This window comes from Lynx rufus, unplaced genomic scaffold, assembly GCF_022079265.1.
Source record: "Lynx rufus isolate CCGP_SWC_20201006 ecotype Redwood Valley unplaced genomic scaffold, mLynRuf1.p SCAF_8, whole genome shotgun sequence".
Taxonomy (NCBI): Eukaryota; Metazoa; Chordata; class Mammalia; order Carnivora; family Felidae; genus Lynx; species Lynx rufus.
This window is the reverse complement of record NW_025814896.1, coordinates 27,250,070-27,321,573: the sequence shown is the minus strand read 5'-3', so window position 1 is coordinate 27,321,573 and position 71,504 is coordinate 27,250,070. Positions and strand designations below refer to the sequence as shown.

At 45.3% G+C, this 71,504-nt stretch overlaps 3 protein-coding genes across 3 annotated transcripts in view; 1 reads left to right on the top strand and 2 right to left on the bottom strand.

The window, feature by feature from the left end:
• Nucleotides 1-22,388: 22,388 nt before the first annotated feature.
• On the bottom strand, nucleotides 22,389-32,178 carry LOC124503030 (beta-defensin 119). Its single transcript, XM_047067751.1, has 2 exons — nucleotides 32,124-32,178; nucleotides 22,389-22,582 (listed from the first exon to the last, which is right to left on the bottom strand). The coding sequence occupies exons 1-2, from the start codon at nucleotides 32,176-32,178 to the stop codon at nucleotides 22,389-22,391; spliced, it is 249 nt and encodes an 82-aa protein (XP_046923707.1).
• A 9,379-nt stretch (nucleotides 32,179-41,557) lies between these two features.
• Nucleotides 41,558-42,668, bottom strand: DEFB121 (defensin beta 121). Its single transcript, XM_047069155.1, has 2 exons — nucleotides 42,611-42,668; nucleotides 41,558-41,715 (listed from the first exon to the last, which is right to left on the bottom strand). The coding sequence occupies exons 1-2, from the start codon at nucleotides 42,666-42,668 to the stop codon at nucleotides 41,558-41,560; spliced, it is 216 nt and encodes a 71-aa protein (XP_046925111.1).
• A 23,861-nt stretch (nucleotides 42,669-66,529) lies between these two features.
• Nucleotides 66,530-71,504, top strand: part of DEFB123 (defensin beta 123) — an 8,712-nt gene continuing 3,737 nt past the window's right edge. Inside the window, exon 1 of the mRNA XM_047069153.1 lies at nucleotides 66,530-66,587. Coding sequence (XP_046925109.1) covers nucleotides 66,530-66,587 — 58 coding nt within the window. The remainder of the gene's footprint in view (nucleotides 66,588-71,504) is intronic.

The following is a 71,504-nucleotide window of genomic DNA, read 5'->3' as shown; positions in this document are numbered from 1 at the left end:
AAACTTTAAAAAAATAATAAGAAAAACATTTTTCCATTTGTTTTGCACCTGCTCTGCTAGTGTCCCATGTCAAAGGTACTATTCTCTTCACCTAGCCAAAGAGTTTGAGAAGTGTCTGTGGAATTCCTTGTTTTATACTAGCCTTTTGGTTCAAAATAAGTAACTCCATAATTTTTTGACTAATAGCTACCAGAACACTAAGAATTTCTTTATAAAATAGAAGCTATTTCATGGGGTGCCTGGGTGGCTCAGTTGGTTAAGCGTCCGACTTCAGCTCAGGTCATGATCTCACGGTCTGTGAGTTCGAGCCCCACGTCAGGATCTGTGCTGACAGCTCGGAGCCTGGAGCCTGCTTTGGATTCTGTGTCTCCCTCTCTCTCTGCCCCTCCCCTGCTCATGCTCTGTCTCTCTCTGTCTCAAAAATAAATAAAAACATTAAAAAAAATAAAAATAGAAGCTATCTCAGGTAAATGCATCCCATTTATTACTAACTCACCTTTAGTTGTAAATGTCTGTCAGACATAGACCAACGGAATAGAATTGAGAGCCCAGGATTAAACCCCTACATATATGACCAACTGATATTCAACAAGAGAACCTCAGTGGAGAATATCCAATGGAGAAAGGAAAGTGTCTTCATTAAATGGCGCTGGGGAAACTGGATAACTATATGCAGAAAAAAATGAAACTGGACCCCGAATTTACACCACTCACAAAAGTGAGCTCAAAATGGATTACAGACTGAAATCAAAGGCGTGAAACTATACAACTCCTAGAAGGAAACTAAAGGGAAACCCTCTTCACAGTGATCTTGGCAATGGTTTTTTGGATGTGATGCCAAAGTCCAAGCAACAAAAGCATAAATCAACAAACAGGACTACAGCAAACTAAAAATCTTCTGTACAGCAAAGTAAAAAGGACACCTATGGAATAGGAGAGAATATTTGCAAATCATTTATCTGTCAAGGGGTTAACATCCAAAATATATAAGGAATGTACACAATTCTGTAGCAAAAACAAACAATCAGATTAAAAATGGGCAAAGGACCTGAATAAAAACATTTCTCCAAAGAAGATATACGAATGGCCACCATGTACATGAAAAGGTGCTCAACATCACCAATTATCAGGGAAATTCAGTTCAAAATCACAATATGATATCACCTCACACTAAAATGGCTATCACCAAGAAGATTAAGAGTTAACAAGAGTTGGCGAGGATGTGAAGAAAAGGGAACCCTCGTGCAGTTAGTAGGAATGTAAATGGGTGAAGCCACTATGGAAAACAATATTGGGTTCCTCGAAAAATCTGAAATAGAACCACCATATGATCCAGCAATTCCAATTCTGGGTATATATTGAAAGGAAATGAAAACAGGATGTCAAAGAGATGCATGCATTTCCATGTTTATGGCAGCATTTTGGACAATAGGCAGCATATGGAAACAATCTAAGTACCCATCAATGGACAAATGGATAAAGAAGAGGTGAAATATATAGATATAGATATAGGTGATATAGATATAATGGAATATTATTCAGCCATGAGAAAGAAGGAAATCCTACCTTTTACAAAACATGGATGGACCTTGAGGACATTATGCTAAGTGAGATAAGTCAGATAAAAAAAGACAAATATTGTTATGATACCTCCTACATGTGGAATCTAACGAAAAACCAAACTCATAAACACAGAAAGTAAAGTAGTGGTTTTCCAGGGCTGGGGGTTGGAGGTTTAGGAGAGATGTTGTTTAAGGGCATAAATTTACAACAAGTAGATAAATATTAAGTCCTGGAGATTTAATGCATAGTACAGTGAATATAAACAATATTGTATTATAGCCATCAAACTTGATAAGAGACCAGCTCATAGCTATTCCCACACACACACACACACACACACACACACACACACACACACAAGGTAATTATGTGACATGATAGAGGCACTATCACTAAAATGACAATCATTTTACATTATATAAATGTATCAAATCAACATGTTGTACACATTAAATGTATACAATTTATACGTCAAGTTGCTCAATTAAAAATAAAATAAACTCTAAATAAACAAACAAACAAACAAAAAAACCTTCTGTCTGATCTTCTGCTTTAAAAACCTTTTAAAAACCTTTAAGGGGCGCCTGGGTGGCTCAGTCGGTTGAGCGTCCGACTTCGGCTCGGGTCATGATCTCACGGTCCGTGAGTTCGAGCCCCGCATCGGGCTCTGTGCTGACAGCTCAGAGCCTGGAGCCTGTTTCAGATTCTGTGTCTCCCTCTCTCTCTGACCCTCCCCCATTCATGCTCTGTCTCTCTCTGTCTCAAAAATAAATAAACGTTAAAAAAAAATTAAAAAAAAATAAAGTAAAAAACCTTTAAAAAACCTTCTGCTTTAGAATGGGGCTGGGCCAGAGGAATGCCCTGAGGAATCTCCTGTCTGCTTTGCTTAAGGACTAGACAACAAAGACAACACTGTTGATTTGCAGGCTCCATGGGCTTATTTTCTTGACCCAAGCTCTGATCATATTTGGCAATCCAAAGGCCTATACAGGAGGTAGCTGAACCCTACATGATAATACTTGCTTTTCTGAGGATGTGTGTGTGAGGAGAGGAGTACCCAGAAAAGAACAAGAAAAAAAAAAAAAAAAAGCTCAAATAGATGCTTCAATGCTCCGGCATAAGCACCATGGAGAGGAGAGAGGTCAATATCAGTCCCATTTCATACCTTTTTGTTACCTCCATTAAAAGGTCCATTCCAAAGGACTAATTAGAAGTCCTTAAGGAGGGGTGTTTGGGTGGCTCAGTTGGTTAAGCATCCAACTTTGGTTCAGGTCATGATCTCACGGTTTGTGGGTTCGAGCCCCACATCAGGCTCTGTGCTGATAGCTCAGAGCCAGGACCCTGCTTCGGATTCTATGTCTCCTCTCTCTGCCCCACCCCTGCTCACGCTCTGTCTCTTTCTCTCTCTCTCTCTCTCAAAAATAAATAAGCACTAAAAATTTTTTTAAAAAATAGAAGTCCTCAAGGACTCCATATTGGTTTTGATCTTTGTACAACTCCATCTTCTTGGAGACTCAGCAGCGTGAGAAGCCTTGGGCCCCCCTTCATGGTTCAATTGTGTGATAACCTCACATTCTTATGGGAACTTGGAAGAAAATCTTCTCTTGAGTAGGAAGGGTTTATAACAGCAAGTACAGCTAAACCCAGACTATTGGCCACAGTCTTGCAGAAGGTTCCCATCCCAGTATCCGTTATCCAATCAATTTTTGTTACTAAATACTTATGGGCTCCCTGCTGATACCATTCTCTCTAAACTTCACATGTTACCATATCAGGAGCTCTATTTCCCTTCTTGGGAATTTAACAACTAAATTTGAATTCTAAGAATAAATCACTACTCAAACATAGCAGCACTAAAACAAAACAAAACAAAATAAAACAAAATCCCTGTGACATAGATACTAGTTCTGTCACATTTTGACAGATGAGAAAACTGAGGTCAAAAAGGGCCAATGTCACGAATTTATTCAACAAATATTTTCTAAACATCTATTTTATTGAAAGACCCATGGTTGACATTGAAGCTACAAACCTGAACATGACAGGCTTGATACCTGATCTGACGAAGCTTATGGTCTATCAAAGAAAGTAGAAAATAAACAAGTGGAAATATAAATAATTTGTGATTACTGGTACAAATGGAACAAGGAAGGTACTCTGACTGAATGACAACTTCAACAGAAGGACCTCTCCAATTCAATTCGGAGTAGTCAGAGAAATCCCTTCTGAGAATGTGACATTCAAGCTAAAGCCTGAAGCAAATAGCCATGAAAAAAAAAAAAGAAAAAGAAAAACCTCTACATGGTTAAAATGAACAAATCAGGAAACTATAGATGCTGGCAAGGATGTGGAGAAATGGGAACCCTCTTGCCCTGTCAGTGGGAATGCAAACTGGTGCAGCTGCTCTGGAAAACAGTGTGGAGGTTCCTCAAAAAATTAAAAATAGATCTACCCTATGACCCAGCAATAGTAATTCTGCTAGGAATTTACCCAAGGGATACAGGAGTGCTGATGCATAGGGGCACTTGTACCCCAATGTTTATAGCAGCGCTTTCAACAATAGCCAAATTATGGAAAGAGCCTAAATGTCCATCAACTGATGAATGGATAAAGATGTGGTTTATATATACAATGAAATACTACTTGGCAATGAGAAAGAATGAAATCCTGCCATTTGCAGCAACATGGATGCAACTAGAAGGTATTATGCTAAGTGAAGTCAGTCAGTCAGAGAAAGACAGATACCATATGGTTTCACTCACATGTGGATCCTGAGAAACTTAACAGAAGACCATGGGGGAAGGGAAGGGGGAATAAAAATAATTACAAACGGAGAGGGAGGAAGGCAAACCATAAGAGACTCTTAAATACAGAGAACAAACTGAGGGTTGATGGGGGGTGGGGGAGAGGGGAAAGTGGGTGAGGGGTATCGAGGAGGGCACCTGTTGGGATGAGCACTGGGTGTTGTATGGAAGCCAATTTGGCAATAAATTATGTTAAAAGATAAAAATATGAAAATATTTCTTCAAAACAAAAGACAAACGAACGAACAAAAACCTCTCGGAACAGCGTTCTAAGAAGAGGTAACAAAGAATATGCCACCATAGCAAATGAGCCCTAAAATCTCAGTGGCCTCACAGCAGTGGTTTATATTTGCTTATGAAAAGTCCTGGGATGGTCTCCTTCTCTGTCTTGTCATTTAGTTACAGCATCTGAAACATGCAGCATCTAAGATTATCACATTATGGGAAGAGATGGCTGGATAATGATGGGAAGTGTCCTGAAAAGCCAAGGCAGAAGACTCACATCATTTCTCCACTTATTCCCATTGGCCGGAGCCCAGTCACAGGACACCAACCCAGCTGAAGTGGTTATATCCTCTTAATCTCTTCTTCCTCAAATGTAACACACCTTCAATTCCTTCCCGAGACATACAATTCAAAATCCAACCCCACGCAAAGCCCGGAGTCCTGAGTGATGCATGGCCCTCACCTCTGGTCCAGATGGGGATCTCCTCAATCTGACAACCTATGAACTGAAAAGACGAGTTATCTGCTCATCCACGTCATAGAAAATGCTGGGCCAGGAGTAAAGTAACTACAATAAATACTCTCATTTAAAAGAGCCCAGCAGCCATTATTCCATAGCGGTGCTGAAATGCTATTAGGGCCAAATTATGAAGCTCTCACCCTGTGCCTCGGGGAGAGTCCTTGCTGAGGCCCTGATTCTGCTTTCTGAGATGAGCTCCCTTGCCCTTTATTCTCTGTGACCCCTAAATCCACCCCCCCCCTTGGAGCTTCCTCCTTATGCGTAATTCTTCTTGGCCATATCTGAATTGTGGGAATTTGCTTTTGAAGCCTGCCTCCCTTATGGAAGACTGGAGAACCAAAATTGCATTATCTCACAGAGACTGTTGGGCTAGGGTTCATGGTTTGTTTGGCAATGTGGTACTTTTGAAGACTTAATAGGCTCCTAATCTATTTGCTTCCAGTCGGTTCCATCTGCAACTCACAAACCCAATGTTCCTTCCTGCACTTCTCAAATTATTTTTATGCTTCTTTGTACTGTTCTCTCTCCCTCTTCCTCCCTCCCCCTTTCTCTCTCTCTCTCTCTCTCTCTCTCTTTCTCTACCCCTTTCTCTTTCTCATGAGTAGTAGCTACCTTGAGGCTCTCAGACTGAAATTGGAAGTCCACATCATTTTCTTAAAGTTTATTTCTTTATTTTGAGAGAGAGAGACAGAGAGCATGAATGGGGTGTGAGGCAGAGAGAGAGGGAGAGAGGATCCCAAGCAGGCTCCATACTGTCAGCTCAGAGACCAATGTGGGGCTTGAACTCACGAACTGGGAGATCATGACCCAAACCAAAATCCAGAGTCAGACACTTAACCCATGAGCCACCCAGATGCCCCTGAAGTCCACATCATTACTCTAATCTCTTCTCTCACTTCAGCACACCCAAAATATGTTGCTGGAATTTAGTGGCTCAATGCCTTTTAAAGCTCATCTCTTGTTATTTGAGACCTAGGATCAGTCTCGTTTTCTAACCCTGTAAGGCCATCAGTTTCTGGACTCTCTGTGTTCGTAGTATCTTTATTTGTGATAGCCAAAACTAGAAACAATCCCAATGTCTCAGTGGTTACATGGTGGTATTTTCGTGCTGTGGAATACTACTTAGCAATAAAAAGGCGTATGTTGTGGGGTGCCCTGGGTTGCTCAGTTGGTTAAGAAACCAAATCTTGATTTCAGTGCAGGTCATGATATCAATCAATCATGAGATTGAGCCCTACGTTGGGCTCTGTGCAGACAGAGCAGAGCCTACTGGGATTTCTCTCCCTCTCCACGCTTCCCCCCTTGCATGTGGACACACTCTCTCACTCTCTCTCTCAAAAAATTTTTTTCTTTTAAAAAGGAGTAAACTGTATAACCTTATGGAATCACTATATTGTATATCCAAAACTAATATAACATTGTGCGTCAACTAGACTCAAAAAAATGGATAAAAAGAACACACACACACACACACACACACACACACACACGAGTAAACTGTTGAAACATGCTGCAATAGAGATGAATCAAAATAATTACACTGAAGTATAGAAGCCAGACTTTTTTGAAGGAGTACATACTGTGCCGTTACATTTATAGAAAATTCTGGAACAAACTAAAGTATGATCACAAAAACCAGATCAGAGGCTGCCCGGGGATGGAGGAAGAGGGCAGGGAAAGGCAAGGAGGAGGGATTCCAAAGAGGCATGAAGAATCTTTGGGGAGTAGTAGATATGTTCCTTATCTTGATGGTGGTGAAGGTTTCATGAGTAAATATGTGTCAAAATTATCAAATTGTATGCTTTAACTATGTACAACCCATTGTTTGTTAATTATACCTCAAGTCCAATAGACAAGCAAACAATTACTAAATAATAGCCTCCAGGTATATTTATTGATGGATAAGATCTCAACTTATCCCCCCAAAAGAATGGCTGAATGTGGGCCCAGGACCCAGGACTATGATACCATGGGCTGCATCCATGCATCTTCTCCCCTGTAATAGACTCTTCCCTTTTTTAGGAATTACCCTTCTACACTGCCACCACTGTCACCTCAGACATTAGGGCAGACTATGACCTGGGGTGGGGTACATTCAGATGTTCCTTCTTTTCTGTAACATGACAAAAAATGGTTTTCTCAAAGCCTTCCATTTGGAAAGAGTTGGGACATGGAGACCCGCCATTCATAAAATTGAAAACAAGTTTTTCTGCTTGGATAGAATCAGAAAAACTATCCTTTTTAAAAAAATTTTTTTTCAGTTTATTCTGAGAGAGAATGAGAGAGCATGAGCAGGGGAGGGGCAGAGACAGAGAGAGAGAGAGAGAGAGAGAGAGAGAGAATCTGAAGCAGGCTCTGCGGTCTCAGCACAGAGCCCAGTGTGGGGCTCAAACCCACTAACCACGAGATCACGACCTGAACAGAAATCAAGAGTCGGACACTTAACCAACTGAGCCACCCACACGCTCCAGAAAAGCTATTCTTTATCCTATGTAGAAATTTCTCCTATTCTATCACTTAGCCTTGGCTTGACAAAGTCAGTTACAAAATACCCTCGACTTCTCTGAGCAGCCATTTCCTAGTAACGGTGTTCTTACTGTTAGAACATATTAAACGAAAGTTAATTTGGCAAGAGTCCATCACCATCCTGGGCACTCCACATGGGGTCATCCAAAAAGAGAAAAGTTTCTTCATCCACATGATAGCCCTGTAAATTTCTGCAGACTGTTCTCACAGGTATGGTCCACGATCCCAGAAGAATCGGTAACCTAAAGCTTCACAGGGACCTTTAGAGCCAAGTAAACAAGAGAAAGCAAGAGTTGATGGATGCAGTGTAAAAATGCGACCATAAGGAGGCAGGACGAAGCCGACTGCAGGGGTTACATCAGGGTTCTGCACCCCAAAGGCAGATATGAATGCCATGGCCTTCACAGATGACTCCCAGACCTCCAATGGCCTCCAGAGTGTCCTTGTCAAAAGTAACATCCCAACTTACTGTTGGAACTGCCTTGGGTAGGGAGGCTTTCTGATGACATTGGGTGACATCCTCCTTTGAGTCCTATTACAAATTGTCTCCCCTAAACTCTGCAGCAAGCCAGCTCTGTTTTCTTGGGCAAGTCGCTTCCCCTGGTGGGCACATATGTAAGTGAGAAATGTGGACTATAGATTGTGTTTGTTACCTCTTATTTCCACCCACCTTCCCGGAGAATATGCTTTGTGCCTTGGGAGGTTCAAAAATGAGAGACACAGTCCCTTATTCTCAGGAATCTCGCAGCCCGGCGCGGGAAGACATACAAGGAAACAGTTTGAATGCAGGCTTATGCCAGCGTGGGCAGGACTGTGAACAGAGAAGGCAGGACCCCGAGGAAAGGCCTAGGGAAGCCAGGGAAGTTGCCCTGGTGCGCAAGCCCTCTCCCTCCATATCCTCAGTCACTTCCCAAAAGCTTGTGACCTATAAGCCTCTCCACACTCTCCCAGTGCCTGTAACAGATGCCCTATCAGTGCACTAGTCAATAGACTGATGTTCCGTGTGGATTAGCTTTTACACATTTGTCCGTATCTGGCCAGTTCAGTGCCTCATCCCTCTGCCCCCATCCCACAGAGGTCAATAAAACTCTAGCTCAGATTTGAACTGCACCAAGTGGTCTGGACTCCTGAGTGCACTGCCTCCTAACTTCCCAAGGACCATGAGACCTGGCTTTTGGTCCTTGGACCAAGGAACTGGCTTTTGCTATCCTTGTGTTCCTACCACCAGTGATCCCAGGTAATCAGAACCCAAGGAAGTTGCAAAAATGGAGGTAGGATGGGCTCCAGCCCACAGAATGTCCAACGTGTTATAGTACCCCCCCCAACCTGGGCAGCTCCATGGCCCCCACATTGGGCCCATGTCCCTGGTAGGGTAGAACCTAAGGGTGGGACAAGATGTCCTCAACAGACAGGGGCAACCCAACATCCAGAATTGTCTTTGGTTCTGTATTCCATGTTGTCATCTAAGGACCAGATGAGAGCTTGATGGACATCAGTTCTCTTTTCAGTTGGTGCCAGCTTAAAAATGACTCCAGGGGCGCCTGGGTGGCGCAGTCGGTTAAGCGTCCGACTTCAGCCTGGTCACGATCTCGCGGTTCGTGAGTTCGAGCCCCGCGTCAGGCTCTGGGCTGATGGCTCAGAGCCTGGAGCCTGTTTCCGATTCTGTGTCTCCCTCTCTCTCTGCCCCTCCCCCGTTCATGCTCTGTCTCTCTCTGTCCCAAAAAAAAAAAAAAAAAAAAAAAAAAAAAGTTGAAAAAATAAATAAATAAAAATTAAAAAAAAAAAAAAATGACTCCAAAACCCTCTTTCCTGTGTTTTCTTAGCCCTAAAAGTCCAGGGATCATGTTGAATGTGGCCCCTTCTTTTTTCTCATATCCTGGAATTTGGCAAACAGGTCAGAAGATATCTGCAGAGCTGCTGTGTGAAAAATAGAATTGATTTTCCTTCTCCCTTCGGTAGTGAAACTTTAGGCTTTTAGTAATCGCTGCTTCTTAAAGTCCCCTGAAGTCATGACCAGAACTTTGCAATTGCTACTGGAGAGGACTTGAAGTTTCTTATTCAAAGCATCCCGCTTTCTCCTTTGTTATGTCTCTCTCAAGGTACATTTCAATGTATGAGCAGAGTCATATAAAAAGGAATCTAAATACTTCTGCTTTATGAGAAAAAAGTAAGCAGTGTGTGCAATGTAGTGATTCCACGATTCTATACATTTCTCAGTGTTCATCATGATCAGTAGACTCTGAATCCCTTTCATGTGTTTCATCCATCCCCCACCAACCTCCCCATTGGTGACCATCAGTTTGCACTCTGTAGTTAAGAGCCTGTTTTTTATTTGTCTCTTATTATCTTTGTTCATTTGTTTTGTCTCTTAAATTCCACATATAAATGAAAACATGTGGTATTTGTCTTTCTCTGACTGACTTATTATTAGCATTCTTATACTTGAATAAAAAAATTAATTAAAAAATGTTTTAAAAAAAGAAAAAAGTAAACATACTGTATACATGGGTATGCAGCAGCCTTTTGTTCACTTAGTAGTATTTTGGGATTACCTTTCTATATCACCACCGAAAGATCTACCTCATTCTTTGTAAAGTTGTGAAATCTCACTATAAGATAAGCTGTAATTTAGGTACAGCCATTTGGGAATGTCCCACTTTTCTAACAACTCATCAGTGATCATCCTTGTATAAGTATCTGTACATATTTAGACAAGGATTTATATAGGATAGATTCCTGGAAGTCAAATGGCCAGGTTAAAGGTCAGTGTAAAGTATTTTATTCCATGAATTCCTTCCTCATATGCCTCTTAGGACACGGCCTGTTAAAGTTTCTGGCGATCAGGGTTTGAGTAATTCTCCAGTTGGAGTTCCAGGCACAATTGGGACAATTCCATGTGGTCCACATGGAACCAACTGGGTCAGCTTTGAGTTCTGGTGGGAAGGGGGGGGGGTGAGACTAGGAAAGAGACAGATGTGAAAGACTGATAAAAGCAATGCATGAATCATGGGAACTCAGAGCATGAGGGGAGTGAAGGAAATATTGCATGTTCTGGAGTTTCAAGGCTGAGGGTTCAGGTAAGGAGGTACAAATTTGGAGCCAGCCCCTTACACGGAATAGTTGAGATGATGAAGGAAGCATAAAGTCTTTGTGTTTTATCTTGGCCAACCCTTATGTTTAAGGAACGAGAGTAAAACCCAGTGACATTTATAAGAACAAGGAGGGGTGCCTGGGTGGTTCAGTCAGTTAAGCGTCTGACTCTTGGTTTCAGCTCATGATCTCACGGTTTCATGAGTTCGAGCCCTGCATCAGGCTCTGTGCTGACAGGATAGAGCCTGCTTGAGATTCTCAGTCACCCTCTCTCTCTCTCTGCCCCTCCCCCACTCGAGCTGTCTCTCTTTCTCAACAATGAACTTAAGATATTTTATAAGAACAAGGAAATCTCCATACCTCCCAGCAGCAGCGCACCAGGGCCACCATATTACCGTCGTCCTGCCGACACCCAATACCATTTTTTACCAGTCTCACAGGTTAGTAATAGTGCACTGTTGTTTTAATTAGCATTTCTCTTATCCTATGATTAAAATACAAGAACGGCTTCCTTTCAATTAGCTGCAAGACCCTCGTGATCTCAATCTCCAATTATATTTCTCCAATTACTCTTCACCTAACTTATCCTGTAGACAGGGTCACCACCTTATGGTTTTTCCAAAACTTCAGGATAGATGCTGCCCCTGGGCCTTTGTACCTGCTGCTTCCTCTGCCTGGTATACTTTTCTCACAGTTAGTCTCAGAGCTCCCTCTTTCACGTTCTTCTCAGTGAGATCTTTTGCTATCTCTTCCAATCACACACTCCTTATCCACTCTTCCCTGCTTTCTTACTCTTCATAATGCTTATCATCTGTATTCAACTGTATCTAAAATAAAGAATATATCACATTCTTCTCTCATTCGCTGTCTTACTTACTGTCTCCTGAAAAACTGACATCTCCTTGAGAGCAGGACATTTAGTTTATTCTGTTAGTGGATGTATCCTGCTGTATCTTGAACAGTGCCTGTATGTAATCAACACTTAACAAACATTTGTTGACTAAATGAACAAGTGACTCTTTCCACGTCTGTTAATTGCCTGTTCATAGCATTTGCCCATTATTTCTTCTGGGCAGGTGATGCTTTCTTGTTGATGTGAAGTTCTTTGTCTTTGATATTAGTCACTGGCTTTAGTCAGTGGGTATATTATCCTCCAATCTATCGCATACCTATGTATGACCTTTGCCCATGATACGTCATTCATTGAACAAAAATACTTAATTCTGATCTAATCAAATCCAACCTGTTTGGGGTTTTTTTTGTGTGTGTTTTTGTGTTTTTTGTTGTTGTTTTTGTCTTATGGGCTCTGCTTGGTGATTTTGTTAAAAAATTTTTCCCTCTTAAAAGCAAAAATGAACTACTGGGACCTTATGAAGATAAAAAGCTTCTGCACAGCAAAGGAAACAGCCAACAAAACTAAAAGGCAACCAACGGAATGGGAAAAGATATTTGCAAATGACATATTGGACAAAGGGCTAGTATCCAAAATCTATAAAGAGCTCACCAAACTCCACAACCAAAAAACAAATAATCCAGTGAAGAAATGGGCAGAAAACATGAATAGACACTTCTCTAAAGAAGACATCCGGATGGCCAACAGGCACATGAAAAGATGCTCAACGTCGCTCCTTATCAGGGAAATACAAATCAAAACCACACTCAGATATTACCTCACGCCAGTCAGAGTGGCCAAAATGAACAAATCAGGAGACTATAGATGCTGGAGAGGATGTGGAGAAACGGGAACCCTCTTGCACTGTTGGTGGGAATGCAAATTGGTGCAGCCACTCTGGAAAACAGTGTGGATGTTCCTCAAAAAATTAAAAATAGACCTACCCTATGACCCAGCAATAGCACTGCTAGGAATTTACCCAAGGGATACAGGAGTACTGATGCATAGGGACACTTGTACCCCAATGTTTATAGCAGCACTCTCAACGATAGCCAAATTATGGAAAGAGCCTAAATGTCCATCAACTGATGAATGGATAAAGAAATTGTGGTTTATATACACAATGGAGTACTACGTGGCAATGAGAAAGAATGAAATCTGGCCCTTTGTAGCAACGTGGATGAAACTGGAGAGTGTGATGCTAAGTGAAATAAGCCATACAGAGAAAGACAGATACCATATGGTTTCACTCTTATGTGGATCCTGAGAAACTTAACAGAAACCCATGGGGGAGGGGAAGGAAAAAAAAAAAGAGAGGCTAGAGTGGAAGAGAGCCGAAGCATAAGAGACTCTTAAAAACTGAGAACAAACTGAGGGTTGATGGGGGGTGGGAGGGAGGGGCGGGTGGGTGATGGGTATTGAGGAGGGCACCTTTTGGGATGAGCACTGGGTGTTGTATGGAAACCAATTTGACAATAAACTTCATATATTGAAAAAAATAGAAAAGAATTAAAAAAATAAATAAAATAAAAAGTTTTCCCTCATTCTTCTGTCTCAAGGGAATCTTTGACATTATTTTCTAACAACTTTTTTACTATGCCTTTCACATTCACAAGATGAAATGTATAAATCCATTTTTATTTTTCTCATGGAATGAGCCAGTTTTCCCAGCACTGTATGCTGGGAAATGGAAAAATCAATTTCTCCATTGAGTCATAGTGTCATTGTTACTGCATATTAAGTTCCCCATTTAAGCATGGATCTATTTCAGCTGCCTATTCTGTTCTAGTGATGTATTTATTCTTGTGATAGTACTATATTTTTTATTTTTTTTTTTTTTTTTTTTTTTTAAATTTTTTTTTTTTAACATTTATTTATTTTTGAGACAGAGAGAGACACAGCATGAATGGGGGAGGGGCAGAGAGAGAGAGGGAGACACGGAATCGGAAGCAGGCTCCAGGCTCTGAGCCATCAGCCCAGAGCCCGACGCGGGGCTCGAACTCGCGGACCGCGAGATCGTGACCTGGCTGAAGTCGGACGCTTAACCGACTGAGCCACCCAGGCGCCCCAGTACTATATTTTTTATAATACCATAGCTTTATATTCTGTGAGTGTCTAGAAGGGCAAGCTTTTGTCTTGCTTTTTATTTTTTTTAAGAAATCTTACCTCTTGGTGGCCTTTATTCTTCACTATAAACTTTAAACTAGTATAATCAAGTCTTCCAAAAATACCACTGAGATTTTAATTAGAAGTGCATTAAATTTATGGATTAATTTAGAGGAAAGTGAATCTTCACAATAATTAAGTCATTCCATTTAAAATCACATCTGCTATTTGAGTTTTAAAATATATCCCATTGAGGTTTTGGATATTCTTCATTTAAAACAAGATACTTCAGGGGCACCTGGGTGGCACAGTTGGTTAAGTATCCAACTCTTGATCTCAGCTCAGGTCATGATCTCACAGTGTGAGTTCGAGCCCTGCATTGGGCTCTGTGCTGATAGCTCAGAGCCTGCTTGGGATTCTGTCTCTCCTTCTCTCTACCCCTCCCCTGCTTTTGCTCTCTCTCTCTCTCTCTCTCTCTCTCTCAAAATAAACAAATAAACTAAACAAACAAGAAAAAAAAACCCAAGATACTTCATAGCCATGCTGTATATTTTATTATACATTCTAGTTAGTTATTGTTAGTGTAGACAAGTACTATTGATTCTTGTAAATTGATATACCCATTAATTACAAAGTTTGTTGATTCTTTTTTTTTATGTGATAATCATGCCTGTTGGAATAAATGACAATTTTATCCCTTTCCTTCCAATACTTATGCTTTTGTTTTGATTTGGCTTTTGCTTGTTGCTATTGTTGTTGTTGTTTTTCCTTTAAGCCCTGACCACGTCTACCACTATGATTTTAAACAATAGCAATAAGGGGCGCCTGGGTGGCTCAGTCGGTTAAGCGTCCGACTTCGGCTCAGGTCATGATTTCACAGTCCGTGAGTTCGGGCCCCGCATCGGGCTCTGTGCTGACTGCTCAGAACCTGGAGCCTGTTTCGGATTCTGTGTCTCCCTCTCTCTCTGACCCTCCCCCGTTCATGCTCTGTCTCTGTCTCAAAAATAAATAAACGTTAAAAAAAAATTAAAAAAAAACCAATAGCAATAATAGTATGTCTGTTTTCCTGACCTCAACAAGAATGAATTTCTCCATTAGATAATGTTAGCTCTAGATTTTGATACATAACCTTCACCAAATCAAAGAAATCCTCTCTATTCCTGCTTTGCCGAGAGTTTTCATTATAAGTAAGCACTGAACTCTATCAAATCATTTTTCTGCATCAAATAAGAGTAATTCTATTACTTATCTATTTAATTCTATAAAGGTAGGAAGTTTCATTGATAGATTGATAGATTTTCTAGGTTGGATGATACTTTGCAGTTGGAATTAAACCCTACTTGGTTATGATGTATTTTAATAGACAATTGAATTCAGTTGGCTAATACTGTAATTAGGATATTTTTGAGTTTATATTTATAAACAACATCGACCTATAATTCTTTTTCCCTCCTATTTTCTGGAACATTAAAAAAAATTTTTTTAATGTTTATTTATTTTTGACAGAGCGAGAGAGAGACAGAGCACAAGTAGAGGAGGGGCAGAGAGAAAGGGAGACACAGAATCCGAAGCAGGCTCCAGGCTCTGAGCTGTCGGCACAGAGCCCGACGCGGGGCTCGAACTCACAGACTGCAAGATCATGACCCGAGCTGGAGTCAGATGCTCAACCGACTGAGCCACTCAGGTGCCCCTGGAACATTTTATATAAGATAATACTTCGATTGATCTTCCACGAAATTAGAAGAACTCACCTTTAAAATCAGGAGGGCTGTGTGATTCACAAGAGCCAAAAGGTGGAAGCAACTCAAATGTCCACTGACAGATGAATGGACAAACAAAATGTGGTGTGCACATGAAATGGAATATTACTGAGCCTTAAAAAAGAAGCAGAGGCACCCAGATGGCCCGGTCAGTTGAGGGTTCTGACTCCTGATTTTGGCTCAGGTCATGATCTCACAGTTTGTGAGATCAAGCCCTGCGTCAGGCTCCATGCTGACACCGTGGAGTGTGCTTGGGATTCTCTCTCCCTCCCTCTTTCCCTCTCTCTCTGCCTCTCCCTGTCTTGTGCTCTCTCTCTCTCTCCCAAAATATAGAAATAAACTTAAAAAAATAAAAAAGTGAAATTCTGACACATGCTACAATATGGGTGAACATTAAAGTCATAATGCTGAGCTGGCCAGCGACAAGGACAAATACTGTGAGTCCACTTGTATGAGGTTAACAGAGTAGTCAAATGGAGACAAAGAGACAGTAGCCTGGTGGCTGTGAGGGGGATGGGGAGGTCACTTTGAATGGGTACAGAGTTTCTTTTTTTTTTTTTTAACATTTATTTATTTTTGAGACAGAGACAGAGCATGAATGGGGGAGGGTCAGAGAGAGAGGGAGACACGGAATCCGAAACAGGCTCCAGGCTCTGAGCTGTCCACACAGAGCCCGACGCGGGGCTCGAACTCATGGACCTCAAGATCATGACCTGAGCCGAAGTCGGACCCTCAACCGACTGGGCCACCCAGGCGCCCCAAATGGGTACAGAGTTTCAGTGCTGCAGTGAAAAAGAGTTCTGGGATGGTGACCCAATGATATGAATGTGCCTAATGCCCCTATACACTTAACAAGGGTTAAGATGGCAAATTTTATGTGACACGTATTTTACCAAAATTTTAAAAACCATCCAGGGTTGAGGCTTTGGGGAAGAAGAGGGTTTTTTTCACCGCTATTTCAGTTTCTTAACATTCATTCATCTATTCAAGTTTATATTTCCTTCCTGGGCCATCCCTGGAATATCGTTAAGGCTTTACACATTTCCTATGGGTACTCAGTATTATTGGTGTGCAGTTGTTGAGAACAGAATTCTCTTCTGTTATTTTTAATATGGTGTTTTGATTCACCATTTCACTATAGCTATCATTTTTACTGTCTCCTTTTTTCCCCCTCATCAGTCTCTCTAGAAATTTCTCATTATTTCTGCCTTCATTATTTCTGACTTTAGTTTACGATTCTTCTAATCTAAATTTTATTTTTTACTATATTATTTAATTTCTGAATACATGAGATTTTCAACTCCAATATGACATTTGCTTGGAAAACACAGAATGTATGACATGAAGTGCATGGAACTCACTGAGGTTTTTCTATGGCCTGAAATCTTGCGACATAAAATGGACCAGTGCCAGCATCATCTAGAGGACTGTTAGAAAAGCAGAAATTCAGGGGCGCCTGGGTGGCTCAGTCGGTTAAGGGTCCGACTTCAGTTCGGGTCACGATCTCACGGTCCGTGAGTTCGAGCCCCGCGTCGGGCTCTGGGCTGATGGCTCAGAGCCTGGAGCCTGTTCAGATTCTGTGTCTCCCTCTCTTTCTGCCCCTCCCCTGTTCATGCTGTCTCTCTCTGTCTCAAAAATAAACGTTAAAAAAAAATAAAAAAAAATAAAAAAGAAAAGCAGAAATTCAGACCCTGCCCTACCAACTGAATCAGAATCTACATTTTTTTTTTAATTTATGTTTATTTTTGAGAGAGAGACAGAGTACGAGCAGGGGAGGAGCAGAAAGAGAGGGAGCCACAGAATCCGAAGCAGGCTGCAGGCTCTGAGCTGTCAGTACAGAGCCCGATGCAGGGCTTGAACCCATGAACCGTGAGATCATGACCTGAGCTGAAGTTGGATGCTTAACCGACTGAGCCACCCAGGCGCCCCCAGAATCTACATTTTAACAAGATCTCTACATAATTTCTATGCACATTACAAAGTCAAAGAAGCACTTCCCTAATACCTGAGCGAACAAAGCATCTAACATAGGAATACCTACACTATTCTAAGTATGCGGTAACCTTCTGTTCCTTAATGAGAATACGGGCACGTGAGTATTCACTGTATTGTTACCAGTATATTTTATATACTCATTTGAATATATATTTAAAGTAATTAACCACATGGGCCACAACCAATGCAAGAAACTCAATCAACAGTGATAACCAGACGAACTTTCTTTACGTGGATAGCGTCAAACAGGCCCACGGATATATAATATATAGTTCCTTGTGACTAGCAAGTTTCTGTTCGCTTATGGCAAGGTATTCACCTCACTTTCAGAAAAGTTAAAAAATGGCAGGAAAGAGGTTGGGAAAAGAGACTTTTAGAAACATGGTATTTACCAGGCCTGAGCTGGAAGTCTTAAAGCCAGAATCTAATTATGACCCATGATGTTGTTATGGGATTGCCAATATACAGTCATGTTTGTAAAACTGAGCATATCAGTAAGCTGAAATCAATAGTCTCTCCTTTCATTATTTAGCCTATAGTGGTGGGGAAAAATGCTGGCACAAATGGGACACTGCGGGAAACCTGCAAAGTTGACAAAGTGATAAAAACAGTCTGCTACGTTCCAGGCCAGAAAGTCCCTATCACTTCTACCGCAACCATATAGAATTTTCAATCAGATATTACTGATATAATTGTAGCAGGTTCCACTACACCCTGCTTTGAAAGAAGCACCAAGAATAAAGAAGGTGAAAAGTCTGACTTGGAACTGAAAATTCAGATCTTTTTCTGAGAGGTTCATCAAAGCTCATGACTTCCTCTTGGCTGTCACTCACCCTGTCCTCAGGGGAATGGACTAAGTCATATGGATAAAGCACTGAAAATACCACAGTGATCACCCCACCTCCGCCCTCCATCAATGTGTAATTCTAGATAAAAACAGTTGTGTAAAGAAGTCTGAAATTTTTCAGTACTTCCAATAATAAAGTCCTCAGTGCTTTTCTCAAAATTTCAAATTCTTAGGTTTTAACCCGTTTCTAGTGACCCTTATTTGCTGGCGACCTATGCACAGCTTTAACCGCTTAGTTAAGTATTCCCAAGCTCATCTTTCCACTGTCCTGTCCTCTCAACAAGTGATTTGGTATACCAGAGGCAGCCCTTGTGTTCATCCTGTCTCTTGGTGGCAGCAAAAATTGTCACAATCAAGATTCCAAATCCTTGGATTTATAAGAGTAGCTCCTAAGATACTAAAGCCTTGCTTTACAATGGCGGACGTCTCAGGTGAAAGCATCCATTTTACCACTCACTAACTTTGACCCTAAAGCCCTGTATCATCACTCACTGGAGGAAATTGGCTGGCCCACGTATAAACTATAAGGACTCTCTTTTGCCCCAATTGCTTCAAGGTTGGAATAGGAGCTGTTGAAAGGCTGGCTTCATAAACCCGTTTCCTCGACCAAGCCTCGATCACACATGGACATCCAAGGGTAGGGATGGCCTCCTAATTGTGGGTAAAAAGATGGGTCATTTTGTCCACTTGGTTACTGAGAGCTTTATTTATCTCCCTCTGATGGCATAAAAATAACCATGCACCCCATCTCATTTCAGAGAGACCAACCCACACAGCCACCTCCCACCTCATTTTCCCCCAGACTTCTAATCTTGCTCTTTCTAAGACCCTGACCAGCCCACCAGTCAACCCGTTACCACTGGCCATGAATTACTTTAGATCCGTACCTTAGACCATCCCTCCTTCTACAGGAAGGATTTCTCTTGCTCACTGTGGAATTTCGGGCACTTCTAAATCGGGCTATTTTGCAGCACTTCTGGCTGGTGATAGCACATCATGTAAGCCACTCACACACTTGGCTTACCTTTTTCCTCCTTGTTAGCTAAACATAGGAATTCTCTGTGGCACCGGTAGTGTGCGATGTAGGAGAAGCAGTAAAATACAGCCATCCGAGCCACCTGCTCCTACAGTTTATTTATGCCTTCCAGATCTACTGAGTCTCCACTTAGAATATTCCGTTTCCACCCAGCGTTAAAATGCCCCTCCACAGGGTCAGGTAATACCCCCATGACGATGGAAAATTCAAATGGCACGAATTTATTTTTTTTCAAATTATCCTTAAAATTATTATTACTAGTAATTCTGATATTTGGAGTCCGTGAAGTCCTGAATCTCTGGTCTGTGGTTTCTCCTGGCCTTAATTCATGGTGCCTTATTTCCTTGTGCTTTTGTGATTTAGGGCTCTGATTTATGCATTTTCCTTGGCGCTTAATCTGAGTAAATTCGTTGAGTCATGACTTAAAGGTCTACTCCTTCATTTGTTTCTGTCACACATCTTTGTCACTACTACTTTGGGGCAACTTTAACTGAATCATCAGCTTGATTTTTTTTTTCAGACCATCCATATGCCATGAATTCTGGCTAAGAAACTATGTGATATGTGAGAGCCAGCTTGAGGTTGTAAATTCCCAGTAGAGATTTTTTTTTTTTCTGTGTACTGAGTATCAAGGTTTAAGACCAGACAATTTTCCTCAAAAAAGGCTTGCTAAAGGAGAAGGAAAGTTGTATCTTTTTGTTTTGGGATTTTTCTGTTTTTTGTTGTTTAAAAGAACGGCTATTCTTTTTTGTTTTGTCTATTTATTTTTGAGAGAGCACGAGTGGGGGTGGGCACAGAGAGAGAAAGGGACAGAGGATCCAAAGTGGGCTCCAAGCTGAGAGCAGCAAGCTCGATGTACAGCTCGAACATGAAATGTGAGATCATGACCTGAGCCAAAGTCGGATGCTCAACCAACTGAGCCACCCAGGCACCCAGTGGTATCTGTTTTATCCTTACACAGCATGTGTAACACTTTCAGGACCGAGACTTATGTAGGAGTCTTCTCCTGGACTCCCATTTTTTCAGACCCTAGGCGCTGTCTCCTCTCCCCTGCCTACGCCTGACCCTGGCCAAAACCATGGAAATCAAGTTCAAGTTCACCCGATTCAGCAAATGCTTTCAAGACAGAAGCCAGTTTCAGTTACTGCCTTCAGAGAAGCACCAGGTTTCAGTCAGCCTTAATATTCTTTACGCTTTTGTGGCAAGGTCAAGGATGCGTAAGAAGTTCTTTTGTATACTTTAAATAAAGTATTTTAGATATTCTCAATGGGAGGGCTCGTCCGGGTTCTTAGACCATTACTCTGACAGAAACAGAGGTCCAGAACCACCAATTTTGTCCAGATCATAAGGTTTGTTGTTATGAGAGGCTGGGCAGAAACACAGAAGGAAGAAGAGAAGAGAATTGTCAAAAGAGGAGATTAACACTCAGTGTCTGAAGCCAAAATGCTGAAATGATTGTTTTCTTAAATAAAAGAGAGCCGTGCTGGTCATGCATGGCTCTCTTAAGCAGAACAAAGTGCTGAACTTCTATAGCATTTGCGGGGAGCGTCCTGGGGGAGTCGTGTTGGTTACAGACGTGGAGATGGGTTGATGACCACCTAGAAGTGTAGACCCTGAAGCGAACCCAGCGCTGACTGTCTGACTTTCAAAGCATAACGCTGCCACTGATGATTTGGCTTTCCAAGGTGTCTTCACGGATGCAAGTTGTCCCTGATAGACGAGAAAGGTTAAAAACCTTTCAAGGTATTTACTTGTTAACACGGCTGGAGAACTGTCAGCCTTCTCCTAGGAATGTGGACAGTATTGATTCTCACAAAAGGAGAGAGAACCAGAGGGATGCAAGGTGACAAATGCCAGCGGAGGAACCCCGAGAGGCAATGGGGGAGGAGCAGCCCAGAGGTTAGGAGGGAAACAAAGAAAGAGTGAAGTCACAGCAGCCAACCCAGTTTCCAGGGAGAGGATGAATTGTGGTTGGAAGCGCTACCGCTACCGAGAGGCAGAGTGAGATACAAGTTGAGCAACATCCAGGGGCCTTTCAGAAAGGAAGTGCGCCAGTGAACTTGGCCCGAGCCAGTTCAATGGTACCATAAGCCCAAAAGCAAACTGTAACAACTTGAGACAGAGACTAGAGAAAGATCCCTGGTAAATGTAGCTACTCTCCTTTTGACAACATTTGGAAGTAAAGGTGGAGAAAGAAAGGAGATATGAGTGGAGGTAAGACAGAAAAAGTAAAATTAGAATTTTCCCTCAAAAAGCTCTTGTTGGTTGTCATTGGGGGCACACGCCTCCTAGACTTTCGGGGATTAAAAGTGCTTAACTGGGGCGCCTGGGTGGCTCAGCCGGTTGAGTGTCTGACTCTTAATTTTGGCTCAGGTCATGATCTCACGGTTCGGGGGATTGAGCCCCGTGGTGGCGTTGGCGGCCTCTTTGCTGCGTGTGGAGCCTGCTTAAGATTCTCTCTCTGCCTCTCTGCCCCTCCCCCACTTGCTCGCGCTCTCTAAAAAAATAAAAAGTCCCTGACAATCATCAAAAAGAACAACAGCATGTGATAGTCAAATTCCTTCCTCAATAATCACCAAACAGACCTCCAGCCTCACGACTTGAAGCCTTGGCAGAAACAACTTATTCACACTACAGCAGCTGGTTAGGAAATTCTTCCATAAACGAAGGCATGCTTGTCTACAAGACGCCCACCCACTGCCCTGTGCATCCATCCCACTAACTCTGATCCCCCTCTGAGCCCTCCATGGCACAGTTGAAGTCCTGGCTCTGCCCAAACGCTTCAACTCTCCCTCAGTGGTCTCAGGACCTTCTCTCCCCATCGTCCGTGGTTTTTCTAGATTCTTCTTGTCACTCCAGTTTTCTCTCCCACAGAGCTGGATCCAGAATGGGACAGATACCTCATCATGCAAAACCCAATCTCTCGCCGTGATTTCCAATGGACAGAAGACAGACAAGGGTGGCAGGTGCATGAATTTTAATAAGGGGTCTTGATAGCAGCCTGAAGATGTTGATCACCAGCACTCAAGGTATTTTTGGCCAGCGATTCTGTTGGCTCCAGTCATTTTTCGTCTCTCTGCCAGAAATGCTTATCCTCATGTAGGACTGGAGGCAGCATGACTGATAATTTAAGCAGTAGAGGTAGGGTTGTTCAGACTTTCTGCAAGAGGGTCTACAGATTCCCATGTTTCCCATGCATCGAAGAGTGTGATGTCTGCCTGGCCAAAAAAAAAAAAAAAAAAAAAAAAATATATATATATATATATATATACATACACACAGATAGTTAATTTCCATTTAATAGTGGCAATACTAACATAGATCTGAGGAGTCAAGGAGCACAGTCAAAACCTAAAGGGCTGAAATAATTATGTGCAGGGTGCCTGGGTGGCTCAGTCGGTTGAGTGTCCAACTTCGGCTCAGGTCAAGATCTCACCGTTTGTGGGTTCGAGCCCCTCGTGGGGCTCTGTGCTAACGGCTCGGAGACCAAAGCCTGCTTCGGATTCTGTGTCTCATTCTCTCTCTGCTCCTCCCCCACCTGTGCTCTGTCTCTCTCTGTCTCTCAGAAATAAATAAATGTAAAAAAAAATTTTTTTTGAAATACTTATGTGCCACCACTGCCCACCTATTAGAATGACCAAAATCTGGAACACTGACACCAAATGCTGGGAAGAATGTAGAGCAACAGAAACTCTCCTATGCTGCTGATGGGAATGCGAAACGATACGGCCACTTTGGAAGACAGTTTGTCAGTTTCTTATGAAACGAAACATACACTTACCACACAATCCAGCGGTTGTGCTTCTTAGTATTTACCAGAACTTGAAAACTTATGTCTACACAGAAATCTGCACATGAACTGCTTCACACAGGCAGTTTGAAAATCAAGCCCAGAGAAACAAAAGCTTCAGGAGGATAATGGAATTCCAGTGCATCTATAGGGTAGCGGAGCTGATGTTTTCCTGCAGAGAGAGAGAGCTGATATCTTCCTGTAGAGAGAGAGCTGATGTCTCCCTGTATAGATAGCTGATGTCTTCCTGTAGAGAGAGAGCTGATGTCTCCCTGTTGAGAAAGAGCTGATGTCTTCCGGTAGAGAGAGAGCTGATATCTTCCCGTATAGAGCCACTGTGATGCTTACAGTTGGTGGAACAGCCTATGCTATATATCAGCTAGCTGTGGCTCCATTTCCCAAGAAGCAGCCTTGACTTCCATGTATCATCTCAGCAGGCAGCTGGTTCAATTTCATTCGGATCTCTATGGACCAGTAATCAATAAATAACTAGGTTCTTCTTTGAGGATCAATATTTATTGACTTATACTAACTACCACCAATAAACCAGTCTTCATGAAAAAAAAATCTGCACATGATGTTTGTAGTTTTATTTATAACTACCCCAAATTAGAAACAACCAAGATTCCCTTCAGTAGGTGAATGGACAAATAAACTGTGGTCCGTCCAGACAAGAGATTATTATTCAGTGATAAAAAGAAATGAGCTATTAAGTCACGAACAGACACGGAGGACTCTTAAATGCACATCAGTGAGTGAAAGAAGCCAATCTGAGAAGGCTCCATAGTGTATGATTTTCAACTGTATGACATTTCGGAAAAGGCAAAATAACGGGGGTAATAAAAAGATCAGTGGTTACCAGAGGTTGGGGTAGGAGACAGATGAAGAGGCAAAGCACAGAGGATTTGGAGGATTTACAGTGAAGTTACTCCATATGATCCTGGAATGGTCTATTCATGTCATTATACATTTGTCCAAACCCACAGTACAGTACCAAGGGTGAACCCTAAGGTAAAATATGGCCTTTGGGTGGGGCGCCTGGTGGCTCAGTCAGTTGAGCGTCTGACTTCGGCTCAGGTCATGATCTCCAAGTTCATGGGTTTGAGCCCCATGTCAGGCTCTGTGCTGACAGCTCACAGCCTGGAGCCTGCTTCGGATTTGCGTCTCCCTCTCTCTCTGCCCCTCCCCTGCTCATGCTCTGTCTCTCTCTGTCTCAAAAATAAATGACCATTAAAAAAAATTTTTTTTTTAAATATGGATTTTGGGTGATGATGATGTGTCAATAGAGTTTATCAGTTGTAACAAATGTACCACTCTGTGAGGGACGTTGATAATAGGGAAGGCTGTGCATGAGTGAGGGTAGAGGATATGTGGGAAATCTCTGTACCTTCTCAAATATCCTATGAACCTAAAACCGGTCTAAAAGCATAAAGTCTTTTTTTTTTTTTTTTTAAAGAATCCCTTAAGGGGCGCCTGGGTAGCTCAGTCTGTTAAGCATCCGACTTCAGCTCAGGTCATGATCTCATGGCTCGTGAGCTCAAGCCCCGCTTCGGGCTCTGTGTTAACAGCTCACAGCCTGGAGCCCGCTTCGGATTCTGTGTCTTCCTCTCTCTCTGCCCCTCCCCTGCTTGCACTCTGTCTCTTTCTCTCTCAAAAATAAATAAACGTAAAAAAAAATTTTTTTTTGAAGAATCCCTTAAAGGCAAATAAAGCTGTTATGGACATTCATCTACAAGTTTTTGAAACTAAATTTTCATGTCTTTGGATTAAATGCCCAGGGGTGCATTTGCTGGGTAACACAGTTAGTGTATATTTTGTTTTTTAAAAGGAAACTGGAAAACTGTTTTCCAGAGTTGCCCTACCACTTAACCTTCTCAGCAGCAATGTGTAAAAGGTCCATGTTCTCTGCATCCTTGCCAGTATTTGGTAATGTCACTGCTTTTAACTTCAGCGGTTCTAATAATTATGTAGTGGAATACCGTATCATCTTTTTTTTTTAACTTGTTTTATTTTTTATTTTTTTAAATTTACATCCAAATTAGTTAGACAATGATTTCAGAAGTAGATTCCTGGTGCCCCTTACCCATTTAGCCCATTCCCCCCCCACAACACCTCCCGTAACCCTCAGTTTGTTCTCCAGATTTATGAGTCTCTTCTGTTTTGTCCCCCTCCCTGTTTTTATATTCTTTTTGTTTCCCTTCCCTTATGTTCGTCTGTTTTGTCTCGTAAAGTCCTCATATGAGTGAAGTCATATGATTTTTGTCTTTCTCTGACTGACTCATTTTACTTAGCATAATACCCTCCAGTTCCATCCACGTAGTTGCAAATGGCAAGATTTCATGCTTTTTGATTGCCGAGTAATACTCCATTGTGTATATATATATATATATATATATATCACATCTTCTTTATCCATTCATCCATCGATGGACATTTGGGCTCTTTCCATACTTTGGCTATTGTGGATAGTGCTGCTATAAACGTGGGGGTGCACGTGTCCCTTCGAAACAGCACACCTACATCCCATGGATAAACGCCTAGTAGTGCAATTGCTGAGTCGTAGGGTAGTTCTATTTAGTTTTTTTGAGGAACCTCTATACTGTTTTCCAGAGTGGCTGCACCAGCTTGCATTCCCATATCGTATCATCTTAATATGCATATCCCTGATGGCTAACAATGTTGAACATCTTTCCGTGTGCCTATTTGACATCTGTATGCCCTCTTTGATGAATTGTCTTTCTCCTAATTCGATGGCTTGGTTTTTACTGTTGAGTTTTGAGAGTTGTTTCTGTATTCTAGATACAGATCCTTTGTCAGATTCGTGGCTTGCAAATATTTCTGCAATTTGCCTTTCAGTATATCCTATTCACAGGCCCTCTTGCAGAGTGAACGTTTTGAATTTTGATGAAGTCCAACTTGCTAATTTTTTTTTCCCTTGTGGATTGTGCTTTTCATATCTCAGAACTTTTCACCAAGCCCTAGGCCTGAAAGATTATTCCTATGTTTTCTGCCAGAAGTTTTATACTTTTACATCTTTTGTTTATTTTTATTTATTTCTTTTTAACTTTTTTATTTTTTTATTTTATAAATTTTTTTTTCAACGTTTATTTATTTTTGGGACAGAGAGAGACAGAGCATGAACGGGGGAGGGGCAGAGAGAGAGGGAGACACAGAATCTGAAGCAGGCTCCAGGCTCTGAGCCATCAGCCCAGAGCCCGACGCGGGGCTCGAACTCACGGACCGCGAGATCGTGACCTGGCTGAAGTCGGACGCTTAACCGACTGCGCCACCCAGGTGCCCCGTCTTTTTAACTTTTTTAAATGTTTATTCATTTTTGAGAGACAGAGACAGAGACAGAGCGCGAGTTGGGGAGGAGCAGAGAGAGAGGGAGACACAGAATCTGAAGCAAGGTCCGGGCTCTGAGCTGTCAGCACAGAGCCTGATGTGGGGCTCGAACCCACGAACCGTGAGATTATGACCTGAGCCGAAGTCAGACACTTAACCAACTGAGCCACCCAGGTGCCTCTACATCTTATGTTTAAATCTATGAGCCATTTTGAGTTAAATTTCGTATAAGATGTGAGGTTTAGATTGAGGTTCTTTCCCCGCCCCCCCATCTCTTTCTCTTTTTTCTTTCTTTTCTTACAGATGTCTCACTAATCCAGCACCATTTGTTGAAAAAGCTATCTTTCTCCCATTGAATTGCTTTTGCACATTTGTGAAAAATTAGTTGGCTGTACACATGTGGACCTATTCCCGGCTTGCTATTCTGTTCCATTGATCCATATGTCTGTCTCTCCACCAAAATCACACAGTCTTGATCACCTTAGCTATGGAAGTCTTGATATCTGGTAGCATGCTTCCTCTGACTTTATTCTTTTTGTTCAAACTTGTTTTAGCTGTTCTCATTCCTTTGCGGATTTTTCTCTATTGACAAGATATAGACAAAATAATCTTGTCTCTATCTACCAAAAATGCTGCTGGGATTTTGATAGAAATTGTGTCAAGAGTGCCTACCAGTTTGAGGAGAATTGGCATATTTGCTTGTTGAATCTTACACTCTATAAACATGGTATGTCTCTTCATTTATTTAGAACTTCTTTCTTTTATAGACATTCTGTAGTTCTCATCATACACTTGCTACACATGTTTTATTAGGTATACACCTAAGCATTTTATACTTTTTGGAGTGGTTGTGAATGGTACTGTATTTTTAATTTCAGTGTTCACATATTCAATGATAGTATATAGAAATGCAATTAATGTTTTATGTTTATCTTGTATCCTAGGACCTTACTGAACTGAATTATTAGTTCTAGATTTTTTTTTTTTGTAGATTCCTTGGGATTTTCTACAGAAACCATTATGATATCTGCAAATACAGACAGTTTTTATTTTTTTCCTTTCTAACTTGTATGCCTTTATTTCTTTTTCTTGCCTTAATGCATTGGCTACAGCTACTCAGATTTTAAAAGAAATGACCTTTTTTAAAGATTAAGAGAAATTGATCCATACAACTTGGATAGATCTCAAGAGCATAATCCTTTCTTAAAAAGAAAAAAGCCTTGGGGCGCCTGGGTGGCGCAGTCGGTTAGGCGTCCGACTTCAGCCAGGTCACGATCTCGCGGTCCGTGAGTTCGAGCCCCGCGTCGGGCTCTGGGCTGATGGCTCAGAGCCTGGAGCCTGTTCCGATTCTGTGTCTCCCTCTCTCTCTGCCCCTCCCCCGTTCATGCTCTGTCTCTCTCTGTCCCAAAAATAAATAAAAACGTTAAAAAAAATTTTTTTTTTAAAAAGAAAAAAGCCAATCTCAAAAGATGACGTATGATCCCATTTATATAACACTTTCTAAATGATAAAAATTAGGGAGATAAGAAGCAGATTAGTGGTTGCCAAAGGTTAAGGTTAGCGACAGACGGTGGAGGCAGGGAAGAGTCCGTGCCACTGTGAAAGAGTAGCAGGAGAAGGATCTCTGTGCTGATAGCATGGGTCTGTATCTTGATAACAGTGGTAGTTACACAACGCTGTGCTTGCAAGAAAATACCATAGAAGTATGCACACACATTGCAACAATACCAGTCTCCTGGTTTGTGTATTGTATTATGATTACATAAAATATAATCTTTGGTAGGAAATTGTACAAAAGGTCCGTAGGACCTCTCTTTGTACTATCTTTGCAACCTCCTATGAACCAATAAGTATTTCAAAACAAAAAGTTCAAAAAAGTTCAAACAAAAAGTTGATGAGGGTGGGGAGAAAAGGGAACCCTTGTGCACTTGTTGGTGGGAATATAATTGGTGCAGCCACAATGGAAAACAAGATTTTCCTCAAAACGTTACAAATAGAACTATCCTATGATCCAGCAATCCCACTTCTGGGTATATACCCAAAGGAAATGAAAACGGGGTCTCAAAAAGGTATCTGCATTCCCATGTTTACTGCAGCAAAGAGAATCTGGAGGCAGAGAAGCCAGTGAGGAAGTATTTTGGATGGTCTCACCCAGGGCCCAGGCAGCTCTGGTGGGCAGCCTAAGAGTCTCCCCAGATCACATAGGCGTCGAGCATGTGGACACACAGATTACGCAGCCCCTGCCTCTGAAGCGAACTTGGAGATGGGCTGTGCACCAGAGCACGATCCAGATTCCAGACACAACCCTAATGTGTGTGGGTCCTGGGGCAGGAATGCAAATGGAAGCTCATCTATCATATGTCTGCATATTTAACAGTTATGAATAAAGCTAACAAGTGAGATAAATAAAATCTATCCTATGGCCCTTTGTGAAATAGCCCTTCATGGGGCGTCTGGGTGGCTCAGTCGGTCAAAGTGTCTGACTTTGGCTCAGGTCATGATCTCACAGTTTGTGGGCTTGAGCCCCGCGTCAGGCTCTGTGCTGACAGCTCGGAGCCTGGAGCCTGCTTCGGATTCTGTGTCTCCCTCTCTCTCTCTGCCCCTCCCCCCCAAAGATAAACATTTTAAAAATTAAAAAAAAAAAAATCTTTGAAATAACCCTTCATAATGACCTGAAAGGGCAGATTTGAATTTGTGATTCTTGGATTCTTCAGAGTTCTGTGCAGGAAGATGGCGGCCTGAGGGGAGCTGGCTCAGCCCACAGCCCAGCTCTCCTCTCTCCCATCCCCAACTCTGCCCCACACTGTGAGGACTCTTTCATGCAAGGCATGGACAGTGCAGCCTGAACATCCCCGCTGGCCCACTGCCCCTGCAAACAGGAGTGTCCTTGACCCTCCTCCTGCCTAAGTTGCACACACAGTGGGCCCCACCTTCCAGGGGTGAGGCTGGGGAAAGCCCATGTGGTCCTTGGAAACAGCACGGGGGTTCTTTGGGAGGGAATTCCACGCCCCAGGTGCTCAAAGCATGGTCTTGGAAGGAGAGGAGGACACGGTCTCTAAATGGATATATCCCACTTGCCCCCATCAACTCTCAACCCCATAGGGAGTGACTTAATCAGAGGACACCCAGAGTAGGACCAGGATCAGAGGAAGAGGTGTCTCTCTTCCCAGAGTCTAAGAGCAGAAATATTGAACTGAGAGCAAATTATCTCCAAGGGTCAGGATGAACTTATTCTGTTTTCATGTCATGAACCATGCTTTACAGAACATTCCTGGTCTCTGACCTCACTACAGGGAACAGTGTTCAGGGGTGAACAACTGTATTGGATACATGGGGCCCAGAGAATAGGATTTGAGACCACAAAGCTGGGAAGACACCCAAGTCCTCTAGGTACCCGATCAGAATTCTTGAATGTCCCCCATGGGTTGGTCTTCTCCCAGGCTAAATTAAATGAGGCAGGTTTCTGTCTCCCTCAGAGTCTAACACAACTGGAAGGCACACAGCACATATTCCTTAAATGCTTGAAGAAATCAATGAGCAATAATAGTAATAGCTAACATTAATTAGGGCTTACGATATACTGGGCACTGTGAGCTACATTATTTCACTTCCTTCTTCCCACAATCCTGAGCTTTGAGATTGTCTATGGTTCCAACTTCGCAGATGGGGAAGCTGAAGCCTGGAGGGGGATATGAACAGAGTCTGACAGCGGTAAGTGGCAAGGCTGAGGGGACTGAATAACTGAATCCATGACAGAACAGACGAACTGGATAGTGAACAAACTCATTTATAAATGGGTAAAATCATGTGCTTTATCTGTTTTTAGCACTTGGAAACCCTCTGCTCTTTGGCACTGTGGGATCTCCAGGATCAAAAGGCATCTCAGCCAATTTCCCTAGAAACCCAAGGATTTGGGCTCTGATCAGCCTATGTCAACCCCCAGCCTGGTCCCCCAGGATGGACCAACTCTCCCGCCCAAGGGTTCTCCCCCTCTCAGGACCTGCTGTGCCTTTAAGTCTCTTGGCTTCCCAGATGTACTTCTCAGTCCACTCCCGACCCAGTAGCCTTTCCTGCAGCTGGTAGATGAGGAACCATCACCTCACTGCTGCGTCCAAGCCCCAGCGATGTCCCTCTGCTACCTCTTAACCCCCATCCTGCCATCCCTCCACCCTCAATCCATTTGGAGCATCATTCCTCATGATTGACGGCCACAAGGAACAGATTTGTGACTTTTAATGGAATGTGGGAGCTAAGGAACCTGAAACAAAGCCATTTCTATCCACGATATCCATTTATATTCCCTCTTTTGCCAGGTTTGGCTTTATGTTCTACTTGCTTGGACATCGGAGGAACGGTCCAGGGCTGTATTCTTTCAACTGTCATTGGTTGGACTGTTAAGTAACGACTAAGGACACAGCACCGTTTACGATTTGAGCAACGAATGAGACTGTCTTCATCACTTTTGCACCCCATCCGGCAATGTCCATTCATCCAACACTCTGCTGTTGGGCCCAGGAACAACCATTAAGCAGATGTTAGTATCCCTCAAGTGGCAAGACAAGAGGAGGAACAGGACAGGGGAGAAGGGGAGACCGTTGAGGAAGTAACACTGGACACAGTCCCAGGAAAGGAAAGAAGCGATCTTGAGAGGGGAGGGAACCAAGACAATTGTTTCAACCTTGGGTGATCCAAGGCTTTCAGACATCCCACCCTCTGTCTTCCTATCCTCCAACCTGCTACTCCTAACTTTGGGATCACTTGCTGCCAATGAAGATCCTTCCTTAATGGAGCTTGGGAATGATGAGAAAGGAAATAAACAACTATAAGATTAGGAGATGGAGGGGATTCATCCACACTTCAACAGACTCAGCTCTTTATCAACAGCCTGGCCCTAACTTCAGCTCAACTAGCCCTGGGTCCAGCCACAATGCAGTCTCCAGTCCTCCTTGACCATATTCACCCAATTCAAATTCAAAACCCCGTCCAATTTTAAGTAGGATGCTGAGCCCTACCCAACTCAATGCCCCTTGAGCCTGAACTCCAAGCCAAACCCAAATTTAATCAAGTCACCAACCTCAATTCTGAGCAGCAGTCATCAGACACCCTGCACTATTCATTACCAACTCCCAGCTTCCGCCCAAGCCCCAGTCTACCCCCAGCACCACCTCCACTCAACCCCAAATCCCATCTCCTCCCCAGCCCTCTCCAAACCATCAGGGAAGCCCAATACCTCACCTCCAGCTCATCCTAATCTTCCCCCTACCACTCCAACCCCAAGGTCTTTCTCCCCATCACAACTCATCATCAGCTTCTAATCTAATGTCCTAAAGCCCCCAACAAGTCCCCAGTCTGCACCCAACCCATCACCCCTAAGCCGTCTCCCAGGTCCCACCAGAACACTACCCTGCCCTTAAGTGTCAGATGCTCCAAATAGCTACCATCCCACCACCTTGGCAAAAAAAAAGAATCAGGGAAAAATGTGGATGTGAGCTGATCAGCTCATGGGGAAACCTCCCAAAGCCGCATCAGATGAGGAAAAGCTTCGTGCTGTCCGCAGGGAAGAGGAGAGGAAAGCGAAAAGTTCATGACCACGATCCCAGACACTTGAGAGGGACCCAAGTTACCTGAGACCACCGGTTCCATGGCCAGAAGGATGAGAAGAAACAGAAGTAACTTCATGGCTGGCAGGTCACAGGAGAAGGAGGTGGCTGTGCTGCAGGGGATAGAAACAGAGTTCTGTGCAGCAGGGATGAGCCTCGCTTTTATTGGCAGGGTTGTAGGCAGCGAATTCTAGCAGGAGAGGATTTGTACGAGATCAGCCAGGCCAAAGGACAGTGTGTAGCAGATTTCGTGGCAAAGCACGAGACGAGAGTGTGGGAAACTGGCCAGCACCCGCGCCAATAGTGGGAGGAGACGGGCAAATTAGAGCCTCTTAAGCCTTTCAAGACCAAAAGAACTAATTAATGAATGCATAAATATACATCAAGAAATTCCCAACTAAAAAAAGTACTTATTCTCGGCTTTCTAACAAAAGGATACATAGGCGTATCTTTCCGAGGCTTGACCTCGCCAATCTGGTTCCCGGTTCAGGGCTTTAGCTTTGTTATTTGTTCTCCCTTGAGACCTTCCATGGCTGGCTCCTGTTTATCATTCAGTCTCATCTGGAAGGTCACCTCCTGGACAGGCCTTTCCTAGTCACCCTAGATATCGGCACTCCCACCTACAGTGGCTCTGGATCGTCAACCCTTGATGCACCACCTGCACGGATGTATCCGTTCTTTTCAATTCTGTTTTACGTGCTTTATCTTTGTCTCTTCCATTCGAATGTCAGAAATTTGCCTTGTAACCCCACCGCCCGTAACCTCCCCTGGGCTAGAGTATTAATTCAACTGTTTTAACAGGTATTCTCCCCGAACAAGGATTCCAAAAGACAGACATTGACTTCTTTCTCATGGAAAAGTCTGGGCAAGGAGTTGAGTGTAGCAGCTTCCTGATTCAGCAGAGAGCAAGGGTCCCCCTGGCTTGATGTTCTGCCATCCTCCACAGGCAGCTTCATTTGATGACCTGAGAGGGCTGCTCCAGTCCCCGCCGTCAAGGCCCCACTGCAGCCATCCGGGGGAGGAGAAAGAAGGAAATGAACTGCGTACTTTTGCCTTTAAGGGACACGACTCAGCATCTGCACACACGGCTTCCACTCCAGTACATTGGCCAGAACTTACTCACAGGGCCACACCTACCTGCAGGGTAGAATGGAAATATTTTCCTTATTCTGGGCAACCATGGCTAGCTAACATTCGGGGGTAGTCTTACTAAGAAAAAGGGAAGGACAGATATTGGGGGAGGAGCTAGCAACCTCTGACACACCCAACACATCGCAGGAACTTCATAAATACCTGTGGTCCGAATAAATAACATACCTTGACCTATAAGGAGTGATCTAATGGGGAAGCAACCCAAGTCCTTCCAGGGTGTAGAGAAAGTGCGTGGACTGTATCCCTTCAGCCCAGCATCTCAGGAAGCTGAATAAGGACTGGACCTCGGGCAGAACTTCAGAAACTATGACAGGAGAAGAAGACTGAAGAGAATTCTAGAATCCAAGAATACCAGGATTGGAGAACAGGTTTTGATTTCACGCAGATTTGAAATTGAGGATTGGCCCTGACATTCGGTACCTGTTGGCCTTGAACAAGGTAAATTTCCTGAGTATCCTATGATCAAATACAAATCGTAACTACACCTGGTTGAATTAAGTGGGATAACTTGCGTAAACTGCTTAACCAAGTACCTGACACCTCGTAGGTGCTGAATAATCATTAACTATTATTATGTCGGTTTTCATTATCATTATTTTTGCATCCTCATATTTATTATATTTCTTTTCCTCCGAAGTGGAAATCATAAGCCTCCAACTCACGTCCGACAAAATTGAGACTTGGTCAGGTGACGGGAACTGCTCAGGCGCTTCCTGGATGGAAAGAAGGATGGACAACGGAAAGCCAATTTCCACAGAGGAAGGTAGGAGAAAAGTCAGTAGACAGTCGCGGTTGTGAACGTTTGAGACAGAAGGGGAGACCCGGATGGAAACAGGCAGGCACCACATCATCACGTGGGGGCCTTCATTAATTGTTTTTAATATTTATTTATTTTTGAGAGAGAGAAAGAGAGAGAGAGAGAGAGAGAGAAAGTGGGGGGGAGGGGCAGAGAGTGAGAAAGAGACACAGAATCCGAAGCAGGCTCCAGGCTCTGAGCTGTCAGCACAGAGCCCGATGCGGGGCTCAGACTCACGTGAGATCATGACCTGAGCTGATGTCAAGAGTTGGATGCTTAACCGACTGAGCCTCCCAGGCACCCCCATGCGGGGCCTTCGATGTCATGCTCAGGGCTTGGGAATCCAGCCTGCGCACAACAGGGAATAGTTAGATCTTTTAGAGAGGACTGTGGGGGCATGGTCAGATTTTTTTTTTTTTTTTTTTTTTTTTTTTGCCTCGAAGAATCACTCCAGCAGCCCACATTGAAGATAATTGCCAGGGTAGAGTCAAGCAAGCAAAGACTAGCAAGGAGGCTGTTTCTCCCTCCGGGGAGAAATTACAAGGCCTCATTGTAGCCGGAAAAGCATAAACACAAAGGGTGTAAAAGGAGAGAACATCCAGCAAGTGCAGCGGAGACCCAGGCGTTCCTCCTGGTCCGGGGCTGGGAACTGGGCAGCCTGCGTGTCCTTGAGAATGTTATTCAGCCGCTACAGGACTCAGCACAGGGGACGAGATGGCCTCACAGGATGTTGACAAGCCTGTATCCTGAAGTTAATCTCCTGACTGTAGTACCTCGGAAAAAGTAATTAACTCTGAACCTGTGTCCTTGGCTATACGACGCGGGTAACAACGGCGCTTGCTCTGTAGGTTGTTAACGAGGACCAAATGAGTGAATAGGCACAAAGCATTTGGTGAATACGCGTAAGACCCCTGACACTTACCCACCACAATAGAAGTATCTGCTGTCATTATTGTAACAGACCACAAGGTCCACCCTGGAGATTCCAGGCCCCTTCTTATTACAGTTCTTTGCGATATTTCATAAGCCCCTTTATGAAGCCTCCTAGACAGATTGGCAAGAAGCACTGGGACCGTTCAGAGAAACAGCCTTGACTGAGCTAAGGAGAAATGGAAAGAGATAGGTTCATTGCTACAGCACATCTATACTTGGGCATCTGAGTTTATATGTGCAGTGCATTTTGTTTATATGTACTCGTGCGTATGTGTAAATTTGTGCATAGCTGTGCATGCTCAGATTTTGTGTATTTTGTGTATAAGTTGCGTGCCTGAGTTCTTTGTGTGTGTTCTGTGCATGTGAGTACTTGAATGTTCTATGTGTGAGAATGTTTATAGTCGGATGCTGGTTGTGCACAGATGTGTAATTGGTGGGTGGGTGGGTGTTTGTGTATTTTTGAGTACGTGCGTGCATGTGGATTTGTTCTCAGATCATCAAGTGCCAGGACCTAGAGTTCTGTCAGTTAAGCTCCATTTTCCCCTTGAACCCCTACATTCTCTGACTCCGGAACGTGACTGTTGTATGGTGATCTTCTCTGTTAAGGTGGGAAACCAGGCCGGGGCTAAGGGAAGTGGGAAGCAAGGGGCAGGGGCTGTAAGTGCGGCCAGCAAGCAGAAGCCACTGTGGGAGCAGAGGCCAAGAGACAGGGGAAGAGGCAGGCCTTGGTCAGAGAGCCAACTTGGCCCCTGGGAGCTGTGTGGTAGCTTCCAGAACCCGCCCCGAAGAGAACAGACTGTAGCCTGGGCCTTTGTAATGCCTCCCACACGGTACAGGCTGGCCTGACCAGTTCTCTAAGACCTGTACCACCCACCCCCTGAAATCTGCAAAGTTGCATTTCTCAGCTTCTGAAAGGCCACCCAGTCCCCGCAGCCACAGTGGGGCAGGGGGCGGGAAGTGCTAGGGACCAAGTTCCCAGAGGGTCCCACATAGCCTAGGTACTTTTACTTTATCTCAGCTGGTCCTCCCTCGAACCTGTGAGGTTAATAATACAAGAAGGTAGAAAAAATGAGAACCAATAAAATCACAGCCTTTTACAGGCTTCTTTGACTTCCATGGATTCACGTCTTCTCCTCACTTTCCCAGTGAGGTAGGAAAAGCGTCCAGCTGAGGGCCTCTGGCTTGAGAAAGGCAATATGAGGCCAAGTTTGCATGAAAGTGTGGTGAGGCTCCCATAGAGGAACTGGGTGCTAGAGAAACCCCTACACTGGTATATCCCCCAACTGTGTCCTGCTTCAAGCCGTGTTCCATGAAACAGATGCTAGTGAGCGTGTTTCTTCTAAAATTCTTTAATACGTTCATAGTCACATACCAGTTCTGAATACTCCACGACACTCAAGCCTCAGGAAATGCTTTATTTCTGTATACGTATGTTATTTTATTTTTTTAATGTTATTTTTGAGAGAGAGAGAGAGAGAGAGAGAGAGAGAGAACACGCACAAGCAGGGGAGGGGCAGAGAGAGAGGGAGACACAGAATCCGAAGCAGGCTCCAGGCTCCAGGCTCTGAGCACAGAGCCCGATGCGGGGCTCGAACTCACAAACTGTGAGCCAAAAGCCAGACACTTAACCGATTGAGCCACCCAGGTGCCCCATCTGTGTATGCATTTTAAATTCAGCTCCAAGATACCACTTGCAAAGCTGGTGAGGTGTCCAATGGCAGTTGTCGTTGGGGTGTCCTGCCTTCCTCCACTTGATCCTACTAGGACCCCATGATTTTGGTAAATGAGGAGGAACTTGATCCTTACTCGATGATGATGATCTTCATTTCTCTTGCTTCTCATGCTCAAGGTATTGCTGATGAATTCCGCTAACCGTTCATTGAGCGGCTCTGGGCACTCGAGAACTGTTCCTCACCGGGGCTGTCATACCCAACATGGAGGCAAAGGTTGCTGGTCCCAGGACCAGAGCCATGGTGGCTGTCTCCACAGTGATGACCTCCATGCTGGCAATCCTGTCCAAACACTTATCACCTCAGGGTGTTTTATCAAACACCCTTGGAGCCGAACCCCCATCTTTTCTCCTGGTTGTGTGGAGATTTAACACCTCCAAATGGCAGGCAACTCCTCTCCTGAACTTGAAGCTAAACTCTTCATCCCATTCCTCCTGAGACCATCCAATCTAGCCGCCCTCCTTGTGCCTGGGCCTCTCTAATAAAGATGGGGGGAGTGGAGAGCAATCTTCAGGGCAGCCCCTGAATCTCTCTCTCTCTCTCTCTCTCTCTCTCACACACACACACACACACACTTTCTTCAGTTCCCCAGTAGCAAAAGAAGGCCAAGATTTAGAACACAAAATCCTGGCCCCCCCTTCCAATAACTAGGCAGAAAAAAAATGATCTTTTCACTCTCTATGCTGATGCCTGGTCAAGTAAAATGGAGGAAAAAAGTTATCAGGCAATTGCTACATTGAATTCTTAATATGTCACCCTGCCACAATGTCTGTTCCAAAAATATTAAGTACATTTGTATAACTGATCTCATTAATATGTAATGGTTTTGCTTTAAAGGCAAAGCATGACGTCCACAACGCCTCCAGACATTCAGAGAAGACACCGCCTGACTCACGCAAGTGTATATTTCAGTTTGCTCGGCCATAATGGAAGCATCCACCAATGACCATCACAGCGATGGGTGATGTAACTGTAGCCACCCCTGCTAAGTGTCTCATCTTATAATCTGAATACGTATCTCTAGTAATATTCCGTGGTTATTGAGTATCCAACATTGATACTATTCCAATGTGAAGCTATGCCCTAAAGAGGAAATGCTCGTGTACCATTCCCGCTATTTTAAGCCAAACAGAGATCTCATTAAGTCAAAACTCTTCAACTAATATTGCTTGAATACTCGATTTGTGCTAGATTCTGCTCTGAGATACAGAAAATAAATCAGCCGCGGTCTTCATGGGGATGACAGTCTATTTTGAACACACACTCTGAGCAAATATAAGTACAGGTGTGGTGGGTGGGTGGTGCAGAGGAGAAGTGCAGGATCCAGGTGGCAAGGCCAGGACTAGGGGGAGGTGAGGGAGGTGCCCAGGAGGCACTCATATGACCCTGAGACTGAGGGCCCCTGACGGGTTGCACCTTAGGCACCTCCCCCTCCTCCCCCTAGTCGTGGCCCTGGCAGGTCTGAAGCCACTGTAGGAGAAGTCCAGGCAAGTCTCCAGATGTCCAGTGCCAGGATGGCTATGCTGCTGGTAGGATCCTGGAAGATTGTTTCTGCTGCCCACTCTCCCTTGGTCCTTCCAAGCCCAGTTCAATTGTCGGGACTTCCAATCAGTTCTATGAGCTACATAGCATCCTGACAAGAAATGTCCTTTCTGCTTAAGTCGGTCTCTGATGAACTCAAGCCATTACATCCAATGACAAATTTAAGGTGCGTCATCATCAAATATGTTGAGGAACGTTGCTGTATTCCATAAAGAACCCTTGTGACATTGGGCACCAGGATGTGGGACAATCGGACATGGCAGAGAGATGAAAAGATCAGTGGCAAAACTCAAGGTAGGAGGTCTGGGGTGGGAGAAAGAGGGAGGAGGCCAAGGAGGGACTGAGCCGAGGGGGTAGCCCTGAAAACAGATTGAACACTAATCGAGTATTCAATCAATATTAGTTGAACAATTTTGACTTAATGAGATATATGCTTGACTTACAGGGCCCCTCCCCCTCCAAAGACTCAAGGGGCGATGATGGCAGACCTGTCATGAGAAGTGAACAGGAAGGCATCCTGTCTTTTTTTTTTTTAATTCAAGTTAGTTAACATACAGTGTAATCTTGGCCTCAGGAGTAGAACCCAGTGATTCATCTCTTACATATGACACCCAGTGCTCATTCCAAAGAGTGGGAGGGCATCCCAAGTCTTCCTGGGAATCGAACGTGTGCTAGATTCTGTCCTGGGTGCTTCCTACCTGTGATTTCATTTAATCTAATGACACCCCTGTGCCTTGGGTGGGATGGATCCTCACTTTAGAGATGAGAAAATAAAACAGAGAGGGTTAAATGGCCTGCCCAGCATCATGCAGCAGATATGTGACTCAAGGACTTGAACCCAGATCTTCTGATCCTGAATCCAGTGTTCAAAAGTGTTTGACACGTCTGGTGATACTCAGACACTGAGGCTGGAGGTTTTCATGAAAAAAAGGTGTGCTGGAATTGGTGCAGCCGCTCTGGAAAGCAGTGTGGAGGTTCCTCAGAAAATTAAAAATAGACCTACCCTATGACCCAGCAATAGCACTGCTAGGAATTTACCCAAGGGATACAGGAGTACTGATGCATAGGGGCACTTGTACCCCAATGTTTATAGCAGCACTCTCAACGATAGCCAAATTATGGAAAGAGCCTAAATGTCCATCAACTGATGAATGGATAAAGAAATTGTGGTTTATATACACAATGGAATACTATGTGGCAATGAGAAAGAATGAAATATGGCCTTTTGTAGCAACGTGGATGGAACTGGAGAGTGTGATGCTAAGTGAAATAAGCCATACAGAGAAAGACAGATACCATATGTTTTCACTCTTACGTGGATCCTGAGAAACTTAACAGAAACCCATGGGGGAGGGGAAGGAAAAAAAAAAAAAGAGGTTAGAGTGGGAGAGAGCCAAAGCATAAGAGACTGTTAAAAACTGAGAACAGGGGCGCCTGGGTGGCGCAGTCGGTTAAGCGTCCGACTTCAGCCAGGTCACGATCTCGCGGTCCGGGAGTTCGAGCCCCGCGTCGGGCTCTGGGCTGATGGCTCGGAGCCTGGAGCCTGTTTCCGATTCTGTGTCTCCCTCTCTCTCTGCCCCTCCCCCGTTCATGCTCTGTCTCTCTCTGTCCCAAAAATAAATAAACGTTGAAAAAAAAAAATTAAAAAAAAAAAAACTGAGAACAAACTGAGGGTTGATGGGGGGTGGGAGGGAGGGGAGGGTGGGTGATGGGTATTGAGGAGGGCACCTTTTGGGATGAGCACTGGGTGTTGTATGGAAACCAATTTGACAATAAATTTCATATACTGAAAAAAAAAAAAAGAAAAAGAAAAAAAGGTGTGCTGGGGATGACTGAGTCAACCCATAAGGCTGAGGCCAATTTTAGTGTATGAAGGGACTGGATGGTAAGTAGGTGATGCTGAACAGAGCTTCCCAAGTCAGAATAAAGAATCAAATCCTTTTTGATTAATCAGATAAGTAGCAAGGGTTGGGAACACCTGAGACCGTGACCCAAATCATGCGGCTGGTAATAGGAAAATCCCCACTGTCTCAGTTCGGGATCAGTCTTAGAAAAAGACTAGCCCACAGTTCAAGATCATGTGGCCCCCACTGGGAGGAAAGGAAAAAGATGAAGTGGGAACCCACGTGGGGCCTGATACCTGCTCTCTGCAGGTGGAAGAAAACTACGAGACACAATCCAGGACTCCCTAACGGGATAGAACTGGGGGTGTTATCAGGGGAGAGCAGTCACAGCCTTTTGGGCTGAAAGTAGAGAAAACGAAGAATGGGTTCTCATGTTCATCACAGATCCTTGCTTGCCTCCTTGACTTACCCTGAAACACCCGGAGATTCGGCCCCCCAAACCTGCCGTAGCCTGTATCTCGACTCTAAAGCTACACTGTCCAGCACGATAACCACTACCCACATTTAGCTATATAGATTAGATTAGATTGGATTCAATATTCAGTTCCCCAGTGACACTAGCCACATTTTTTTTTCATGTCCTCATCGAGCTTACTGATTGTGGGGGGTGGGGGGGAGGATATAAATAACAAATCACGTAATATGTACTTGTGGAATGATTTAAAAATCAAATGCTCTATGTTTGCATTACTGTCCCCCTCCCCCCCACCCCCCACCTCCCCACCCCCACCCCCCCCGCCCCCGCATTGACTTTATACGTATTCACGTACCTTTAGAAAACATAGCATTGGTTGATGTTTTGGTTTCTATTTCAGGGGACGTCTTTCTTTTTTTCACCCCACAATATGTCTTGCAGCGTTAGGTAGATTGACATCCTCTTTTTTAAGTGAGACGTAGTGGTCATCGGTATGCATACTTCATTTCCGGGCTAATGGGCATTTAGAATGTTCTGGGGTTTTCCTTTTGCATTACAAACAAGGATGCAACAGGCGTCTCCACCCACTCACTCGCCACATCTCAAATGGCCAACAGCCACACGTGGCTAGTAGCTACCATATTGGACACCGCGGAGCTGGGATGTTTCCATCATTATAGAAAATTCTCCTGGCAGTGCTGACTCTAGAAAACAGGAGTCAAATGGGTAGAATGAACACTCCTTATTTACATCATCTGGGATGAACTGTGGGCCAGCAGGCTAGGAGCTAGGTGCCAAACAGACTAACCTACTGGTCTTCCCTGTTCTGTCTCACCTGCACGCACACCTCTCTTTGTTCTTGATTTGTAAGTTCAATGAGGCGGAGCTACCAGACACAAATGGGACAGTCGAGAATGATTTAGTAGAGCCGTGGGCTCCGATGACGTTGGGCTCAAAGTTGGGCGAGATGGGCCAGACTGCAGAAGTTACTCCAGGCTTCCGGTTGGCGGCAAGGATCTAGTTTTGACAGGTACATGCTTGGGGTTGACACAACACTTAGTCTCATCATTGCATAAGAGGTAGAATACTTCACTATCTTTACACGTTGTTCTGCACCTTCCCAACTTTTTCCAGCAGTGCCTGGCTGAAATTAAAAAGGAAGGAGAGGACAGGGTCAGTCCTGAAATAAAGCAGAGGGCTGGGGAAGGGGGAAGGCACCCCAGCAGAGAAGACAGTAGTAAGGAAATAAGGAGATGTGCGGGGAGGAATATTGGCCATTTTCCTTTCTTCTCCCATTTGTGTCGTCAGTCACAACCCCGAAGTCCTCCCCAGGAGGCAGCTTCCCCTCCCTGGCCAGCTCCTTTGGGGGAGGCAGGAGCCTTCCCCCCCCCCACTAGGTTTTGTCTCCTTCATAATACAATGTAACCAGGTACCCAATATCAGTTACTTTTTCCCTTTGCCCTCAGTCCCCTCTCTGACCCTATCAATGAAACGGGACAGGAGTCTGAAATACACCCATCTGGACATCTGCAAGTTTTCTAGGGCATCTGCAAAACTCCCAAGAATGTAACACTCCCTCCTCCACAACATCCCAGCCTAGATAATTAGCTGCTCTGGGGGACCCACAGCCTAGAGTGGCCCAGATAAATTAAAATTGCCTGAGAACGGTATCAGAATCCTCAATCAGAAATTCAGGAACCGTTTTCATGGAGGCAACAATAGCTCGAAATTCAAATCCCCCCCGATGTTCTTAGGAAAGTGCCCATTTCCTCCATATTCCGCACCCGCATCTCTCTCCTCCGTGTACCCTCCGCCCAGATCATCATGTTCCACTTCTCCAAAGCACACCAGAGAAGATAAGAGTAGTCAAGTAATAGCACTGAAAAGATCAGCTGGTACAAGAGAACTCAAATTTTCCCCTGGCTACAGAGATCGTCCAGAGGCCTCCAAGGAGGCTGCCATTCTCCTATTCCAGGCTGTTAGAGCCCCCAGAATTCCCTGAACATGACCCACTCCCGCTTGGGAGAGATCCTATTTACCTTGGGTAACCTGGGCCAGGAGCAGGCTAACAGTCAAAACCAGGAGAATACGCTTCATGAACGCTGAGGGCTCAGGGGGAGATTAGGAGGCTTAGAGGCTTCTGGGCTGGCAAGACACGCAGAGGTCTGCATTCTGGGCAGTCCAGACCGGTATTTATTGCCCCGAGGAGCATGGCAGAGCCATGATCAGTGAACCAGAAAGGGAACAGTCCCTTAAGATTAGACAAGCAGACAAGTCATCAACCACACTGGTTGAATGGCCGCCGGATACCCCACCCTTGTCTAAACCTCCAGGGGAGGCTGGGACAGGGGGAAGAGACGTTAACAAAGAGAAGACACAGTCTTACCTTTGAGGAGGTTTGCAATGTAACTGGGGAGCCAAGAAGGGGAAAAAATGCTTTCGCTAGTCATTCAGTTCTGGTAAAAGAAAAGAAAGGGCAGTGAGACCGAAAAGGAGTGATACTTCTGTGTCCCTTGGGTTCTCTCCAGCAATAAGAACATCTTAGGATGTCTCATATGTTGGGGATTCGTTTTAATGGTAAAGGAAGGGCATGGGGCGCCTGGGTGGCTCAGTCAGTTAAGCGGCTGACTTTGGCTCAGGTCATGACCTCTCGATTCGTGAGTTCAAGCCCTGAGTCGGCCTCTGTGCTGACAGCTCGGAGCCTGGAGCCTGCTTCAGATTCTCTCTCTCTCTCTCTCTCTCTCTCTCTCTCTTTCTCCTGGCCATCACTACTGGAAACTAAAATGTCAGGCTTTGTGGAGTGGGATGAGGAGGAAGGCCACAGCCCCGACTTTTAACAGCGTGTGTTTGAGAACAAGTGGCATCCTCCTAGGTGGCAAAGGAAAGGCCACTTTCTCCCATTGCGGTGTTTCCTATAATCTATGGTAGACTGCATTACCGACCCCAATTTTACACCCCTATCTGAATCCATTTCGAAGGTCTCATCCCGGGAGGAATGCACTTCCCTGTCCCTTCACTTTTGTCTGGGCTGTGAGACTTGCTTTTTAGCCAATGGCACATGGCCAGGAGTGACAGCGTGCCAGTTTTGAGCCCAGACTTTAAGAGGCGATGACCGTTTTTACTGCCCTTTAGCACCTCGGCCATCACCGTGAGAAGCACACGCCCCAGTGGTCCAAAGACAATGAGACATTCACGGAGCAGAGCCACCCCGGCTTGCCCACGGAGCTGCAGTGAGAAATTAAGCTGTGCCTGCTACTCCAACCCCAAGCAGAGCAACCCAGCCAAAGTCCAGCTTCCCCGCTGACTCGTGAGCCATGATCAAGAATGCTGTGTTAAGACCCTGAGTTTGGGAGTGGGAGAAGACATAGTAATGGCTTAGAGATACATAAGGCCAGCAGACAGATCAGAAAACAGACAAATCAAATGCTTTTTAGCACAGTAATGGAAAGGTCTATCATTTCAAAATGGGCAGACACAAGGGCACATTAACAGGAGGCATGTCTCCTTTCTGATACAGAATAAGACAGTTGTCTCCAAGAAAAACGAATGCTCTAGACAAGGGGCCATCAGACCTTTTTTGTAAAGGCCCAGATAGTAAATATTTCCGGGTTCTCAGGCCATGCAGTCTCTGTTGCAACTACTCAACTCTGCCTTTGTAGCACAACAAGCGACCACAGTGTGTAAACAAATGGGTGTGGCTGTGTTCCAAGCAAGCGTTATTTACAGGCACTGAAATGTGAATTTCATATAATTTTCACACGTCACTAAATATTATCTTTTTTATTTTTTTTTCAACTGTTCAAAAACGTAAAACCCAATCTTAGCTCACGGGTCATACAAAATCAGGCAGCAGGCTGGATCTAGACTGGCAAATGTTAGAAAGCTAAATAACGCCAAATAATGACAGGGAAATGAGAATAGAGGAATATTCACGTACTGCTGGTGGGGTGTGGATCAGAGGCTGAATGACTATGAATCTCAAAGGTTCAGGGCCCCTCACTAGCTTGGACCCTTGTGAGTGCTGAGAATTCTAGAATGTTCTAGCTAAGGAGGGGAAACAAGGTTGCGATTAGGAAACATCAATAAATAGGCATTTCAGGCTGATTATCTTAAAAGATCCCAGTAATCTATTGTAATTTTGTAGCTCATTCTAAATACACAGTCAGGGGCGCCTGGGTGTTGCAGTCAATTAAGTGTCCGACTCCGGCTCAGGTCATGATCTTGCAGTCTGTGCGTTCGAGTCCTGCGTGGGGCTCTGTGCTGACAACTCAGAGCCTGGAGCCTGCTTTGGATTCTGTGTCTGCCTCTCTCTCTGCCCCTCCTCTACTTGCGCTCTCTCTCTTTCTCAAAAATAAATAAACATTTAAAGAACTTTAAATCCATATTCACTTTGGGACCTGGTTTTGAATTTGTAATTTTGTGTTCTTTGTAAACAGAATCCCAAAATTCTAAAAAGCTGGCTCCTACTCTTGAGATGGAAACAGTCATTCTGGGGAGGAATCTAATGACACTTAGTCCAATTAAGTGTAAGCATTTGTTGTGACCCAGAAATTCCAATCCCGGGTACATGTTCCAAAGAAATTCTCCTTTTCCAAAAGGAATATGCGTGGGGCTATCATATGCTGGAGAGTTTGGTGTGCACAAATAAATATGGATGAGTGTTGAAAACCAGTGCTCACTATAACTGTATCACCACTTTGGAAAGCAGTTTGATGGGGTTTTTGTTTTGTTTTGTTTTGTTTTGTTTTGTTTTTAGTTTGATGGTTTCTGAAAAATTTAGACACACACTTACCATACAATCCGGTGATTTCATTCCTACATATTTATCCAAGATAAAGAAAGGGCTATGTCTACACCAAATAGTGCGCAACACATTTTCATAGCGGTTTTATTTATTCACGAGTAGAAACAACCTAAATAAGTTGTTTGCTAAATCAAGTAGCAAAGAAATAAATGGCGGTATGTCCATATAATAGAACACTACTCAGAAGTAAAGAATTAATGGTTACTACACACAGTACACAGGACTCTAAAAAGTGAGTGAAAGAAGCCAGATACAAAGAGACTATACTGAATAAATCTATTTGTATGAAACTCTAAAAAAGATTAATCTACAGTGACAAAAAAAAAAAAAACCAACAACAGCAAAAAAGTATCAGTAGTTGCCTAGGGCTGTTGGGAGGGGGGGGCATTGACTGAGATGGGACAGTAGGGAACTTTTAGGATGATGAAAACATTCTATACACAGGTGTCAAAACTCATCAAAATGTATACACTTAAAATGGGCCCATTTTATACATAAATTATGCTTAAAATTGCAGTAAAGTTGACTTCTCTAAAAACTAGTGCTAATTTTAAAAAGTAAGCAACAGAACGAAATATATGACCTAAAACCACTATGTAAAATAAAAATACATACACTTTTTTTTAATCTTTTTTTTTTTAATTTTTAATCTTTATTTATTTTTGAGAGACAGAGTGCGAGCAGGGGAGGGACAGAGAGAGAGGTAGACGCAGAATCCGAAGCAGGCTCCAGGCTCCAAGCGGTCAGCACAGAACCCAACGCAAGGTTCGAACTCACAAACCATGAGATCATGACCTGAGCTGAAGTCGGACACTTAATCAACTGAGCCACCCAGGTGCCCCCAAAATACATACGCTTTAAAAAGGTACATATTCAAACATGGAAAGAGTTGCTTGTGCAGGACACGGATAGGAATTGATTGTAGGGATAGAAATCAATACATCAGTAAAAGCATCAGCCATAACACCAACGCTGAGAGGAGCCTGGGTGGCTCAGTCGGTTAAGTGTCCAACTCTTGATTTCGGCTCAGGTCATGATCCCAGGATTATGGGATGGACCCCCATGTGGGGCTCTACACTGAGCATGGGGCCTGCTTAAGATTCTCTCTCTCCCTGCCCCACCCCTCTCCCCCACTTGTTCTCTCTCACTGTCTTTAGAATTAAAAAAAAAAATCAACAATGCCAAATTTGCTGTGAATAATTAACTGGATCCTTGAAACAGAGCTAAAAGAAATAAAAAAGGGGGCTATTTGATAAGAGGCTTTCTTCTAAGGATCACTAGTGAGGAAATCAGCCCTCTGGACTGGAACTCATTTCCTTTCCTTCCAGAAAAGGTAGCTAAGGCCCAGGGCAAAAACAAAGGCACAACTCCCTCCATTCTTGAGGAGAGAGGTTGTTTCTAGAGTCTTGAAAGACTGGAGAGAAAGTAGAGAGCAACTCGTGGGAGCCCCATTCTTGCAGAAACCTGAGTTTAGAAGGAACTTCATTTGTACATCAAAAGAACTTTTAAAAGACACAGAGTTTCTCCTACACTAAACTGTTTCGAGATCTACCTCTCCTGCAGTAAAGAACTTTATCATAATATACAAAATGGAGTATTACTTGGCCATCAAAAAGAATGAAATTGGGGCACCTGGGTGGCTCAGTTGGTTAAGCGTCTGACTTCGGCTCAGGTCATGATCTCATGGTTCGTGGGTTTGAGCCCCTCATCAGGCTCTGTGCTGACAGCTCAGAGCCTGGAGCCTGCTTTGGATGCTGTGTCCCCCTCTCTCTCTTCCCCTGCCCCACTCATGCTCTCTCTCTCTCTCTCTCTCAAAAATAAACAAACAGGGGCGCCTGGGTGGCGCAGTTGGTTAAGCGTCCGACATCAGCCAGGTCACGATCTCGCAGTCCGTGAGTTCGAGCCCCGCGTCGGGCTCTGGGCTGATGGCTCGGAGCCTGGAGCCTGTTTCCGATTCTGTGTCTCCCTCTCTCTCTGCCCCTCCCCCGTTCATGCTCTGTCTCTCTCTGTCCCAAAAATAAATTAAAAAAAAACGTTGAAAAAAAAAATAAACAAACATTAAAAAAAATTTTTTTAAAAAGAATGAAATCTTGTCATTTGCAACAACATGGATGGAACTAGAGTGTATTATGCTAAGCAAAATTAGAGAAAGACGAATATCATATGTCTTCACTCAAATGAGGAATTTAAGATACAAAACAGATGAACATAAGGGAAGGGAAGCAAAAGTAATATAAAAAACAGGGAGGGGGACAGAACATAAGAGACTCTTAAATATAGAGAACAAACTGAGGGGGGGGTGGATGGGCTAAATGGGCAAGGGGCATTAAGACACTTGTTGGGATGAGCCCTGGGTGTTATACGTAGGGGATGAATCACTAGATTCTATTCCTGAAATCATTATTGCCCTGTATGCTAACTAACTTGGATGCAAATTAAGAACTTCACCATAACCCTGAATGTTTGTTCTCGTGGATGCCGATTCGCAGAATAAGTGGCCTAAAAAGGAATGACCGGAGCCCATTATACGAATTATTTAGCAGAATCAGCACTGGTTTTCAGCAGTAGAGGAGACTCTCATAAAAGACTGCGTCCCATCTACATTTTTGCTTCATTGCAGTCTCTGGGGGTGGGGACATTGGAGGGAGGTGGGGAAAGAGGATGAAGCTACTGGCCACAGGAGGCTTGGAGACTTTCTGGCTTTCTTTCTATTACATTCCAGCTCTCTGGCTCCTGGTGCCATGTGTAATTAGCAATGGCAGTGGATATGCTGGCTTTTCTTCTTCAAGTTACTCGAAAGGATGTATGACAATCTATCACCAGGGCCAGTGTGGGGGAATTAAAAAAAAAAAAGCTTTGGAACCAAACAAATCCAGGTTTAAATCCTCACTTTACCATTTATCATCCACGTGACTTTTAAGTTTTTACTTAAATTCCAGTTAGTTAACATACAGTGTCATATCAGGTTCAGGTATACGATATAGTGATTCAACACGTCCATACAACACACGGTGCTCATCACGGTAAGTGTACTCTTAATCCCCATCACCTATTTTACCCATCCCCTCCCCCACCTCCCCTCTGGTAACCATCAATTTGTTCTCTAGAGTTAAGAGTCTGTCTCTTGGTTTGTCTCTCTCTCTCTCGCTTTTTTCTCCTTTGCTCATTTGTTTTGTCTCTTAAATTCCACCTATGCATGAAATCTCATGGTATTTGTCATTCTCGGACTGATTTATTTCACTTAGCGTTGTACTCTTCCAGCTCCATCCATGTGGTTGGAAATGGCAAGATTTTGTTCTTGTTGATGGCTGAGTAATAGTCCGTTGTTTATAGACACCACCAGCCATGTGGCTTTGAACAAGCCCATTCATGGCTTTGAACCTCAGTTCGTCATTTCTCATATGGAGACACCACCGCGGACCTCAGGGGTTAGCTGGGAAGATTAAATAAGGTACTACTTGTGAAGCACATAGAGCAATGTCTGGCACACAGGAAAGCCCTGGTGACTGGTAGCTGTTGTTATTTACCGTGAATTCTCACCTACCTGGACTTCTTGGAGCATTTGACTCATGACCTCTTTCCTCCCTGAAGCTCTCCTGGCTCCCCTCCGTCATTAACCTAGTCAGTATTCAGCAAGGATTGTCAGTGATTCAGAGACCTCTCTGCCCACTGTGGTTTTTCAAATCAAGGTCGTAAGTTTCAAAACTTTGGGTCTCAGTCTAAGATCCAAAGTGTTTACCCAGAATCCAGGCTCAAGGCCAGATCTCACTTGTGTGTCTGGAGTGCTACAATGTATCTCTGTTCGAGCTCTGATGAAAGACATATCAGAGCACGTTGCCAAGTTTATCCCTGTTTCTATCTCTCTTGGGCCCCTCAGGATGACTTCTTAGTGTTGCCCAAACCTTTCCAGAAGTTGCTCTTTCTCTCAAGGCGTCATATCATTTTGTCTTCTTTCCCAGGCACCAACCACTGCTGTCTCCGCGTCAGGTCGTGTTTTCATCCCTCCTAGAATGTCTTTCTCTAACTGCCCCCCCTCCCTGCCCCCCGACGCAGGCCATTTTAAGGTTCCTATGGACCAAAGTCTAAGGTCCTCTGGACATAGTGGCAGAGGAACTAAGAGGGTTCTGGTCCCTAAAATGCTTACAGCTTCTTCAGGAAAATGGAAAGCAAGCATTTTTAAACGAACTTCCAAAGACGCTTAAGAAATGTTTGCTAAGTAAATCAAACCTTGATGAAGCAGCTGCTATGAACAGTCCAACTCTGTTGGGCACCAGAAATACAAAACAGTATAGGATAGTGGCCCCTAATAACCAACTGTATTAGGATAAACTAGATTACAATGTGGTAACAACAACAACAACATCAAAAGACTCTTGGTGGCTTGTGAGAACAAAGGTTTACTTTTCGCTCACGCTGCACGTTCTTTGCGGGTTGGCCGGAGACACTGCTCTGTCTTCTCACTTGGGAACCCAAACCGATTGGTAGCCACTCAACCGCTGCTGATCACCATGGCAGAGGAAAAAGAGAGCCCTGGTGGGTCTTAGAACTGCCTTTTACATGCCCTGACCTTGGAAATAATGTGTATGACCTAACTCACTGGCTACAACAGCGACACGGCCCCGGCCAACCACCAGAGGGCCAAGAAATGCACTCCTACTGCACGCCTAGAATGCCGAGAGCCGAAAGTATTTGAATAGCGTCAACAGCCACACGTATCATCATCGTGGCCAGGCAGGACGGCCACACGAATAAAAACAATACAAAGTACTCTGTGCTGAATCAAAATAGAAAAACATATTCGGGTGGAACAGCACAAGAAAAGGGACAATGAACAAAGGCCAGGGAGGTCAGCAAAGTTTCATGGAGGGCCTTGTCAGAGCCTTGAAGGGAGGCAGGTTCCAGAGAAATGGCAGAGGGGAGGGTGTGAGGGGATATTCCAGGTAAGGGAGCAGTGTGGACAGAGCGATGGTGGCTGCCAAAGCTTGTGACCCATTTGGAAACAAGGAAAATACTGCATGGCTATAGCTGAGAGTTCATGCACCATATAATGTTGCAGGATTGGATAGCCATTAGACCTTTAAATTCTTGAATGCAAATATAAGAAACTTAGACTTGGCTCTGGGGGTCAAAATCAGAAAATCGAGGGAGACTAAGAAGGTAGGGATCTGGTCCTTCCCTTCTCTCTTCCCATTTTAACATGAGCATCTTTCTGTTGATCTGTTTGATATATTGACTTCCATTTAAGGGTTTGTTTTTTAAGTTTTCTGCTGGGTCACCTGGATGGCTCAGTCAGTTAAGCGTCCAACTCTTGATTTTAGTTGAGGTCATGATCTCATAGCTCCTGAGATCAAACCCCGCGTCGGGCTCTGCACTCACAGTGCAGAGCCTGCTTGGGATTCTGTCTCTCTCCCTCTCTCTCTGCATCTCCCTGCTCACGTTCTCTATCTATCAAAATAAATAAATCAACTTTTTAAAAATATTCTCTGCTGCTTTAAAAAGAAGCTTGAAAATCCCTGGTGTCAACAATATGGAGCTTTTTTTTTTTTTTTTTTTTTTAGTTTTTGAGCATAGATTCTTAGAATTCAGAACTAAGAGGCTGTCTCATGTCTTATGTTATCGAAAGCAAAAGTTCACTCTAACCAATCCTCCCCCTTTCTTTTAAAACACTTTCAGTGATGGAAAAATTAGTACATGTCAAGATAGCACATTCCATGCTTGGACTCCTGTCATTTTAGGAGGCTATTTCTTTGTTGTTGTTGTTGTTGTTGTTTAGGAGGCTATTTCTACTGAACTAGAATTTACCCTCCTGTAACCTTTACCCAGCATCCTGATTTCTCCCCTCCAACAGCTACCGAGAATGAGTCCAAAACAAAACAAAAAAACAGGGGCGCCTGGGTGGCGCAGTTGGTTAAGCGTCCGACTTCAGCCAGGTCACGATCTCGCGGTCCGGGAGTTCGAGCCCCGCATCAGGCTCTGGGCTGATGGCTCGGAGCCTGGAGCCTGTTTCCGATTCTGTGTCTCCCTCTCTCTCTGCCCCTCCCCCGTTCATGCTCTGTCTCTCTCTGTCCCAAAAATAAATAAACGTTGAAAAAAAAAATTTAAAAAAAAAAAAACAACAAAAAAACACTCAGGACCGCGTCTTTGAATGTTGACAATGTACAAGCCAGCCTTGAGAGAACGAGAGCTTCCACGACAGCAGATACAAGAAAATAACAATCTTGCTGGGGATGCCGAGAAAGTGAGATCAGCCCCTGTTTGTGAAGACTTAACTTCAGAGAGAGAGAGAGTCAGGTACACAGGCCAAAATCACCTACAATAATAGCTACCACTTATGGTGTCCTTCCTCGTGCCAGAAACTATTCTGAGTGGTTTATACATATTAGTTTACCTCATCTTCCCTGCAACCCTTCAAGATAGGGATGACTATGCTCCTCCTTTTCCCGATGAGGAACGGAAGCAGAGGCAAGACTGGGGTCTCTGCAGCGAAGGCTGCTGGGCACAGGGGTCTCTGGGGTTCACGGCCGGGCCGGGCAGGGGAGGCTCTCTGCCGGGACTGGTTCAGCAGCGCTGAGCAGCATGTTTGGCACATGTTTGTAGGCCAGGATGATACTATTTTGATGACCAAAGATCGCTTTGCAATATAGTTTGAAATCAGGAAGTGTGACGCTTCCAGCTTTGTTCTTCCTCAGGATTGCTGTGGATATTCAGGATCTTTTGTGGTTCCGTGCAAATTTTAGGACTGGTTTTTTTTTTTTTTTTCTGTTCCTATAAAAAAAAAAAAAATGTCGTTGGAATCTTGATAGGGATTGCACAGAATCCGAGGTGGCTTTGGGTAGTATAGACACAGTTACGATACTAAGTCTTCTGATCCATGAACGCGAGAACACCTTTCCACTTCTTTGTATTTTCTTCGATTTCTTGTATCAAAGTCTTGTAATTTTCATATACAGATCTTTCACCTTCTTGGTTAAATTTCTTCTGAAGTATCTTATTGCTTTTGATGCTACTGTAAATGGGATTGGGTTGTTTTTTGTTTTTTTTTTTTTTTTTAGTGTTTTTATTTATATTTTTGAGAGAGAGAGAGAGAGAGACGGAGCGTGAGCAGGGGAGGGGCAGAGAGAGAGGGAGACACAGAATCCAAAGCAGGCCCCAGGCTCTGAGCTGTCAGCACAGAGCCCGACACGGGGCTCGAGCCCACGAACCGTGGGATCATGACCTGAGCCAAAGTCAGACGCTTAACCGACTGAGCCCCCCCCCCGGCGCCCCTAAATGGGATTGTCTTTCTTTCTTTCCTTTTCAGATAATTCATTGTGACGGTACAGAAACACAACTGATTTTTGTCTGTTGGTTTTGTGTCCTACAACCTTGCTAAATTTGTTGATTAGTCCTAAGCTTTTTGGTGCAGCCTTTAAGGACGTGTTTATATACACAATCATGTCATCTGCAGAGAAAACTTCATTTCTTCCTTTCCAGTTTGGATACGTTTCATTTCTTTTTCTTGCCAGATTGCTCTGGTGAAGACTTGTAGGACTATATTAAATGTAAGTAGCAAGGGCGGGCACCTTCGTCTTGTTGCTGACCTTAGAGGAAGAGCCTGCAACCTTCCACAGCTGAGTATGACCCTCTCTGAGGTCAGGAGGTAGGGATGCTGTGGCCGTCTGGACTCTGTGGTCGGGTGGGGCTGCTGGCTGTGGCCCCTGGTCGAGAGGAACCACTACAAGGGCTCTGCAGTCCCCTCTGGTTGGATGAGACCTCAGGCTGCGTTTCCTGACAGGGTGGTGCCACTGAGTGTTCTCCACACTTGGGCCCAGCTACAGGCTGGGGGTGGGGGCTGGGGGCTCCATAATTAGCCCCGCTGGGATCTCAGGCTGTCTCCTGGGGCCACACGGTGCCGCTGGCTGGATTCCGTGTTCAGGCCGGGCTGCAGCAGGCTGCCAGGGTCTCCGGCCAGGCTCCTGGTCAGCAGGACCGAAGGCTATACTCAGCAGTTGGCGAGGGCTGCACATTTGCTTCCCGGCCGGAGCAGGCCATAGAGTGTGCATCATTGGCCAGGGAGCTGGCAACTGAGCTCCCTAGCCGTTTGGAATCACTGGCTCTGCAGAGGGACAGAAATGCTGGCTGAGATCTCTGCTTGGGTCTGCTTTAAGCAGGAATGCAGTCCGAGAGTGGGTACTGGCTGCTGTAAGCCCCGCTCCCTTCTCCATCTCTATCTGATCCCCAGTACTCAAGCCGTACAGATTCCTCCCAAAGATCCCCGTGAAGCAAGACCCTAGTGAGCCCCTCTGGAAGCACCCCACAAGGCCCAGCTGGATGCCCAGCTTAGGTTCGCTTTCTCCCCCTGGAGAAACCATAGACCCCGGGTATCCCTCTTGTTGCAACACTGTGCTAGCTCTGGGCGGGGGGTGGGGGGCAGGGACCTCCTTTTCTGAGGTCCGGGGGTGCTTCAATCTTACCCCCAAGTTCTCAGATTTCCACAGTGCCATCCTGTCTATGGATAGCGGCTAGTTGGTCTTTCCGTAAAGGGGACTGAAGTTTAGAACAACCTATGCCACCATCTTGATAACATCACTTTCCCCTCTTAGTCCCTCGAGGAACTCAAGAAATCAGGGGGCCCTGATTGAATGGCAATCAGATTTCCACTGTCTGGAGGAGTGAAGGTTTGTAAGTGATACAGACCGTGTTGTAAAAAACAAAGCCAGTCACGCGTCTGACTCTCGATTTCCACTCAGGTCATGATCTCGCGGTTCGTGAGTCAGAGCCCCACGTTAGGCTCTGTGCTGGGCAGCCTCAGAACCGGCCTGTGGTACTTCCCAGAGGTGGAGACCAGCCCGCATCCTTGCCCTACAGCCTTGCCCAGTTGCTGAAAATCTGCACAGCCCAGATCTCCTCTCCCGTGTCACACTGACAATCCTCCTCTTATCTGAGCAGAAAACGAGAACTTTCTTATCTGAAGAGGCTAACACGTGGTCTCTGGATGGGGGGAGGCAACAAGGCGCCCTCTGAGAGCAGGGGGATCGTACTGAACACAGGAAGAGTTAAGTGAAGTTTTACCTATTTAAGGGTAAGATCTGGCCTTCTTTCCCATCTCTGCTTTGAAGACACTGACAGGCAGATTTGTACATTTTGAGCAGGATTTTGGAGAACAGTTTCCAGGGAAATCTGACCAATCCCAGAGGAAAAAAACCCTGAAGATACAGACACTGTATTTGCTTCTGTTTCAAATGCTGTAACAGACTACCATTGACTGGGTGGCTTACACAATAAGCATTTTTTTTTTTTTCTCCCAGTTCTGGATCCTGGCAAGTCCAAGATCAAGGCACCAGCAGATTCAGTGTCTGGTGAGGCCCTGCCTCCTGGTTTATTCATAGGCTTTTCTCACTGTCGTCACAGGGCAGATAGGGTGAGAGAGCTCTCTGAGGTCTTTTCTTATAGAGACACGAATCCCATTCATGAGGGCTCTAAGCACCGCCCAAAGGCCCCACCTCCTGACGCCATCCCACTGGGGGTTGGGATTTCAGCATATGAATTCGAGAGGAACGCACACTTTCAGGTCATAAAGATTGCAGAGGATTCTTCCAGGGGAGATTTGACCAGTCCAAGAGGAAAAAAAGACCTGAAGACATGGGCACTGTGTGTTCTTTGATAAATGAAGCCAGTTGGTCATGGCCCACTCACAATATAAGCAAATAACCAAGAACTACTTACCAGATGAGGAAAGCTTCTAACATACCGGAAAAAGAAGGAGGAGGAGGAGGAGGAGGAAGAGGAGGAGGAAGAGAGGGATGGGTGGCAACAAAATAATAATAATAATAATAACAGCAACAGAAAAGAAGTAGATTATGCAGGAGACAACGTCATCGTCATCGGAAAAATCATCAAAATGAGAGAAGCTATTAATACCATGAAACTAGAACAGGATTATTTTTAAAAAGAAAGGAAAAAGGGACACCTGGGTGGCGCAGTCGACTGAGCATCTGACTTCAGCCCAGGTCATGATCTCACGGTTCATGAGTTCAAGCCCCGCCCCAGGCTCTATACTCTCTCTCTCTCTCCCTCTCTCTCTGCCCCTTGCTCACTCGAGTTCTCTCCCTCTCAAAAATTAAGTAATTAATTAATTATTTTACAAAAGGAAAAAGAGGCGCCTAGGTGTCTTAGTCGGTTAAGCATCCAACTTCAGCTTAGGTCGTGATCTCGAAGTTCATGAGTTTGAGCCCCGGGTCGGGCTCTGTGCTGACAGCTCAGAGCCTGGAGCCTGCTTCAGATTCTGTGTCTCCCTCCCTCTCTGCCCCTTGCCCACTTGTGCTCTTTCTCTCTCTCTCTCTCTCTCTTAAAAAATAAACAATAAAAAAATAAACACTAAAAAATATTTTTAAACAATAAAAATAAACATTAAAAAATAAACATTAAAAAAACAAAAAGAAAAAAAGAATAAGAAAAAAATTTTAGTGAATAAAAGTACAAAGATAAAATTTCTAGAAATTAGATTAAATGAGATAAAAGCAGTAGAGAAAATATAAGAAAATGCGAAAATTAGGGCACCTGGGTGGTTCAGTCAGCTAAGCTTCTGACTTCAGCTCAGGTCATGATCTCACAGTTGGTGAGTTCGAGTCCCGCATCAGGTGAGCTTAAGCCCTGCTTCGGGTGAGCCCCACTTCTCTCTCAATCTCTCTCTCTCTCTGCCCTCCCTTACTTGCACCCTCTCTCTCTCAATTAAAAAAAAAAAAAAAGAAAATGAGAAAATTAGGGAATCCCACATCTGCAAAATAAGAATTCTAGGAAAGAAAGGAAGGAAGGAGGGACAGAAGGAAGGAAGGAAGAAAAGAGTTACATAAATAGGAAGCAAGAAACACAAAAGGCAGGAAATCATCAAAGAAATAAGTCAAGGAAAAAAATGTTCTAGAATTGAAGGACATGCATTTCCAAACTGATGGGGTCCACTGAGTGCTGAGTAGAATTGATTAAAATAATCCTACAAAAAATTTAGGCACATCATGATGAAATTTCAACACCCCGTAGTAGAGAGAAAATAGTAAAAGCTTTCAGAGAGAAAGAACAGTTTATAATACCGAGACGAGTTTCGGAACGGTCTCGGATTTCTCCACGGTGACACTCGATGTTGAAAGGCAATGCAACAATGCCTTCAGAAGGTTGAGAGGAAATCATTTCCAATATGGAACGAGCAACCAAACTACTAACCGAGTGTGAGGTTAGTACATGGAGGCCAGATGTTTTCCGGAGGCCATCAGGAGGTGCTCTGCCAAAAGTAAAGGGGCAGATCAAGAAAGGTCTAGGATCCAGGAAGCAGGGCATTTATCACAGGAGAAAATCAAAGAGAATCCCCAGAATGATGTCAACAGAGACCCAGGATGGCAGCGGGTCTGGAGGCACCCAGTTCAGTCTGGAGGAAGTCCAACTCCAGGCAGATAAAATTGATAAGCTACCTAATGGTTCTGACCTTATTCAGAGGAGATAACAGACAGCTAAATTCTCATTTTTCATATCAGGAATTCAATGGGGAATACGTAAAAATGAAAAAAAAAGGAAATAACAATAGTACGTAAGCATATTATTTGGAGATATGGAGTGAAATCCAAAGAAACAACTAAAAGATATGAGGGGCACCTGGGTGGCTCGGTCAGTTAAGCGTCCGACTCTTGGTTTCGGCTCAGGTCATGATCTCACGGTTCATGGGTTCGAGCCCCGCATCGGGCTCTGTGCAGTCAGTGCGGAGCCTGCTTGGGATTCTCTCTTTCTCTCCCTCTCTCTCTGGACTTCCCCTGCTTGTACTCTCTCTCTCTCTCTCTCTCTCTCTCTCTCTCTCAAAATAAATAAAAGATTTAAAAGATAAGAAAGTGGTTCTCTTTGGAACGCAAGAAATGGAGAAAGGGAGATGTGTGGGCTATATGTTATTATAGCCCCTTATTCAAAGCTGAGTCCTAAAACTACGTTTGGCTTTGATGAAAATCCAAACTAAGTATAAAAAATTAAACTAATACACATAGAAAGAAACAATGGATTAAGAATCAGGCCTGGGAGTGAATGTAACTTCAGCTTAACTCTTCAGCTTCTACAGCAATCCCAGAACATAAGACCCCTTGTAACACTGCCTGCCCCAGCTTCCTATCTCAGAGGTTCAAATAAATACGATACGCATCTCTGTTTATATTTGCCATGGTCCAAGAGGCGAGGAGCTATTTCTAAGCCTGTACGCGGACGGGTATGTAATCCCAGCATCTCCCCATGATAGTTATGTGAATGGCACTGAGTAAATCACTTCACTACTCTGATCCTCAGGTTCCCTATCCATAAAATAAAACTGATAACCGTACCTACTTCTCAGGTAGGTCTAAAGGGACAATGAGATCATAGATGCATCTAACATACAGTAGATCTGGTTTCCTCTCCTATATATACTTCCTTACCCAAGCCTTCCTTCTACTCGACTTTGATTAGGTGTGCCAAGAGACGAACACAGAAAATATCCAAAGGTATTTTAATCAAGCGCAGGAATCTGCTGAGGTCAGACTCGGGGCAGGGTTCTCTTCATTTCTGTGCCCTCGGGCTCAGAGCACTAATTCACGTCTGTAACGACTTTGGCTGAAACTTGGGCTTCACGCAGCACAGTTTACCACTCATGCAGAAAACGTAAATCTTTTCATTCTTGATGCATTTCTCACGGCAGGAGCCACGAAGATTCCAGCATTTTTCAGTGCTGCCTGATACAAAGGGCGGAAAGGGAGAGAAGCCGACATCAGTCCTGAGGGGCGCTAGGTCCTGGCTTGAGAGGGCTAATCAATAGCCACGCAGAAGACCCTAGAACATGGAGTCACCTCCCACGATGTATAGGGCGGTGGTAAAGTCTCACATCCTTTCTGGACACTCATGCCACTCACTGCTCTTCCTGAATGTTCCGTCTCATGGGTACAGCGGGTCATAATAATTAAGGGTCAGTGGGGTCCGGTCATAACACTTAGGAACACGGACTCTCGGAACCCATCCACCTGGTTTTGAAATCTGTCTATACCGCAGCCAACTAGAAGAACTCAAGCAGGTTACTTCCTTTCTCGGAGCACCGATTTCCTCTTTTCTGAAAAGAAGATACAGAACCTGCCTCAGACAGTTGTGGTGGGGATCAAATGAAGAGCGTATAAAAGCCATTAGCATGAAAAAAACTTCAGATATGACACGATGGTATCTCGGAAAGAATTGTACATTAAAAAAAAAATTTTTTTTAATGTTTATTTCTGAGACAGAGCATGAGCGGGGGAGGGGCAGAGAGAGAGGGAGACACAGAATCGGAAAGAGGCTCCAGGCTCTGAGCCATCAGCCCAGAGCCTGACGCGGGGCTCGAACTCACGGACCGCGAGATCATGACCTGAGCTGAAGTCAGACGCTCAACCGACTGAGCCACCCAGGCGCCCCAAGAATTGTACATTTAAAAACATCGCTTTATTAGTAAAGACTAAACTAGAAGGAATACATGAGCAAGTAAATTAGCAGATAATGGCATAAGAGAAATACAGAGTGAAAAAGAGGCTGTGTTTAAAAAGAAAGGAAGATATGTGTGGCTCAGTCGGTTAAGCGTTCGACTTCGGCTCGGGTCATGATCCCTCCTTTGGTTCGTGAGTTCGAGCCCCACTCTCTGTCTCTGTCTCTCTCTCTCCAAAATTAACCAAATTTATCGACACAGGACTAATAATGAACATGATTAAATAGAAAGTTAGAGACGCCGAGGGTGACAGGGGTAGAAGCTTCTGTCAGATCACAAAGAGGGGACCGCCCTAGCACCTTGGGCTGGGCAAGTTTGACTTGGGCTCTTCTCTACTTAAAACCTTTCCAAGTCTCCAGTACAGGGCCTGGCACAGACGGGCGATGGGAGTTAGGAGATTCTGTCTCTCTTCGGGCAGCTGTAAGTGGGGCAAAAGCCAAGTGATTTCAGGGACTCGTGTGAGGAGAGGTCACTATTGCCTTGCCTCCTTCCTGCTTTCCCAGCCTTCCCCCACTCCTCCTCCCACACCTGACCTCCTGCCCTTGGCCCCTGGAGCTGACCGAGGAGTGGAGGTCAGGGGGAGCCGGCAGAAAAATCGGCAGGTGACATTCGGTGCCTAAGAACTGGCACCTGCCACGGGAAAAGGAGACTGGCTGAGTGCCAGCCCTCCTCTTACGTGGGTTTCGAAAATAAAGAAGCTACGTTCGGGGGCGCCTGGGCCGCTCAGTTGGTTAAGTGTCCGACTTCGGCTCAGGTCATGACCTCGCGGCTTGTGGGTTCGAGCGCCGTGTCGGGCTCTGTGCTGACAGCTGGGAGCCTGGAGCCCGCTTCGGGTTCTGTGTCTCCCTCTCTCTCTGCTCCTCCCCTGCTCATGCCCCATCTCTCTGTCTCTCTGTCTCAGCAATAAACATTAAAAAATCAAAACTAAATAAAAAAGCTACATCGGTTGCATAAAATTTCTTTGTGTTCCATGTGGATCTCCCGAACCTGATTTATTCTAAACGGAAGAACGAGACATTGCAACTCGGAGGGGCCAGGTAGTTCCCCGGGGACGTCACAGAGCTGGTAAGTGGTGGGGCAGGGTGTCTCCCAGGATCTGGGGGGGCTCCTCTCTCTTCCCCGGATGAGCGGTGTTCCGCTCTGCCGCCCACCAGCCCGTCCTCCCAGGCGCTGGGGGTCCCCAGCTGAGACCCACCCCCGACCCTCCCCCGAAGAGGTCTAGGTTACCTGGAATGACCCAGGACAAGAGCAGCAGCACAGCCAAAGTCAGCAAAAAGCGCTTCATGACTTCAGGTGGCTCAAAGGCTGGTGTCTGGCCTGAGGAGGTGACAAGCAAAGGAGGACAGGTCTGGACTCTCTGCCCCCTCTCATCACATGGAGCACACGTCACTTACACGTGCCTCAGCGTCCCACAGTTACACGCAGCCCTGGAACAGCCTGCCTCCCTCGGACTTCTCGGTCACTGCCCTGACTACGGCCCGCCCACAGCCGGACCAGCACCCCTGAGCTGACACGCCTGCCTTTACCCACTTTCACCTGTTAGGGTCCGGCGGGAAGAAGTCACACGACAGCCAGAGAGGTTTGTTTTTTTCTATATGTCAGCCCTTTTTATGACTCACCTTGATACCCTCCAAGACCCCATGTCATACACAGAAAACAAGGCACTGTCTTTTCTATGTGCTACAAAGTAATGAAAGTTAAGTAAGCTCCTTTTTTCTTCTCTTTAATGTTTTTAAGTGTTTATTTATTTTTGAGAGAGAAAGAGAGACAGAGCGCGAGTGGGAGAGGGAGACACAGAATCCGCAGCAGGCTCCAGGCTCTGAGCTGTCAGCACAGAGCCCGACGCGGGGCTCGAACCCACGAACCGAGAGATCATGACCTGAGCCGAAGTCGGACGCTTAACCAGCTGAGCAACCCAGGCGCCCCTCTTTTTTATATTTGTTTAAAGCCTTCATTTTTGTAGAGCAGTTTTGCAATAAAATTAAGAGAATACAGAAGTTTCCCGTATGCCCCTGCTCACACTCAGAAATAGCCTCCCCTGTTCTCAACATCCTCTACCAAAGGGGGACATTGTTTACAACCAATGAGCCTCCATTGACACATCATAATCAGTCAAAGTCCATAGTTTGCATTAGGGTTCACTCTTGGTATCCTACATTCTACGGGTTTGGACAAACGTATGACACATCCATCATGATGATATCGTACAGGTTATTTTCACCGCCTTAAAAAAAATTCTCCGTGTTCTGCCTATTCATCTTTCTCCTCCTCCCTCCATCCTGTCAATCACTGATTTCTTTTTTATTGTCTCCAAAGTTTAGCCTCTGTCATACAGTTAGAATCATACGGTATGATTCTAAGCCTTCTCAGACCGGCTTCTCTCCCCCAGCAATATGCAGGTAAGATTTCTCCCTGTCTTTTCAAACTCATTTCCTTTTAGCCCGGAATAATATTCCATTGTCTGGATGCACCACAGTTAAGTTATCCATTCGCCTACTGAAGGATATCTTGGTGGCTCCCGAGTTGTGGCAATGGTGAATAAAGCCACCTTGAATGTCATGTGCGGGTGTTTGTGTGGACGTAAATTTTCAGCTCCTCTGGGTCAATACCAAAGAGTGTGTTTGCTGGGTCTTATGGAAAGAGTGTATTTAGTTTTGTATGAAACCACCCAAGGGTCTTCCAAAGTGGCTGTACCATTTTGCATTCCCACCAGCAACGTATAAGAATTTCTGTTGCTCCACGGCCTGGCCAGCACTTGGTGATACCAGTGGTCCAGATGTGGGGCACTCTACTAGGCGTGCAGTGGCATCCCACCATTGTTTAACATGCGTTTCCTCAGTGACGTATGATGCGGAACATTTTCTTTTCATACGATTATTTGCCATCCGTCTCCTCTGGTCAGGTGTCCGTTAAGATCTTTGGCCTATTTTTTAATCAAGTTGTTTGCTTTCTCATCATTGAGTTTTCCATATTTTGTGACGTGCACTCCTAACACAGGCCTCTCTAGGTTCTCTTAGAGGCACGGCACCGGCTAGTGCCCTTACTCATAGGTCAGAGTCCCTGATCTGCAAAACATCTCCTCTGAGCTCTGGAAACTAGGAAATTCCTTTCCCTCAATGTCTAGGTCCCAACCCTGTGGGGTTTTCCGAGCTAATACTCCCAACCTCCTTCTTTTTAAATAAAGTTTGTTTACTTATTTATTTTGAGAGAGAACATACGTGAGCATGGAGGGGCAGAGAGAGGTGGGAAGAGAGAGAACGAAGAGCAGGCTCCACACTGCCAGCGCAGAGCCCGACGTGGGGCTCGAACCCACGAATCGTGAGATCAGGACCTGAGCCCAAATCCAGAGTCAGACGCTTAACCAACGGAGCCACCCAAGCGCCCCATCCAACCTCCTTCTTTCATTCCCTCAGCCTTTGGGCCGAAGCTGCGTCCAGCAATTGCTATATTTGCATTGCTGCAACATCCCCTTTCCCTTTGTCAATTTGCAAATACCTGTTTAACCAATTCTTTCTATCCGTCCCCTTCGTGGAAATATCTGGCATAGTTTGTTTTCCTGAATGAACCTTGACTGTCACAAGTAATAATGGGATTAGAATTACAGTAATGTTTATCACAGCGGTGTCTACAATGCAGACAATCAGAAACAACCAAAGTGTCCACACAGAGAGAGGCCTGGGTAAGTAAGCTGCGATGCAGCCATCTGGTACCAGACGGGCCAAAAGAGAAGTTCGTGACATTTCCTGAGGAAAGCGAATTCCAACGCATAGTCCCTGAGGTTAGTTACCATTGTTCATACGAAGTGCTTTGTTAGGGAGATGGAACAAGTCGGTGACTAAGTCACACTCAAACCCTACTGACGGGACACCCTCGACCAAAGAGGATTTCCTGCCAAGGAAAAAAAAAAAAAAAAAAAAAAGAAGTCCCCAGAAGCAGGAGCTGGGAGAGGTCATGCAAAGTCAGCCAGAGAGTTCATCACTCACTTTTGGGAACAGTCTGGTATATGCATCCCTCAGCGTGCCTCCAAAGGACCCACAAAGGGGCCCCACAAATAAGCCAGCACTGGATGCCCACCACTATTGAGAAGGAATTTCTCATCTGTCCTTGGGGAACTGGGAGGTCCTGGGGCAATGTCACAGTTGAGAATGGAGCGAACAGCAACTGACCAGCCTCCACTCCTCACTGCCCTGGAGGGAACGCCCATGCAAGTCCCTTCTGGTCCAGACAGAAGACACCCTCCGACCCCAGCCTTCTCGCCCGGCTCGGCAACAGCCTCAGCAGCCCCCAGCCGTTCTGAAAGCAAGTCTCTCCAGCCTGAAGCCGCCAGGGTTGTCCAAGGGAACCATCTACCTAGCTTCGCAACCGATATCTGGTCCTGTCTTTTCCCTTTTGCCTGGAACAAGCGGTACGGGTGGTCGATGGAATCCTGCGTGGGAAGAGGGGCCTTGTTTTGAGGAGTTCTGGAACTCCCAGGTTGGCGGTAAAGACCAGGCTGCCTGCCCATGACTCTCTTGGTTTCCTTGTCATCTCAAGGTGCCACATGGGCTGCCAGGCCCCAGTGCCCATGTGGCCCCTGGCAGATACGGCCTTTGACAACACCAGCACCCCCAACAAGGTTGTGGAGACCCAGGTAAACGTTTTAAGGAAGGCACCCCAGCTTGGGTATCTTTCTGGGAAAGCTATAAATTGGCCTTCATTACCACTACCAACACCAGCCCACAATCTCTTCTCACAGTTGGCTTCATAGACTCTTGATGGCGGCCAGACCACGATGACATTCAGCTTTAGAGGTTTCTGTGTTGTCCAGAGGGCACCGGGGTCCCACTTCTGGCATTACTCAACATTAACATCTAGTGTATGTGACTTCAATATTTATTCAAGATTTTAAAGACGCAGCAGAGGGCGCCTGGGTGGCTCAGTCGGTTGAGCGTCCGACTTCGGCTCAGGTCATGATCTCGCGGTCCGTGAGTTCGAGCCCCGCGTCGGGCTCTGTGCTGACAGCTCGGAGCCTGGAGCCTGTTTCAGATTCTGTGTCTCCCTCTCTCTCTGCCCCTTCCTTGCTCACACACACTCTCTCTCTCTCTCCCAAAAATAAATAAACATTTAATAAATAAAATTAAAAAAATAAAGATGCAGCAGAAATGTCTTCTTTTCAATAATTTCTTTGGCCGGAGTTGGAGACGGGGGCAGGTGGGCTATGGGACGTGCAATACATTTTTCTTCTTTTTTCCTTCTCCAGAGGTGAATTCAGTGTCCAAAAGAAAGCCAGTGAATACGTTAAGAGTTTGCTCGCCTACGTGGCCTGTAGCACATTTTTTTTTCTTTAGAAAAGGAGGAGGAACAAGGGCACCGATGTTTCCATTTGGGCAGAGACCCCAATGTTCGTTGTTCACTGTGGCAAACACCTAAAGATACATTGGTGCCTGGGTAGGATGATGTATCCGTTTCCCGGGATTGTGATAACAAAGTACCACAACCCGGGGGACTTACAGTAACAGAAATTTTCTTCTCTCACAGTTCTGGAGGCTAGAATTTCAAAACCAAAGTGTTGGCACGGTCGCTTCCTCCTTGGGGGCTCAGAGGAGAAATCTGTCTTACCCTTCTCTGCTAACTTCTGGCTGCTGGTGTCCCTCAGCCTGCAGCAGTGTCCCCTCCAATCCCTGCTTCCTTTGTCACACGGTTTCTCCCTGAGGGTCTCTGCCCAACTTTCCCTCCTTTCCCTCTTCTTCGAAGGCCCAGTCTGATCCAGGAAAACTTCACTTTAACTGGATTACATCTGCAAAGACCCTGTAAGTCCAGATAAGTCCAGATAAGTCACATTCACAGGTACTTGGGGTTAGGATTTGAACATATTTCAACAAAAAACAACAGATTTTCTTTAAATTCCAACTATGAGTGAAATTGAGTATCTTTTCACACGCTCAAGAGCCTTCTAAATCTTTTTTGTGAATGGTCTGTTCGTATTTTTGTCCATGATTTTTCATGACTCTACACCAGCTCCCTTAGCGACCCCACCAACGTCCTGAACAGATCTTTACTTTCCTAGGTCTTTCTGCAATTGAATAGAGTCCAATTCTTATAATAACGTTCTCGTCCCATAATAGTGATCGTAGCTCTGCTTCCCAGATTGAACCTCAACTGACACATGTTTAAAAAGATGTCGGGGCGCCTGGGTGGCGCAGTCAGTTAAGCGTCCGACTTCAGCCAGGTCACGATCTCGCGGTCCGTGAGTTCGAGCCCCGTGTCAGGCTCTGGGCTGATGGCTCAGAGCCTGGAGCCTGTTTCCGATTCTGTGTCTCCCTCTCTCTCTGCCCCTCCCCCGTTCGTGCTCTGTCTCTCTCTGTCCCAAAAATAAAAAAAATAAAAAATAAAAACGTTGAAAAAAAATAAAAAGATGAGCCTCCTTGGGGGCGCTTGGGTGGCCCAGTCGGTTGAGTGTCAGACTCTTGATTTCCACTCAGGTCATGATCCCAGGGTGGTGAGATCCAGCCCCAGGCAGGGCTCAGCGCTGACCATGAAGCTTGCTTAAGTTTCTCTCTCTCCGCCCCTCTCCCTCCCTCTGTCTCTCTCAAAAATATAGATAGTAGAGACATTGATACATAGATATGCAGATACATGGATAGATAGATAGATAACCCTCCTTAACAGAAATGAACACCCCCGTGGTGGATTTCCAGGCTTTAGGCACCGAGTCCCTTCTTCCCCACTGCCTCCTCTTCCTCATCAAGGTTCTAGAAGGAGTCGTTTACACTTACTGACCTCACTCTTTTGCCTATGTTCAGTCTTCAACCTCCTATGTTGCCCCTTTGTCAATGGTCCTCGGGTCATTTTTGTCTCGTAAACCTATCTACGCTCTTATACCCTTGAGGTCTACATCAAGTAGCCTCCAGTTAGGAAATGGAAACCACGCGGGATATTCAAGGGAGGGAACTGGTCACACGTTGCTGGAAGGCTGAAAGAACAGGAGGACCCTGAAAACAGACGAGAGTGACTACTGGAACTGAAGGGAGACGATGGGCTTTCCAGGTCCGGGAGTTCAGAGCGGGGACCCCAACAGCTGGTCTTTGGACCTCGGGGGGAGGGGCTCAGCCCCGGGTCCAGACGACGTGGCCCTGGGGGTGAGGTCCACTGCAGGGTTAGCGCTGGGTTAGCTGAGAGCACCGCCAGGCTGGTGCTGGGGCTTCGTCTCTCCCCACGGCCGTCCGGGTTTCGCTCCAGCTGGGTCGCGTTTCTCATTTTCCACACCAGCGTAAGCCCTGGGGCGGACTTCTCTGCCCGGGACACGGGTGCACCCCTCTGCAGGTGCCACCACCTTCTCTGTGAGGCCTTCCCGGCCCCTCTGGGCTCCACATGCGTGGCGCCCCCTGGCCGGCCCTCGGTGCGGGGGGGTTGGGGGGGTGGGGTTGTTTAGAGCCCCTTGGAAGGACCTTGGACCTGATTGCCTGCCCCCCTCCCCGCCCCCACCCCGCTGACCTTGCCAGCCCTTGGTATGCACACCCTGAGCTCGGGCAGCGCGGGGGCCGAACCCGTGGGTGGCTGAGGGCACGTGCGGGTGGCATCCTTCGGGTTGAACAGAGGGACCGACCGCCAGAGAGGCCGGAGCCCTGCCCCATTGGCTTTGCTGTCGCATCTGACCCGCAGCCTCACCTTGGGCCACTTCCAGCCATGAAGCTCCTCTCGCTGACTCTGGCCGCCCTGCTGCTCCTGTCCCAGCTCACTCCAGGTAACCTGGGCCTCTTGGGGAGGGGCAGGGTGTGGAGACTGAGGCCGGCTCACGGCGTCCCCAGGCTCCTGGCCTCAGGAGCTTCCCTTTTGGAACCACGTGGAGGAGGCTACCTGGCCGGCAGCAGGTGCCAGATCTTAGGTACCAACCAGACATCCAGAGTTTCTTGCTCAGCCACCCCATCCATCCCTGCTCTCTCTCCCCGGGAGCAGGTGCAAGTGGCCTGGCATGTGAGAAAGAATGGAAGGGGGGAGCAAGAATACAGAGAAAGACAGATACCATTAGGTTTCACTCTTATGTGGATCCTGAGAAAGTTAACAGAAACCCATGGGGGAGGGGAAGGAAAAAAAAAAAGAAGTTAGAGAGGGAGAGAGCCAAAGCATAAGAGACTCTTGAAAACTGAGAACAAACTGAGGGTTGATGGGGGGTGGGAGGGAGGGGAGGGTGGGTGATGGGTATTGAGGAGGGCACCTTTCAGGATGAGCACTGGGTGTTGTATGGAAACCAATTTGACAATAAATTTCATATATAGGGGAAAAAAAAAGGAAAAGGTGGGGAAGAGAAGGAGGAGAAGGCAACCTTTTACAAAACAGTCCCCAGAACGATCTAGGCTTTGTAAAGATCACAACCACTTAACCGGAGAGGAAAACGCACACACACTGTTGCTGCCCCTGTGACGGACGCTAGGGCCACAGAGGTAAATGACGTGGCCCTAGGGGAGACAAGAGACAAGAGAATTCACAACCCGAAGTGACATGAGACAGAGGGGCTCTAAGGGCCTGAGGTGCACATGGGAGGGGCCAGCCCAGTCTGAGGGCCAGGAGAGTCCTCCTGAAGGGGTACCCTGTGTCCCGAAACGTAGGCGGAGATTAGAAGGGAAAGGCGAGGAGAAGGATGCAGAAAGGGCGTCTCAGGCAGAAATCAGCTTATGCGGAAGGTCCAGCCGTGGGAGAGAGCGTGGCGCCTGCAGGGCCACTCAACCCACAGTTGAGTGGGTTAGGGGCCCGGCCGGGGGGAAAGCGGAGGAAGCATTCAAGGTCCAGGTCCGGCCTTGACTGCCAGGTGAGGGAGCCATGGGGAGGCTAACGGGAGGGGGGGGCCATGGTCAGATGTGCCCATTCGACCACCCCCAGCCTGGCTATGGGGCCCCTCCCGCCCAGCCTGCCGAAGCTTCTACCCACACCCGGGCTTTCTCCTAACCTTTCCGCAGGGCGGAAGATGTGAATTTCCTCAGCCAAGCTGACCTCAGCCCTTGTAGCTGCCGGTGGCAAATGTCTGTCACACCACGCGGCACAGGGCAGAGAGGAAAGCCTCAGAAACGGGGTGGGGGGGTGGGGGGAGAATGCCCCACCGCTTTCTAACCCCCTGACCTCCGGCAAGCGGATGGGTTGCTCGGCATTTCAACCTCCTCCTCTCTCAAACCGCTACGACAATGGCACGCGTGGAACACGCCGAAACGTCGGCGTGCGACACAGTGCACCTTCTTTATTTTCCACAACCCATCTGAGTTTTCCCGGGAACCCCCATCCCGCCGACAGAACAGTCACGAAGAGCAGGACCCATCATCAGGGGCTGCGCCGAACGTCAGCACTTACAACTCGTTCTCGTCTTTTCGGGGTGAAAGCAGCTTTCCAAGTCAGTGCAGTCTCTTTTGAGCAACTAACTACTCGGTCTGGCAGCATTTCTTCCTTCTTCTGTCCCGCCCTCCCCCCTCCCCTTCCTGGGACAGCATCTGGGTTTAGGAGAAGGTGGTGCGATAGGTCATGAAGGAATTAATCGGTTTATTCAGTAAACATGGTTGAATGGATTTCATGTCCTGGGCACTGTGATAGGTTGGGGGGGGGGTGGGGAGCAGTGAGAAAATCAGAACAAAACAAGGTGAGCAAAATTTCTGGTCCTCTTGAGCTTACATTCCATTGAGGGAGGCAGAAAAGGTTTAAAGACATAAGTGAAATAGACGTAAGGGCCGCTGCTAAGTATATGAGCAGCATGGGCTGGGAGGAGATAGCGAGTACCAGGGGGAGGGAGGTTTGCCATCTCAAAGGGGTGCCCATGAAATGGCTCACTGCGATCTGAGGGAGGACAAGGGGTGAGCTACGTGGATTTGTGGGGGAGAACATTCAAGCTGAAGGGAATATCAAGTGCAAAGGCCCTGGGGCAGGAGCATGAAGAACCAAGGCAACCCTGTGCTGGGCCTTCATTGACTTCGGGGACAAGGTCCCTCATTGAGTGGCCAGGGAGTGTTCTGGCACTTGCAGTGTACTGGATCCCATGGCTGACGGAAGCTCTCGGTCCTGTCGAGAGCCCCGCCGACTGAGCCCTTCACCTCAGCTGTCTTCGATCTGGTCCCCAGGTTTAGACCGTCCGCCCCTCGCACACACCACCTTCTGCATCAGGGGCTACTCTTGGCAGGTCCCTCAGGCTCTCAGCCTCCTTTTCGCATCTCCACCAGACAGACACAAGGAAACTTGAGGGTCTTCTGGATCTATTTTATGCCACAGCAGAGCAAAGGGAGACACACGAAGTCGATTTAAGCACCCAGTTTCCCCTGGGGAGAGCACTTCCCTCTACTTCCTACTAGTAACAGAGACTGGGTGGAAGTTTCTTTAGCTGGACCCTCAGCCTTTACCTCTCATGGCTTATGGTCAGGTGGTTTTATCTGACTCCACCAGGTCACCTAATATCTAAAGGAGCTCTTTGAAATTGGAACCCCCTGACCCTTTCTGATACATTTGGGTTTTAGAGATCATTGTCTTGCCATGAACTAAAACAACTCATCTCATTTCAGCGAAACAAGGACTGTCATTCTATCTCTGTTGCATCCCATTCCCCGAAAGCCCAGAAGCTGCCCGATTCTGCTTTTTGGCAACCAAGGGGGGGGGGCCTCACGATTAAAGGGGAATGAAATGTGTACCACTTTAACGTGTTCAAAATAGTAAAGTTAGGTTCAGGACATATATATAAAGAAATTCAGGAGATTGGAAATTCAGTGGAAATTCAGGACATACCTATAAAGCCCAAGAACCCAGCAGAAATTAGGTTTGGGCGGGGGCGGGGGGGACATGTCGCCTACACTTCCTCTGTGATACCCACGTTATCTCTCCTCTCGGCAGCCAGAGCACCTTCTTTATAACTGTCATTACAACCCTGGGCAATCAAACATCTGGTGGCTAAACCAGAAGTCCTCTGAGGGCAGGCACCTATCTCTCACTTGTTTAGAGTGGCATCTCGAGCGACTCGGCTTCTCAGTCTGTACCTGTGAGTATTTCCCTAGGACAGACATCTAGAAAGGAGATGGCTGGGTAAAAGCTGTGCACGGTTTTAAGATGTTGTTGAGTTTTTTTGCTAAGTAGCCTCCAGAGAGGCCAAAAGAGAGTGTACGAGGCCGTCTTTTCCCTCACCCTCGCCAGGAGTTGTAACAACCAGAGGCGCCCGGGTGACTCAGTCAGTGAAGCAACCGACTCTTGATTTCGACTCAGGTCATGACCTCAAGTTTGTGAGATCGAGCCCCGCGTCAGGCTCTGTGCTGACAGCACGGAACCTGCTTGGGATTCTCTCTCTCCTTCCCTCTCTCTCTACCTTATCCCCCCTCGCCGCCCCCGCACATGCACGCTGTCTCTCAAAAACACAGATAAATAAAAAATAGTTAAAACAATTCCTTGCCATTTCTGTATACTTCCCCTGCTAAGGATGCACCCCTAGAGAGCCTATTTTTGACACGCCCACTTTGAAAATCCAACGTTTCTTGAGATCCCTTTCTTGTCTTTATAACTTATCTGTTGGGTCATTTGACCTACGGTTTCCCACGGCACAGATTTTGCTGATTGCATACTCAAGGTGAAGTTCAGTGTATTCCTATGACCTCTGTATTTCCTGAAAATTGGTACGTGGCTCCAGAGGTTTGACCAGGCTCAGGTTCTATCATTTTTGGCAAACTTTTGATGCTAATAAGGTTCTTTCATCAGGAGGCACAGGATATCTTGGTTGTCTCTCTTTTAGTGACATTTACGGTTAATGCGCAAACTGTAGCTGATGCTCGTAACTTTGAGTGGATGCTAATTTTTCGGGCATTGCAACATGGTGGCATTCTATTATGTAATCGTCACTAGTTAGCTGGAAATTTATTATGCTGAAATAATAAAGATACTCATCCTCTACTCTTTGGTTACTCAGTGGTACAGCTTATATAAGAAAGAATAAATGCTTGGTGGTTTTTCTGGGTTTCTAAAGGTTTAGGGTTTCTAAAGATTAAGGAGAAAGACAGAGTTGAGGTAAAATGTCAATGAAGTTGTGTTTTTGTTTTGTTTCAAGTTTTTATTCGAACTCTCGTTGGTTAGCATATAGGGTAATGTTGGTTTCACGAGTAGAATTTAGTGATTCGTCACTTACGTATAACACCCAGTGCTCATCCCGACAAGTGCCCTCCTTAATGCCCATCACCCATTTAGCCCACCCCCCATCTCCCCATCCCCATCAACCCTCAGTTTGTTCTCTATAGTTAAGAATCTCTTATGGTTTGCCTCCCTCTTTTTTTTTTCCTTCCCTATATTCATCTATTTTGTTTCTTAAATTCCACATATGAGCGAAATCATATGGTATTTGTCTTTCTCTGTGAAGGAGTGTTTGATAGACTTCTTGTGCAAAGCAGTTAACATCAGGCCAAGGCTGAGAAATGGATTCAGGGTCCCATTTCCGTGGAAAATACAAAATTAAGAGAGATGTCGAATTTCATATCCTGAAACCCCTTCTCTGACACTCTGCCCTTGGCTCTGAAATCAAGGCTACTTTTCTGTGTTGAAAGACTGGCTCCTCAGAAAAGTATGGAATGTTCCAGTCTTGCCGATATGATTTCAAATACAAAGTTTCAGACAGATGTGATTTGAGACTTTGTCCTTTTGTTAGGTGACAAAAAGCAGT

Excerpts from the sequence above, each read along its gene's own strand:
- DEFB121 (XM_047069155.1), bottom strand. The coding sequence starts at position 42,668 with ATGAAGCGTATTCTCCTGGTTTTGACTGTTAGCCTGCTCCTGGCCCAG. Across the intron at positions 41,716-42,610 it reads CCTGGCCCAGGTTACCCAAG|CCAGGCACTGCTGGAAAAAG; the intron begins GTAAATAGGATC and ends TTTTAATTTCAG.
- LOC124503030 (XM_047067751.1), bottom strand. The coding sequence starts at position 32,178 with ATGAAGTTACTTCTGTTTCTTCTCATCCTTCTGGCCATGGAACCGGTG. Across the intron at positions 22,583-32,123 it reads CATGGAACCGGTGGTCTCAG|GCAGACATCACACTCTTCGA; the intron begins GTAACTTGGGTC and ends TTTTTTGGCCAG.